Source organism: Hakea prostrata, chromosome 7 (assembly GCF_041222555.1).
Source record: "Hakea prostrata isolate BN-2017 chromosome 7, UWA_Hpros_2, whole genome shotgun sequence".
Classification (NCBI taxonomy): Eukaryota; Viridiplantae; Streptophyta; class Magnoliopsida; order Proteales; family Proteaceae; genus Hakea; species Hakea prostrata.
The window spans coordinates 2,216,659-2,287,935 of NC_142606.1; the positions used below are offsets into that span (position 1 = coordinate 2,216,659).

A 71,277-nucleotide genomic window follows, 5' to 3' on the forward strand; every position below is an offset into this window, starting at 1 on the left:
ATCATGTGTGTAATTCCTATTCTCTCCTCACAAACTTCTATAAGTTTACTCCTATCTCGCTTAATGTACTAGTTGCTATTTGCATAACTGCTTAATTAGGGAGAGACACAGAGCGAGAGAGAGAGAGATAATGTCTGAGATCAGTGTGATGGATGTGAACAGTGATTCCGGTACTGATCATCACGAAGCCAACAACGGATGCAATAGGAGGCCACCACCGGCAGGTTGGATGTCATATCGTGATCAAACGGCCCTGAGGACTGGTGTTGGTGCTGGTGCTGGTGCTGGTGGACGTTCTTCCATGGGGCGGGGAGTGCAACCCAAGAGAGGAGACGTTAAGAAGAACATTGCCTCTGTTATTGGAAAATTTGTAATTCCCTCTTGTACCCATCCTGTGTGGCCTTCATATATAAACCCTCTCTGTTCTTCCTCTGTAACTGAAAATTTTGTAATCCCCTCTTATACCCATCCTATGTAGCCTTCATATATAATCCCTCTCTGTACTTCCTCTGTTAATATGTAGCTTTCATATATAAACTCTCTCTGTTCTTCCTCTGTTACTGGAAATTTGTAATCCTCTCTTGTACCCATCCTATGTAGCTTCATATACAAACCCTCTCTGTTCTTCCTCCGTAACTGGAAAATTTGTAATCCCCTCTTGTACCCATCCTATGTAGCCTTCAAATATAAACCCTCTTTGTTCTTCCTCTGTTACTGGAAAATTTGTAATTTCCGCTTGTACCCATCCTATGTAGCCTTCATATATATATATATATATAATGTCTTTTCCAAGTATTATCGTTGTTTGCTAGTGATCACTTGTTTGAAGATGCATAAAAGTTCTATTTTCTTTCACTGAAACCCAAAGTTATTTTTCAGGATTAACTTGATGAGGGACAAAACATTCCTGCTGGACTTTCCAGAAGTTTTTGCTACTGCATGCTGTAGCTCGATTTGCAGGGTGTTTTAAGTTATGGATGAAAACCAATTGTCTAGCTTAATTCAGTAGGTAGTCATCATGATGTTGGCATCGAAGCTGGGTCCAGGGATTCAACAAAGTCATCTAGAGCTAGAAATCGATTTCTTAATTCTTCCAAGAGACTATATATTGAACATAATCACTGACTTCTAAATTCTAATGGGGATGAAACACGGAATTAATTAAGCTTTGACTCTTGACTTTAAGATGTTATTCAATAAAAGTAAGCTGGGACTCGACCGCTGAAATCCAAATCAAAATGACGAATCAATCATGAATTAATTTGGATAAATCTTTTAATTAATTATTAAATGTTAGTTTAGATGAACATTTTACCTTTGAAATGTGTTTGGTGGTTGAACGAGAGACACTTAATCTAGCAAATAGATTGATTAACATAGTTTCATATTCTCTGGGGCCACCATACCTGGTTTTACTTTAATGTCACTTTTTTATGTAAATTATTCTATTGGAATTTGAATGACTTTGTAAATAAAAAGGCATAGGAATACGACCACAGTCAAGGACAAAGTCAAATTTCAATCCAAATTTGTAATTTTTATCCAAACTAAAAAGAAAAAAAAATATTACTTTATGATTAGATATGTGTCAATAATCCAACTTCACCCAATTGGAGAGTCCAAGAGTCCTGATTTTTCATACATCTTTCAATGTAAGTGGCAAACAACGGGATAACTGCGGTCTATTGATTCACGCGCGACCAAAGCTCCAAATCTTATTATCAGAAGAGGAAAGAGCTTTCCATGACAGGGAATCCGCTATATAATTGAATTCTCTTAGAATTCAGTGAAAAGTACAAGAAGTAAAAGAAGAAGATAACAGTAAAATCTCCTGTATCACTGACACGCTAAACCTCCCAAGATCCAAGGCATCCTTTCAGGAGAGTTTTGGACAAGCTCCATGAGCTCCTCATTGTCACACTCTACTTGGATGCACTGCCAACCGCCTATTCTGCTGCCTTCCAATCCCTCCCTCATGGCAAGAGCCTCACCAATCAAACATGAAAGTTGACATCCTCAAATGTAATGGCTAAAAGGGGTAGACCATCCCAATATATCCCGTATAATAGCAGCCATGCCTGATTTAATTTGCCTCCATAAAAGCAGCTTTTGAGTTCATTTTGACTACTGAGAGAGGGGGAGGAGTCCACCTATTAAGGATTGAGGGTATTTCATGTTTTCTAATCTCTAGTAGAGACATCCTTGCTAATTTAAAAGCCTCCCAATCAGTACAAGCTCACTAATACACTTCCACTGGAGACCAATATTTTCTTGTGAAGAGAAGTGCGTTCCTTGCCAACCAGAGTCTCCAACATATAAAATTACATTACTTTCCATATCATGTTGGTAAATTTGGAGTGTCTTTTTTACTAGAAATAGAATGGAATAAATTAGGGAATCTCAAAGAACACGCGGTGTTTTATTCCGGATTAAGCTCTTACCAAGAAAATATATCATGCTTAAGCTCATCAAATGCACTTGGACTAAAACAATTATTATGAATTGGGTGTCATGACACTACCTTCATGCATGTCCATCATATATTTAAGTGAAAAATCCATCTCTAAATACTAATAACGAAGGCTGCTCTGGCTCTCTTAAATATATGATGCATACATAGGTGTTAGAGTTGTGTTATTCGAATAACCAAACTCACTTAGTTTTTATTAGCTAATGATATTATGGCTACGAAAGTTATTCGGATTCCATTTTCATAATATTATGTTTAGATTCCAAACTCAATTTTTCTAAGGATCAGACTTACCTTCTTCTTTTTTTTTTTTTTCTGAACTAAGATTCATTTGGGTCAACTTATATGCATCTTGACTATATTCTTATTATTTAAATATATAGCCATTGGATCAATTATTCTCTCTTTTAGGTAAGTTCAAAATAATAATTGCTTTTTTTTTTTTTTTTTGTAGAAAAACATCTTCATTCAACATAATAATTGCTGATTAATTGATTCATGTAGCATTTGTATGTTGAGGAGGTAAACATCAAAGAATCAATCAGATAAATACAAGGATTCTAGAAGAAGAAAAAAAACTCATATTGTTCAATATTTATATCTATTCTATTGAGTTCCCGAATCCTAAATTAAGATCTTTCTCATGGAACCAACAAGATATAATAATAGTTGTCGGATCCACCACTCCCCCATCCTTTTCTAATATTTCATGAATATTATAACAGAGATGTTATTTGCTTATTCTTTTTTAATTATGGACCCATCTCCCTCAATTGGTTAAACTCCTATTTTTAGAATTGGAAGTTTTATATTCAGGGGTGAGGAACTATTATATATATATATATATATATATATATATATATATCATTAAGAAAAAATGAATCATGATATCTCTTAATCGAGATATTGACTATTGTCAATTGAATAATCTTTAAATAATAAATAAATTAATTTTTATTTCAAAATATATATTAATTGAGCCAAATTCAAAAGGACAATCGTACATCAATGAAAAAGATATAACGTCTATCGGCTAAAATCTAGATGATTTGGATTAGGGAACTAAGAATAAACATTTAGAAGCTGGGAATAACTTTTGCATTTCTGACCATAGCCAATCAGTATTCACCGTCCATTCCATTTTTGAAAAACGGAAATGGCTTTGGCTAGCTTCCTGAATCGTCCATCCCTAGTCCCTACTAAACTTCTTGTAAGAGAAAGTTGTACTGGATTACCCTAAACCCAAAAACAAAAAGGTTGTACTGACCTATATTTCGGGCAATTTTAAACCCTACTGCATGTAGCCATGTTCCATGGATAGCAACTTCCACTTGGGAAGAATTTGACTTGAAGAGTTAAGATTTTGATTGATGGCCTGATTGGGAATAATAAAGCTTAATGGCGCCGGGACCCATATATCATTTATTCCAAATCCAAATTTCTAGAATGATTCGCCAGCAATAGATAACACGTTTTCCTAACTGTAATGCATTAACGTACTTTTCAACAAAAAAATATAAAAATGCATAAATGAACTTTTCTTCTAAGACTCTCTAAGAAGACACAGGCATCCAACGTAGCGGCACAAAGGCAAGAGAGGCACACCAGAGCAGCAGATGGAAAAGGTAACCGGGCAAAGTGTGCAAGAGGCCAAAGCTGTGACAGTGTTGCAAAGGAAATGGGTTGAACATCATCCGGCTTCTGCAGTCTCTGGTTGGTATAAGTTCCGGCAGCTGTGCATACTGCCTTTGCCAGAAGGGTCTACTAAGATGCCACCAAAGAGAGGAATGGTCAAGAAAAAGATATTTGGTGACTTGGCTAAAGCTTGCGCTCCTGCAACTCACCAAAACACTGCTCCTCCTACTGCTGCTGCTACTAACACCACCAGGACTTCTCATTAGCATCACTACTGCTTCAGCACTTGCAGTCTATATGTGCTTCTCTTACAGTAACTTGAACCGATTCATGCTTGTACATTTGTGTTTTGGGTACAAATTAAGTAGTTACAATTCAAAGAACATTAACCAAAACTTCTGCAATATATCAACACATATGGTGCTGAAATTTTGTGGGGATGTATATGCCAAAGATACCCCTGTATATGTTAAATTAATTTCATTCCAAATAGTATTTCTCGATAGGTAAAACAGAGTATTGATCAATCAAAACATGGAGTGTATAGTAGTCAAGAGTATTAGCGGAGGTGCATTTCATACGGAAGCCATGAAAACTGATACACCGAAGGGTCTTAATCTAACCTCATATGTGGCAGCTGGCATTTAGAATCCATAGAGTGAATGGATTCCAGACATTTAATATGCGAAGGTGAAGTGAATGGCTTTACTTGCTAGCGGATGCAGATGGAGTTAACTAGCACTCCATGAAATGGTTCAAAAATGACAGCTCATATAACTGTCCTTATTACGATCAAATCAATCACATCATGGAGGATCTTATCCAATGTTTCTTTCCTCCTGGATGGTCCAAATGATCAAAAGCAGTTTTAATAGAAAGAAGGCCCCCTTCGCCAAGAGCATACAAAAGCCTGTTCTCTCGGTTGGTGTAGATTACTGTAAACATTTTATATAGATGTTACCATTTGAGGTGCTTAAACAAGGGGAAGAAAAAGAGTTGTAGTAACTTGTTGTACAATGCTGTAAATTTTTTGGAACAAAAACACTAAGCATACCAAAACATTTTTAAATACCAAAACGAATTTAGAGCGATAAAATGCAGGGTTTCTTGTTTTACGACATAATGTTGGTCTTAACAAAGTCAGCACATAATTATAGTTGGTATGTAAGTCCACAATAACTCCATCCCTAGAATGGAAGGAAGAATTAGGAAGGATTTCCAACCCATAATTTATTTTTACCATTGGGTTTTCTTGCGGTTACAACCACACCATATAGATCATCTGTAACTGAAGCTCTACTTGGTTGTTCACCCATGCAATTTTCAAATGCCTGCAAGCTCGTTGAGCCAAATGCAAACCAGATAAGAAAAGATGACACAGATCCTTAACAGTTCGAAAGAACCTGCATCTCCGTCCCAAAAAGAAATCTACAGACCACCACAAGTTACATTTGCACTAGGTAATATATGGCTTCTCTCACATTTGCTAATTTGTAACTGTCATGATTACATCACATTCATATAAATGAGCAACTATTTCAGTTATAAATGACTCATTTTACACCTATAGTATGAAAACCTATAAAAACCAACTCTCTCTGCCTTCCATTTTTCAAAGAGGAAAGAATAGCAGAGTACTGTACAATCTGCGGTGGTGAATGGATAGCATCCCCTATAAGAATTATTAAACAGATGCTCATCCAAATAATTGATTGTTATGGACAGTATCCATTGATTGAATGTTTCCTATATGAATTGAAAGGGTAGCCAATCTTTGTGTATGTTAGCAGCAACTACTGATAATTGCTCAAACCTATGCAAAATTTGGTGGTTATGGTTAGTATCCATTGGTTGAATGTGCCCTATATGGATGGAATGAATAGCCAGTCTTGCATATGTTAGCAGTAACTACTAATGTATACTCAAACCTTTGTGAGCCAGTATCCTCCGTCTTTTGTACACATACTTGTATGCATTCTTTTTTCTGTTGCAGTTTCCAATCATGTTTTCTTTCCCAATAATCTTATTCCTCTGCCCACGCTTGTAATACAACCGACAAAAGTTATAATTGCAATGTCCAATTTGGTTATCCTTTCCCTGTAACATGAAGACGGTCAGATAGCTAAAAATTAAGGTCGCAAATAGAGGTAAATGTTTTAAGTAAAAATACCTGCCGAAATCCAGAAACTATTCCTGAGTTTTTTGATATTCCTACAAGACCTAAAGAAACAATATAGAAAAGGAGAATATAAAAATGAATAAACAGAATTCAGACTTTCATACAATGAATAGAATGAAATAATTAATCTTTGCATAGAAACTTCTATATATACCTTCTGAGTTCTTTGTTTCCATGGATTGTTTGGTAAGGAGTTTTTGGTACAATGTTGTTCCTTGAAAGACCAGAAGTGGAAAACCCAAGAGCTCTGATCTTTCGTCACGTGACATCTCTGCAAATCCAAAGGAATCCTTCCATGTTTGACTTCTCTCAGGAACGGATGGCAAAACTAGTCTTCCTACCCCCAATTGATTGAGTACCTGTAAATTGGAAAAGAAACTGGATTTTTACCAAAGACTTCTGCACCAAGCTCAGAAGCCCCAAAACAAAAATTAACCAACATATGATGGGTTGACAAAAATACATTCTCTAATTCATTAACAAGAACATGACACATCCCCAGCTGTCGGTAATCAAAAGCAGTACAAACTAGAGGCATCTCAGCAACAGTTGGTCCATGGATCCTACAAGTGAACACAAGGGTCACAAATGCTGCCCATGGATACAGGATTCAAGTTTGAGCTAGGAAAGAGAAAACTGCAACAAAATTACCTCACAGCCGCCACACATGTCACTTCATCTCCCTTCTGCAAAACCATGGTGTAGAATCCATGGAAGTTCAACCTTTTGAATTTTGATCTGCAGTAGATAAAGCAAGCTAATTATTAATTCCTTTCATAGATTTTGAATTAGATGTACTGTCTCTCTCTGGGTAGAAAAATCTAGGAAAATTCTTTTCTATTTTTTAGTAAAAGTCTTATATATCACCATGATACATAATTGGCACCACATATACAAACCAGAATTCAACATCCATGACTAGACTAACAAAATAGAAGTGCAGTGAGTGCCTGAACTCCAAGAAAAGAACATTATTGAAAGAAAACCTTAAGATACAGCAGCCAAGAGCATTAGAAATTATCTCCCCACATCTGCAGTTGTATGACTGTAAGGTTGAAATAAACTGGCTCCTAAATGTTTAGCTTAAAAGAACTAAGAAAATTCATATTACTGCAATGTTGTTATACTCAGCCAAATCATGAAAAACAACTATGCTGTAAAAAAAATTCCACAATCTGTGTATCGCTACTATTCCTAAACTGGTTGGTTACAAGGCCCAAAGATTGCAATATAGAAAACCAAGAAATGCAAATCCATGCGCCCTCCCATCCTGCCCCCAACAACCCCCCCCCCTAAATAAAAAAAATTTTAAAAAGGAAGAAGCAGCAAGTCAATGAGTATTTGACTTTGTAGTCTCAAGCTCCAAGGCCCTATGATTTGTGTGACCAAACAAGGCCTTTGGAAAAAAGGGTGATATTACTATTTAAAAATGTACAGACCCTTCAAGTAGACCTGTGGTAATAACAAGTTTCCCAAAATTACATGAAATTACCTGATCCTTGGTGTCACATAATCACCATGTAAAGTAAAATTCTTCACTTCTCTCACATCCACTCCAACATTAGTTTCTTTCTAAAGAAAGCTACCCTTCCTAAAATTTAAAGAGGTACAACCCTAATCCAAAGCTCCAATTGAAGTTTAGGGAATTAACCCTACCAGGTTTAGGGTGTAATTTGGACTTGAAGCTGATAAACTGATAGATCAAGAAACAGACAAAGACGTAGGAAATTTGGACTGGAAGCTAATTCATAAAACACATAAGTTACTATTAGAGCAGCCACAAATTCAAATCAGCAACTCAGGTTAGGATAATTTTCAAGACACAATAGGGGAGACGATTAGGTCTAGTAGTCTATGGGTGACAGTTGATCAAACAAGAAAAACTTCTCCGCAGCAAATGGAGGTGCAATCAGATTAGTCATGGTTTTGGTCAGAATTTGTAAGAGAACTTGCAGCATCAACAGATTACATGATAGAAATTGAAATCATTAGTTAGCTAGTGATCAACGCATTGGAGGAAATAAACGTGTGACAAACAGAAACAAAGAGTAAGTGTAGAGCAAAATTAAACAGGAAATAAAACATGTCTAAGTAGCAAAAAGAAAGAGGACTTACACTCTGCTGGAAAGAACGTCTACAACAATGTTCCTTTTAGAACAAGGATCAATGATAGGATGAAAGCACTCCTGCATGACGTTTCGGGCTTTAGATAGCTTAACACGATAATTGATCTTCGGCATTGCCTCAACAAAGTGAATATCTTCCGTCCCTCGTTTCAACATCATCCAGGATAAGCCTTCAATGCTCGTTGGATTTGATTTACCAATCATTTGATGAAGATGAGCATATATCTGAAAAGCCACAATAAAGTTATGAAAGTTGAAAAAGATACAAATTTAAGGAATAAAAAATAGAACAATAGAAGATGCACATCCTAAAGCTGCAGCTGAAAGAAACCAAAAAAAAAAGTCATACACCTCTATAACTCAATCACAAAGGCCAAAGAATTAAATAATCTGTCAAGGCAGCAAAACACTAAGGTCTCTATTTTAGCCCTGCCCCACAAAACCCTGCTTTTGGGTCTTTATGGACCCACCCTTGATAAATCCAAATATAAAGTGCAGTAGCAATTCTGAAAATAAAGTGAACAGATTAGTACCCTTTTGAAAGAAAAAGAAAAGACTAACTGGTAAGTAAATTTTGAAGGAAAGGCCAATCTCAAAGTGAATGTAGTGGAGAGTAAACTCAGAAAACTAGGGGTTGTTGTGTAAATAAACAATAGCCTTCTTTATTTGCAAATAATTAAGGTTTTCTTCCAGAGAGCAGACCCTGGCCCAATGGTAAGGCTGGCCCATTACAACCTTGTGGTCTTGGGCTCGAATTGGGAAACAGCCTCTCCATGAAGCCAGGGTTAGGCTGCATACGTTGTGAATCTCCCCAAACCCTGCAGTAGTGGGGATCCTTGTGTTGTGTTATTGTCCTTCCAGGGTTTCCTTCAACCTCAAAACTGAGACAGAGGAAAGCCACCAAGAAGCTAGTTAGAGATCTCGCCCAAGCTAAAGCAGTTCAAGTTGAAAACTTGGGATCACAGAATCCTCTTAAAAGTCAACTGATAAGGCTGGAAAGATTGCAGAACCAGGTTTCATCATGAGATGATAAGGCTTAATCAAGGACAATGCAATTCATCTTGCAAGGAGAATTCTGATGATTACCAACAATTACTCTTTATAACTACCCAAATAAATAGAGGTTCACGAGATCGTGTATCCTGACTCTAATCAGTTACCATAACTAACGGGACTCCTGTCCATGTACATCACTCTTACTAATCATAACTGAAGTAAACTCATACCATGTTTACTTAATTGATAAGAACTCCTATTATGGCAACTGAATACACATAACTATTCCCGCCCTACAACCATGCATGCACACATGTATACATCACAAAACATTGACATCATATTTTCAGACAGATAATATCTTTCCCCCCCTTAAGATTGGGCCTCTCCTCAAGCCCCAGAACCTGGGAATTGCTCCATTATAACTTTGGAATTATTAACACCCTCTTCATCTCCATAATCCTGTTCAATCAAAAGCAATTTCTACAACAATAATCTCCTAGAACAAATTGATCAGTGAAATTATAACATAACCCTTGAATGTCTATTTTGCATCTCCATTGAAGTGAGTGGGTGAATACAAAAAGTTGTACTATGACTAATTGGTGGAACGTTAGCTCCCTCAAGTGAGTGGTTTGAGCTTCATCAACTTGGTCAATCTGATGGTTGCAAGACTATACTGGGGTCCCGGACAATAAATCAGTTTTTATATTGTCCTTGAGGCCACTGAGAAAATAACTCGCTCCCACTTTTGAGGGCAACTCTTCAAATCTGGCTCAATCATCTCATACTGTTCCAACTCTCTCCTCCACACACCCCCCACCCCCAACCAAAAAAAAGAAAAAGAAAATTTGAATTGAGTTGAACCAAAATATGCTTGCAGTCCTTACCAATAAGCCTGCCAAACAATTCAACCTCCAAAGAGCTGGTACAAAAGTTGAGCATCTCCCTAGAAAGGGAAATGAACCAATGCCACTTGTTCTTCTTCCAGTGTTTGACAGAACTTGAAGAACTATTCAACTCAGCAAGTCCAACTAGTAGTATCTTCATCTCCATTGTAACAGGGAAGTCAGCCTTCACCAGTTTTGGAGTGAAGGTTTGTTGAGAGGTCATCCTGCACAAGGCAATCAGGACCTGAAGTCCAGATCTGGCACCTCAGAGGTCTTCGCTAGTTCAACGACTTTGGTTGGTGGAGGTGACCTGGCCATTCAAATGATTTGGTATATACTTAGAAGGATCAGTTTATGGCCATCAAGCTTCAAAAGGAGTTGTGTTTGCCCTTCCTGCATGATCTTCATTTTCTTCTTCTAAGTTTTTCATCTCTACTCCATGTTACCACAGTGGTACCAAGCCAGTAGGTACCTGCGTTGAGTATCACTATCTACCTTAGTGATGCATGACATGTAAAAGGAAATATATAAAGAATAAAAATTGTTTTAATCAGGAAAAGTCGCACCTCATAACTGTCAATGACAACTCATACTTTACTTCTCCATTGCATAATGAATCATCTTTACCTTCGCCCATGGACGTGGCAGCCTATATGGGTGTGTGATCTATGTCAAATCTCTGTATCATCTTTGCTTTATTTGTTTCTTTGTGTTTCTTGGTTTTGCTGATGAGCACATTTACATGCAAAACCTTAGGGCATAACGCATGCATTTTACACACTCAGAATAGAGCTACCTTAGATTTTTGTTGTTGGTTGTAGGATTTTATGGGGAGCTTAGAGAATATTTGAGTTTTTTGGGTGTGAAACATGCAATTTTAGACGTAAAGTGGTCCAGTTTATTGTCGCAATTGTGAAGAGGGCTCAAATCTAAGTTGGTTAAAAGTGGATCATAATGCAAGTCCAGGCCAGATCAATCATCGTAAAGAAATTCTTTGTAATCAAGGGCTTTGGTTTTTTTTTTTTTTAAAAGAAATTCCAAGTGTACATATGGGCCCTGCAAAGCAGTCAAAGATTTGGATCTTCTTCCCTCATATGAGTTGACCTCCTTCCAACTTTTCCATACCATCCAAGATTTTATAAATCCTCTATTTTATTCTAGTCAATCAGCTAATACTTTCTTAAACATTTTTTTCTTTATTTATTCTTTACTTTCCCACTCTAATTCCTATGCCACAATTTTCACCTCTATTTTTTTGGTTTTCACTTATTAGACTCAATGTTTTAGGTTTCAAATTTACATTTAATCTCTTTAATCCAATTAATTCTCTTTTAGTTGTATACTTTTTTTTACTTATGCCAACGTAACTATTAGTTCTGATTAATGCAAATTCAAGTTTCAGTCAAGTTCAAGGTTCTTCGTGGTATTTGTCTTTCGCTAGGTCTAGCAATTTCAGATTTGGTTTAATCTAGATCTAGTTGTTAGGGTCGGTTGGATTTCAAATCGATAAATTTTGTCATTATTCAAGAGTTCAAGCAAGTACCTTCTTCAATAATCTTCTCTCTCCCCTCCCCCAATTCTCGCTTCTATCTACCCTTTCTATTTCTAACTTAGGACTTTATTTTCATCATTTTATTGTTTTCCATCCCTTATGGGTCCTTGATTAGAGATGCTTACAGTCGTGCCTCTCTTGGTTAAGGTTCCATTTTTTCTTTATTGTTCTGTTATTTATTTTTTGAAAATTTTATTTTATACCTCTTTCCCCAATCAATGGACTGGAAGCTACAACAAAGGGACCACAATCAAATGTATCTTAGCTGCACTCATCTTCCCGCAATCCTAAGCTAAAATTGCGAACAGGTACCTAGTTTATCTCCTTCCAAGCTAGACTTGGGGCCCAACAAATTTAAATTCATCTCCTCGCAAGTTGGACTTGGGGCCCACCAAATGTGAAAATTTTATCTTCTAGGTGACTATTCACATTACTGTAGCATGAATAGTAACTTCTGGTTGTACCACATTGTTGGAATATTAAATGAATCTGACTTATGCTAGAGTGACATAGCATGCCTTTATTTATAATAATAATGTGAACGAAAGAATACAAGAGTACCCAACGTTGGACTAAAATAATAAAAGCATACTAACTGACAAAACTACCCTTCTCACTTAAATTCTTGACTTACGACACTCCCCCTCCCAACTTGCTAATAATGCAAAGAATTACTTGACACTCAAAACTCTTTGTGAACACATTAGCATGTTGATTGTCAGACGTGAAAAAGGAAATCTAAATCAACCCAAACTCAACCTTCTCTTTGATAAAATGCATGTTAATCTCTACATGTTTAGATCTATCATGCTGAACTGGATTATGGGCTATATTGATTGCTGATTTGTTGTCAAAGTATAACTGTATAGGTTCTTTTAGATCTATCCCAAGCTCCTGAAGAAGACCCTTCAACCATATTACCTCGCAAATGCCTTGAGCCAAATCTCTAAACTCTGCAACACTAAATTGTGCAACTACAGCCTGTTTCTTACTCCTCCATGATACTAGATTACCCCACACATAAGCACAATAACAAGATGTAGATCTCCTATCATCTAGACATCCTACTCAATTTTCATTTGTATATGCTTCAACTCTAAGATGCCCATAGGAAGAGATTAAGATGCCTTTTCCAGGGGATACCTTCAAGTACCTCGAGATGCGATACATTGCACCAAGATGTGAAGAGTAAGGATCATGCATGTATTGATTGACCAGGCTGACTGCAAAAGTGATATCCGACCTAGTGCGTGTCAAATAAATCAACTTCCCAACCAATTTCTGATAGCTAGGCATATTAACTAGTCTCCTTCCTTTGCCTTCAAGTGTTGATTGGGCTCCACTAAGGTCTCAGCAAGTCTACACCCTAACATCCCCATTTCTTCTAGTAGGTCCAAAGTGTATTTTCTCTGGGAGGGAGAGACACCATTGGCTGAGTATAGCTCTAACTCGAGAAAATATCTAAGTATGTCCATGTAAGGTTGTAATTTCTTCCTCACTACTTTCTGTGATAACAATATCATCCACATACACCAGAAGTACTGTAGAATAAGAACCATTATGCCTAACAAATAAAGTATGGTCTGCATTACTCTGCTAATAGCCATAGGAAATCATAACCTTATGAAATCTTCCAAACCACACCCTAAGGGATTGCTTTAGTATATATAAGGCTCTTCTTAATTTGCTTACTTTCCCATGAGTCTCAGGGCTAGAATAGCCTGGAGGCACATCCATATACACTTCCTCCTAAGCTCTCTATGGAGGAAATCATTCTTCACATCCAATTGTTGTAGATTTCACCCTTGATTCACAGTACATGAGAGAAAAGCCCGAACTATGTTCATCTTGGCAACAGGGGCAAACATCTCCTGGTAGTCAATGCCATAAGTCTGAGTAAAGCCTTTGGCTACCAGCTTAATCTTATTTCTTTCTATGGTTCATTTGCTTTGTGTTTTATGATGAACACCACCAGTCTGCTTTCCTGCAAGCAAAGACACCTACTCCCACTCTTTTTTCCCCCTCTCTCCAGGGGTTGCATTTTCTCAGCCATAGCTTTCTTCCAATTTGAGTGAAATACTGCCTCCTACCATAAGTTAGGAATAAAGGTGGAGGACAAAGAGGAAATAAAGCTCTGAAATTCTCGGGATAGAGACTGATAGGAGATATGGTTAGAAAATAGGATGTTTAGTGCAAGTACATGGCTGCTTTCTCAAAGCAATAGGTAAATCAAGGTCAAAGATAAACTCACCAAGAGGAGCGGATTCTTCAAGATGGTGCTTCCAACTAGCATGGCTTAAAGGGTGTATCTTCTGCTTCCTTTGGTAGGTCTTCATAGGTCTAGTCTCACCCCGTACAACATCCACCAGCTATTCCACTCCGGCCACTCCATCTTCCAAAGGAGAATTTGTCAAAGGAAATTCAATAGTAGGAAACTTAGGAGGAATCTCAATAAACACCGAAGCTTTTGTAACAGTAAGAACCTCAGAAGGAATCTCAATGAACATCAGAGCTTATTTACTTGCACTCTCCCCCTAAAGAAGAGTATGGGAAAAGAAAGGAACCTGTTCTGGAAAAACAACATCCATAGATACAAAAAAAGCACAAAACTCAGGAAGGTAACACTTGTACACCTTTTGGGTAGCAAGATAACACAAGAATATACACCGTAACCCATGGAGGTCTAACTTACCATGACTATGATGTTTGCCAACAAAAGCAACACACCCAAAAACCTTAGGGGGAACTGTAAAGTTGGCTGTCCCTAAAAGAACATCAAGAGGACAGCACTAACCTAAGACTTGGGAAGGCATCCTATTAATCAGATAGGTGGCGGTTTGAACTACATCACCCCCAAAAATAAAGAGGCACATGCATAGTGAACATAAGAGATCATGCTACCGCAAGAAGATGTCTATTCTTGTGCTCAACCACCCCATTGGAGGGATATCCACACAACTAATTTGATGTATAATCCCATGATCAACAAGATAAGAGGGAAAATCCCCACCCATATATTCAGCCCCGTTATCAATCCTTAAGATTTTTACGATAGCCCCAAACTGAGTCCTTATCATAGTATGAAAATTTTAAAAATAGGAAAACACATCACTTATTTGGTGAAGAAGACACACCTATGTGGTTCTAATGCAAGAGTCAATACAGGAAACAAACCACCAATGACCAGATATAGACACAATCTGATAAAAACCCCACACCTCAAAATGAATAATAGAAAAAGGAACATTACTACGATTATTAGAAATATGATAAACATATCTAGTTTGTTTGGCATAAATGCAAGCATTACAACGAAAATCATTCAAATTACATCGTTTAACTAAGTCAAGAAATAATCTAAATAAAACTAATAAAAGGAATGTGGCCAAGCCGATTATACCACTGCAATAAAGACACTAATGCAGGAGAGGACGATGTAGATGCTGTAGAAAAAGTTGATGGAGACATGTCCCATTTCTGTCTACCATTACCAATAGTACGCCCCATTTCCAAGTCCTAAAAAACATAACAAGAAGGAAATAAGGTTATTTTGCAATTCATATCACGTGTAAGGCTACTAATAGACAAAAGGTTGGCCGAAAATTTTGGAACGTGCAAAATAGAAGAAAGGGTAAGTGGAGAGAAATAGATAATAGAACCCTTTTGGGAGGTTAAAGACAGAAATCCATCAGTTGTTCAAACATCCTCAGCAAAAGAAACAAGTGAATAAGTATGAAATAAAGAAGATGAACTTGTCAAGTGGTCGGTTGCCCCAGAGTCAATTATCCAAGAGGGATAAATGGAGTTGATACAATGAGAATCAAAAATACTTATCGAATGCTGGGAATTAGCAATGGTATGTAATGGCAGAGACAACACTCGCACTGGGAATCTATCCTGAAGAGGATACATCAAGCCTGGACATCAACTAACGAAGTTGTTGGAGCTCATTTGAGGAAAAAGGTGTTAAAGTACTCAGGGGGTCTAAAATAGCTTGAATTGCAGATGTTGGATCACTGACCCTGGTTCCATTCCTTCCTCCTCCACGTGAATTTGTTGAACATCCATGCAACTTCCAATAGTTCTCCTTTGTATGGCATTCTTTCCCACAATATCCGCACTTCACCGAGGCCTAGAATCCCCATAACTAGCAAATAATGCGGACCTATCAGGAGTTTGTGTATATACCATAGTTGTGTCTATTGTTCTCAATATCAACCATACCATAAGCTTGCTCCAAAGAAGGAAAGGGCACCCGGGAAAGAATGTGTACCTGAATCTGATCATACTCAATGTTTAGGCCGGCTAGAAAATCATAGACGCAGAGCTTGTCTTCCCACTCCTAATAAGCAGCAGTGGCTTGGGTAAATTTTCAATAGAAATCCAATGTCTTATAATCCCTCTAAGTGTATTGTAATACAGAGATAGGGTTAAATCCTTCTATTACAACTAGTGAATCTTCCTATGAATCTCAAAACACTATGCATCATTACCTATTATAGAATATGTATCTCGTGCAATTCTTCAAATAGTAGCAGTATCAAGAAGAAGGAGACAACTTTCTACCATGTTTGGTTCAATGGAATTACGAAGAAATCTCATAACCAAACAATCATTTGTATACCACTTGGATCCATTCTTTTTTCTATTCAAAGATCAGCCCTTTGTTTTTGTGTTTTCACATCGAGAATTCTTTGCAGATGAAGAGAAGTCAAAGGGGCTTCTTACTTCCCAAACAAAACCTCCTACATTTATATATAACTGCTGGTTCATCAAGAATACACAAGAAAAGCACTTTGAATTGTTGATTCATCGCCAAAGATGGCTTAGAACCAATAGTTCATTATCTAATGGATCTTTCCATTCTAATACTCAATCTGAATCCCTGGAGAGATAGTTCACTAATGGAGTGGAGGATAAGTAATTCGACTCATTCAGATACAGATCATGAATGTTTGGAATCCATATTATGCAAGGAGACATTGCTTTTGCTAATTTTTGAATTGAAGGGTGATATCAAATCAGTCTATTTTTGGCGTCATATACATAGTTAGCGCATTCGTCATAGTTAGTAGCTCCGAGTTTAATTCTGTAAACCGAAAACTCAACATTGCTATCACAAGAATTGCAAGACCTTATGGACACCCTAATATTCTTGCAGAATATATAGCTGGAGGCCTGGACAATTAGAAAATAGAGTTTCATTTCGAAAGGCAATAAAAAAGGCTATTGAATTAGCTGAATAAGCAAATACAAAAGGATTTCAAATACAAATTACAGGGCGTATCGACGGAAAAGAGATTGCACATGTCAAATGGATCAAAGAAGGTAGGGTTCCCCTACAAACCATTCAAGGTAAAATTGATTATTGTGCCCTGGTATTGGCCATAATTCACAAGAACATTCTGTAATCTTAGTAAGAGGAGGAAGGGTTAAGGATTTACCGAGTGTAAGATATCACATTGTTTGAGGAACCCTAGATGTTGTCGGAGTAAAGGATCGTCAACAAGGGCGTTCTAGTGCGTTGTAGATTCTTATCCAAGACTTGTATCATTTGATGATGCCATGTGAATCGCTAGAAACATGTGAAGTGTATGGCTAACCACAATAACAAAAGTTTCATAAGGGGATTGGAGTAGGCCACCATGAAACAAAAGATCTTCTTTCTAAAGAGATTCGATTTGGAACTATTATATGTCCAAGGTCCAATATTGAAATCATTTCAAAGGGTTTCCCTGACTTTGTCCGTGTTAACAAACAATTTGAAATACCTCGACTTTTTTAGAACAAGTCCGAGTCAAATAACAATGATTCGAAGCACTTCTTTTATGCTTATTTTCAACTCCCCGAAGCATTTCGTCGCTTACTATGCCCTTCCTTGTCTCTAGGTGCCTGGATATCCACCGTAAGCCTTTCCTTGTTTGAACCTCGCCGTTAACTTTAAGGCTATGCCACAGTTCTTTTCTATATACTTTTATTTTAGTATTAGTTAGTGATCCCGGCTCGGTGAGTCCTTTCTTCCGTGATGAACTATTGGCACCAGTCCTACATTTTGTCTCTGTGGACCGAGTAATGTAGTACTGTATTTGAATGATCAAAACAGTAGCCAAATAGGACCTTTCACAGGGAATCAACTTTAGATTTGATAAGACTTAAGATAAATAAAATTCAGATATAAAGATAAGCTGAAAACCGGAGTGGTAGAACAAGGATATTGGTTTAAGAACAAGGACTAAATAGGTCTTCAAAACAGCAGTAGACTATAAAGAAGAAAAGGATGGAACAATATAAGAGAATTAAGAGAACAATAAGGACAACAAAGTAACACCCGGGCTTCACACCGCAAGGTGGATCGATTGGATCAAACACCAACCTACCTTGATCAAACACAAGGAGTCTCCATAGAGAAGGAATGCTAACAAAGCAATTTGATTTCAATAGATGAGTTGTGTCTTCACCACTTACATAAGTCTCTTTATATAGCATTCTAAAGAGACATAAACATTAATGGCAACATCCAACCACTAGCTAACACCACCTACCTATTAATGACTCAACTACTACCTAACTCTTGACAAAGGAGAACTCCTTTGACAATGAGTTCTCTTATTCTCAAACTAAAGCCCCTTTTATTGACTTTCTAAAAACTAGACTTAGGCTTAGGTCTAGACTATGAAGTTCAACAAATGTGGGCTAACTTTAACCCAATAAAACAGCCCTAGCCCATGAAAGCCATGGGCTGATTCAGGTGACAACTTTAGGCCTTTGATGGGCCTAACCCAATGGGCTTCTTCTTTCGTAAATATGTCTTCAATTCTGCATCACCAAGGCTTCCATCATCTCTTCCAAATTGATGTTCCAATATCTTTTTGTCATTTCTCTCCACACTTTCTTTCTTTCTTTATTATTTAAAAATAATAATAAAAAAATAAAAAATAAAAAGAAGAAGAAGAAGAAGAGAGACGAGATACCTTGAAATAAATAATTGTTCCAACAGACTGATAAGTGATAACATTTGAGATTATGCAAGATTATACACAAAAGATCCTTTTTTTGGCTCTCTCTCTCTCTCTCTTCAACTTTATGTCTCTTATCCCTAGGAGGTCTTCCTCCACTAGCAGGTTTTTTCGGAAAACTCCATCTATTCTAGCAAACACTTTTGATTATGGATCTACTACCAGAAATTCAATGTGTTATCTCAGCATTCAATGTGTATTCCTGAATAATCTCATTTTTCAATTATTCAACCATTTCATTTTACCAAGTTCAATGTTAGCCAACACCTGGCACGGTAACAATGAAAATGGCCCCTTCCTTAGAGTGAGATTATATGAGCAAGTGCCTAAACCAAAATATGTCTTGCAATGGGGGCCTGTACTATTACAAGGGGGATGTTCAGTACCGATTCTTATAGTTTGCAGCTTGGTATTCTTTCTACCACTAGTTTAGTACGTAGATGGTTTTAATTTAAATAGTTGGCAATCTTTTCGATATAGAACACTCATATCGAAAAAATGATTTGACCCATTTAACCTTATACTGGATAAAAAAGAAATAAAAATAATAAAAAGAAGTAGGACTTTATTCAATGCTGAATCGGCGACCTATTTATTATCTTTATGTATAAAGAAAAAGTAAACTTCACTCATTGAATCCTTGTGGATGCAAAAAATCCCCGCTGGGAGACTCACCCACCACAGCCAGGTGTGCGACGTGGGTCGAACCACCAGTTTATAAACCGGGGTTGGCAAACCAAAAAAAAAAAAGGATTGAATTGGATTTGGTTGGATTGGATGGTACCAACGAAATTGAGTGCGAACTCCCGTTTCTTATTTAATTAACCGATCAACTTGCTATCAGACATTTAACTTTTTTTCAATTATCCATTATTCCAATCAAATCAATTCTATTGTAAAAATTAGAAATCAACAAAAGAAAAAGTAAGTGGATCTGACACATTGAATCATGTTTGTTTCCACTATTCTAATAATAAATCTGAAAATTCGATCGAGATGAAGAGTTCAGATCCTGTCATCTCTTGCCCAAGGTATTATTTCGAGACGTTCCGTATATGAACCTCTTCAAACGGAGCTTATTGCTATTGATTCGATGATTCCTGTAGGACACGGTCAACGAGAATTAATTATTGGGGACAAACAGATAGGTGGCCCATCCAATTCTCGTTTTTCGACTCCTCCCTAGTTCTTCTCTTCAATGCAGGGTAGAGCAGCTTGGTAGCTCGCAAGGCTCATAACCTTGAGGTCATGCGTCTTGCTTAAGAATAACAAATTGGAATATCATGTAACTACCAGGGAATAAGGTTTGATCCTATTCATGGGGATTCCATAAATATCCCATACCAAAAATAGAAAGTTCGAAACAATTGGAACTTTGTCCTTTCATTGATTCATGTTTCATTGATTCCTCCTACAGATTTCATTTCAATTAGAATTTGGTTATTCACGACGTACGATGATCCCTATTAAGCATCCATGGCTGATTTTTTTCCTATGAACTAGATTCAACTAATTATGGTTATTGACGAATCAGTATTGAATTGATGCTTTATTACACTGCTTTTTATGAAATGATTCATAGACCATACATCTATACTAGAATAATATATCACTGAGACTCTCCTTTTTTTTGGTTTTGGACCTCTTCCAAATCATTCCCGCAGGAGATTCGGATCGATTTTTTTCTGATCCTTTGATAAAAAGATTCATTCTCTTCATAAAAAATAGGAGGTAGAACCAATAAAGAGAAGTTTTCTTTTTTCTCTTCTTTATCATAAGTTCACCTCCCTCAATGATCGACGGCGAAGACCTATATTCACTTTAGTAAATTAATATTTTTATTATTCATTTTACAACGAGATTTATCATCATTTTTAGCATGTCCTCGGAATGATCCATTCCATAAGATTAAAAAGAAAAAAGTTGGAAATTTGTCCAGTAAACATAATCAGAATATTCTATTCCTATAACTATTGACTCTTGCTCCAATGTTTCAAGTAATAGGTTGGGATGATAGGATCTACACCCATGACATTATGTGCCCAAAACAAATGCGCCACCAAGCTGCGCTACATCCCTTTTTATTCGTCTACCGTGTGACCAATTTGAAAGATCATTCGATGTAGTTGAAATAACTGAATTTTGGATTGTCCGATCAAGTAATGGAATTCATAACTATCTCAATGTCCTTTTTTTCTTCTTTTTTCTTTTTATTGTCTGAATATTTAGGAGCTAAGACCATTCCAATGTCCCCTTTCGCCATAGCTACACCAAGTAAGAAGTGTAAAACAATTAGTTCATAAGGACCACCATTGTATAACCATTCATCAATGGACACCGCTTCCCATATCAGGTAAAAGTGCAAACCTATAGCCGCTGAAGTAGGAATAATGGCACCAAAGATAATATTGTTTCCATAAAGTAAAGACCCGGAAACAAGTTCAAGAATACCATCAATATCTACTGGAGGAGCAGCAATGAAGGGGGTCTTTGAAGCCGTTCGAATCATTTCGATAATAAAAAGTTTAATCTGTTTTACAGGGAAGGTCCACGGTTCGAGTCCATATAGCCCTATCTAAATCTAATTTAGAATTTGATTATTCTATTCTAAATTATAATAATTGAGAATCAATTCAATTAACAAATTCATTTAAATAATAATAAATTGGACCAAAAAATGCGATTACATTATAAGGTCACAATTGAACAGATCGAGCAAAGTTCGAATTGACGCAACATGAAACCTATTAGTCCGAAAGCACCATGGAGAGCAACAAAAGTCCACAGACACCTAATTGACACCAACGAGTAAAATCCCCTAGTGCTTCAGGACCCTTCGAATTGTTGATTCATCCCCACAGATGGCTTAGAACCAATAGTTCATAAGTTCATTATCTAATGGATCTTTTACTCAATCAGAGAGTTATCAGTATTTATCAAATCTGTTCCTATCTAACTGAACGCCATTGGACCGCTTGATATCCAAAAACTCAACAACATTTGGACAGGTGGTTAATGTTGGGGTAAACCAGAAAGTTTGGGTAGAGCCAGATCTAAGTGTTGGCTAGGCAAGCGTCCTGTAGTAAGAGGAGTAGTTATGAACCCTGTAGACCATTCCCATAGGGATGGTGAAGGGAGGGCCCCAATTGGTAAAAAGAAAAACCCACAACCCCTTGGGGTTATCCTGTGCTTGGAAGAAGAATTAGAACAAGGAATAAATATAGTGATAGTCTGATTCTTCGTCGCCGTACTAAATAAAATAAGAGAGAAAATGGAATATCTTTCTTCGTCTTTACAAAAGAAAAGAAGAAAAAAAGGAAACGGGCAAACAAGTGCTGTAGCGAAACTGATTGCAAAAGAGGGTAAATTGGCCACATTAAAATTACCTTCTAGGGAGGTCCATTTGACATCCAGAAACTACTTAGCAACATTCAGACAAGTGGCTAATGTTGGGGTAAACCAGAAAAGCTTCAGTAAAGCTGGATCTAAGTGGGTCAGCGGGCATTTTACCATAGGTTTCTATTGTATCAATCTACCCTTGTTTGATTCCTATTGAAGCATATACTTGGTGGGTGGGTGCAGGGCGGACGATTTCAAAGCGGACTTTCCATTCATTAGATAGAGAAGATAGCCAAGATTTGTGATCCACTGCCGAGCTTATTCCAATTCCAACAGCTCGAACACGGATCATGGGGGTCTCCGGAATACTTCGTATCAACAGATACTCGGTATATCAATATCGATTCGATCCGAGATCTCTTATTGAATTGCTTATTCAATGAGCATTCTTAATATTATGCCTTCAAGAGGACTGAACCTCCACGCTCTTTAGCACGAGATTTTGAGTCGACCCAATGCTTTATTTTTGTCCTAGTCGATCCTGATTCAACATTAGAAGTATATTGATTGTTCCCCAATAACCGAATACCTTTGTCCGTAAATACTGCATATTTTATTCCATCCATAAATCCATTTTCTTCCCTTTGAGTTCCAGTATTGATAAGAATTCTAGTTCTTACCATTCATATGTCCAAAATATGGAAGAAACAAGTGTTCCCATGACTCTACCACCCCGCCAATTCTATTCCACTTAATCACCCTTTCATGACCACATATCTTTCCAGGCTAAGGAATAGGAAATCTTTCTCCTGTTACATGAATCAAATGTTTCATTTCATCCGAGAAAAGCCATCTCTTTCTTTCCATGTTTCAGCAGTAGCATATTGTTCCATGGAGCTAAGGTCCAAAATATGGAAGAAACAAGTGTTTCCACGACTCTACCACCCTGTCAATTCTGATCCACTTAATCCCCCTTTCATGACCACATATCTTTCCGAGCTAAGGAATGGAAAATCTTTCTCCTAATACATAAATCAAATGTTTCATTTCATCCAGGAAAAGCCATCTCTTTCTCAACAATGTCTTTGTCATTTGATCCAATAAAAGGATTTGGTGTTGCTCATATTTTACAAGAAATGCTTACTTATAAATCTAATCATATTAGAGCCCATCAGGAAGTACTTGGGACTACAATCATTGGGGGAACAATACCTAACCTTAAGGATGCTCCAGAATCTTTTCGATTGCTCGTTCGAGAACTACGATCTTTGGCTCTAGAACTGAATCATTTCCATCACTTCGACATGTATAAAAAAATATTGTGACATTTCATTTCTTATGGCATTTTTCAGTTGTTTCTTTCTTAGGTATATATATCTCAATGGCCAATTCCATCGTTTATAGTCAAAAACGACAATAACAAGAGGTTTTTCAAACCAGAAATTGTCTTTCTCTTCTTCTTCTTAAAGTATTTCTCACTTTGATTTATCTGGACTTTTTGAATTATCTGGATGAAAAGTCCAGATAATAATATAGGATGTCTCTTTAAAGTTAAAGTGGAATCCATCCTTTGTTTTTCCGTTTCCATTCAGTCGGATCTCTTTCGTTTCATCTATTTTGTCCGGACAACAATGTGTTGAACTACTTCAACAAGCCTGCATGTGAGGTATCCAGCATTTGATGTTCGGACAGCAGTATCCACAACCCCCTTGCAGGCTCCGTAGCAGAAAATGATATATTCTGTTAAAGACAGTCCTTTGTGTAAATTGCCTTGAATAGGTAAATCAATCATTAGTCCTTGGGGATCCGACATTAATCCTCTCATCCCTACTAATTGGTGTACCTGAGATGCATTTCCTCTAGCTCCCGAAAAAGACATCATATGGACTGGATTAGAAGGGTCGGGGACTCAATTAACATTAAGAACTTTTCATACTGGCAGAGTATTTACAAGCGGTACTACAGAACACATACGAGCTCCCGCTAATGGAAAAATTAAATTCAATGAGGCTTTGGTTCATCCCACTTAGTATATTGTGGACCAAGAGTGGAAGGCTTAGTAGTAATTCCATCAAGATGGCAAGTCAAACCACGAGCACGAATGGCAAGGGAAACAAAACGAGACCACTGAAGATAATTGGTCCCATTAAGCTTAAACATGATCATCTAAAGAGGAGAAAGATCACGATCCCGAGGAATAGATGAAACGAGAAGCTTCTCAGATGGACCAAAAAATGTGGGGGTAATTGAATCAGCCATCACAGGAAAAAAGAATGAAGGAAAAAAAATGTAGGGACAAATCATGGAAGGGAATCCACAATAAAAGGTCAAGGATAAAGGAAAAAATTTAGGGACAATTTTCAAATCATGGAAACTAAGGAATTATTGCCCTAAAGTATTTTTTTGGGGAGATCGGTAGCTCTAGGACCATTTATTGGTGCTGGGAAGGCAAGGAAATAGGCCTAGAGGTGTCTCTAGATGATTACGACTTCTCTAGGGCCTACTGCAAGTGAAAAAATGGAGAAAAAGAGGGTCGATTACCCTAGTAATATCGCAAGAGGCTGGCAATACCTCTGGGGTAGATCGTACCAAGTAAGGAAGGGGGGGAAGGGGATTTCGATGGCCCTAGATGAGTCACTGGAGTTTTGCAACTCTTCTAGAGGCTATTGCAAGGATTTTTGGGTGGCTGAAATGGAGGTGTAGAGAGATGTGATGGCGGTGGTAGGTGGCAGAAGTTGTGGAGGTGTTGTGATGGTGTCAGTGGTGCTCTAGGTCTGATGTGGCAGAAGATCAGGTAGCTCTAATACCGTATTGGATTACTGAATAAATCCTGACTTATGCCAATGTGACATAGCAGGCCTTTATCTATAATAATAATGTGAAAGAAAGAATACAAGAGTACCTGATGTGGGACTAAAATAATAAAAGCATACTAACTGATAAAACTACCTTCTCACTTAAATTCTTGACTTACAACATTCATCAATTGACACAACTCAGATACCCTTGTGAAGGGCAATCAAAACATCAAGGTCAGAAGCAAAAGAACTTACCACAGGATCCACAAGTGGAGGAGAAGATGGTGGAGGATCCACAGAAGCATGAGGGACCATAGATGCTATTGGATGTCTCTGATAAACAATAGTAACCTCAGTTTCGATAGGTGGAAACGGAGGACTTACTGTAACAATCTGAGAAATAATGACAAGGAGATCCTCATTCAAAGAGGAAACAGTAATGGGTTCAGAAAAGTAAGGAACAAATTCAAAAAATGAAGGGAAATTTTCAGCGCCACCACCTGAATAATTCAATTTATAAGACAAACCCCCTATTACTAACACCGTTAGTCTTAGTTTTTACACATCCATTTCCAATATTAACCCTACATCCTAATTTTTGAAACATTATTCATGATGCACTATCTCCAAAACTTTGTGAGGATTTATGATTGAGAGAGGAAGTAGTCACAGATGGTAGATGGATACGAAAAACAAGTCGCGAGTGGGTTTTTACGTTGAAGGCTATTCTTGTCCTTTTGAAATATTTAACTTGCTTATATCATCACCTAACTGTGATTTCCTAATGGCAAGGGGTGTCTTCAATATGTTTTTTTACCTTATAGAGGGTAGGATTGATAAATTGGATAGCTCAAGGGGTCGCATTAATTTTAGGGGGTAACTCAAGGGATAGTGCTGAAAATTTCCCAAAATGAAACATCAACGGTAACAAAATATTTCCTAAGCTTAACGGAGTAACAAAGCAAACCCTTCTGAATGTGAGAGTACCCAATCAACATGCATTTAAAAGTTCCAAGTCGAAGTATAGACAACCCTGGGTAATGATCCCAGACAAAGCAAACATTTTCCAATATACGAGGACGTAACACATGTAAATGACTATAAGGAAATAATAGTGAGTACGACATACCAACGAGGGAATTCGATTAATAAGATAACAAGCAGTTAAAACAGCATCAGCCAAAAAGGGTTTGGGAACCCCCATTTCTAACAGTAAAGAGCGGGTGACTTGCATCAAATGGCGGTTCTTTCATTCAGCCACGCCATTTTGTTTTTGGGGGGAGGGAGGTTGGACATCAGAAGATTGATGAAGAATGCCATTGGATGTCGTAAAAGTGTTAAAAAGGAGAGAAAAAATATACTTTCGCAATCACCACTGCAAAAGAATCTTAACCACCACCCCAAATTGAGTACTAATTTCAGCAACAAAAGCACAAAAAATATCAAACAACTAAAAACGATTTTACATTAAATATATCCAAGTAGCTCTGGAATAACTATCCACAAAAATAACAAAATATTGAAAGCCTAAAGTAGAAGTAACACGACGAGATCCCCACACATCGAAACAAACAAGGGGAAAGGGTTGGTCAAACCATATGTTGATTCCTATTTTGTTTCTGAATTTTATCTTCTAAATAAACAGCCTTGTTTCTAGAGTTTGTCACAACATGAGTGAGGCCTTTGAACTCTCTCGCCCAATTTCTCTTTTCTTTTTCTCAAACTCCATTTTTCCTCTTGTTCTCTAAGAGGTAACATGGAATCAAAGCCGTAGATGGTAAACGTTCCCGCCAACTCAACGTACTACTTATCAGCAACTCTCTATTAGACTTGAAGAATTTCCAAAGCTGGATGTACAAATTTTTTTCCCACTTGAAGGTCATAGTTGTATTACTAGAATGAAAGGGGTTACATACAGCATAACAAGAAACATCAACAAAAAGGGCAAACATTGTCACCTTTGGCATGGCAATTGACAGGAAATACTAACCCCACCATATGTTTTTTGTATGAATAAATAATTAAATTACGAAAGAGGGACAAACAAAACAGCCTTTAAGAGGAAGACCGAAAAGAAGAGTTAAGACCCCAGAAGACAACAATAAGCCTATTCCTTGGGGTATCATCAATCAAGGGATGGGGAGAAATTACAAGTCTAGAAGAAACATTAAAGAAGATGGCATTCCAAATCATTTCTTTGGAGCGGGATTTGGAAGTCCATCTTCGGAGATTGCACTCCCACCAAAGATGATGGATAGTGGCACAGAACACGAGCTTACCAACCCAATCACAAATGGTAGAATCTGAAAAAGTTTCTCAAAATCCAAGACCAATCACTAACAAAACCAAAGGAGCGCCTCGAGCAGGGCCAAATGAAAGATAGGGCTTTCTCCCAGATAGATTTGGAAAAAGGGCAAGAAAAGAAGAGGTGATCAAGGTCCTCCGATCCATTCCAACAAAGGATACAACTTGGGTTTACAGGGATATGGCGGCCAATAAGGCATGATTGCTTAGGTGTCACCAAGGCACTGCCTAGGCATTCAGGCTGATTTATAGGGCCCTAGGCGGTTGCCGCCTTATTGTGCAGCGCCTTCAACAAGCCTAATTAGTAACAGATCAAAATCTGGCATTTACTTATGCCAAATATCATAAAAGAAACTCATTTTATATTTGATACTTCATTTACTTAAAATATTATTCATAGATAAGATAATATCCCTTATTTGAGTCCAATAAAGCAGTTCAAGAATAAAATCCTGAAAAGAGAAAAAGGTCAACCCCCCAAGGTAAAGGGCATTTATATTAGAAAAGAAGGGGGAAGGGGCATCCACACTTAAATTGTCATACTTGCCTAGACAACGCCTTAGCAAGCGCCTTATTGCCAGAAGGCTTCAATTCCCTAAAACACCTTGGATCGCCCCAATGCCATGACAACTATGAAACCCACTATACGTAACAGACCACTATCAAAAGGAGCAGCTTATCTAAGCCTGCAGTTAGGCCTTCTAATTGCATCACTATTCATCAATGATAGAATGGAGGTTGGTGGATATACAATAAACACTCAAAAAAATAAAATAAAAAGCCTTCTTTATATCCATCCCTCACCTCATTCGTATACTATCAAAATCTTCATATATTAACAGTCTAAAAATACTTAGAACACACAATTGGAAAACTTCAAGTAGCCCAAGGTTCTACTCTACATCCCTCTCACCTTTAACAATAAAAAATGTGAAGATTAAGATAAAATTTTGAAAATAATACCTACTATCATAGAGTGGAATTATGTCAAGTGCAATACTATGTCAAATAAATTAACAAGAAAGCCTCATTTACATCCACATTTTGTTAAAACCAAGAATTGACTTGGAAAGAAAGATGAAACAGATATCTGCTAACACATAATACAACTATTTTATTGATTTTCAGCAAGAGCTGCATCTTCTACCCAGTATTGAATTTAATTATAAAACTTACCATCTATAAGCACGGAAAGAAAAAGAACAATATTGTTCTTCGCAAACTACAAATAAAAAGTTGAATAACCAAAAATTGGGGAAAAAAGCATTATCCACAAAATAGGAAAGTGAAGTACTGGTGAACATTTAGAGTGATAGATAAAGACATTGCTAATGATGGCAGATAAGGTTGCCAAGGCTCGATTTGATTGCTTGTCCTAATTGACACCCATAAAAAAGTAAATATGATAGTAAAATTACATATAATTGCAGTTAGAAAATATTGAAATGGTAGTTCTTGAAAACCACAATCACAATCATGAAAATAACTTTTCAGGTTTAAAGAATAAAAGGGTAAATTTGAGATTACAAAACCAAAGTACCTGAAAACAATTCTGGCTGCAAAAGTTCTTTGGTGGAGTTCCAGAGGTTGGCAATACTCCACTTACACAATCCATATGATCTACAAGGTGAGACAATGATTGAGTTAACCCTTGAAACAAAATACACCTAAAATATTGTTATTAGTACTGTCCATACGCACATTGTCTTGTGCATTGATAACAACTGATGATGAAGCGCCTATCGCTGGTGCCAGAGCCTCTCAAGCCACAAACCCCACATCGACAAGATGGACAAACCCAGTCTCCAAATGGGGTATCCTAAAAAAATTCCAATATCAAGTTCAAAATATTAAAAAATAATTGTGAATAGGAAGATCGGTCAAGATTTTAGAGATACATACAAACCACCTCAAACTAGGCAAAAAGTAAGAAAACCTGACATGGGAGCTTCACATTTGCCAAAATCTTCCTCCCTATTTCCCTATGATTGTTTTGAAATAGTACTACCCCCATCCATCAGACTTCATAAATTGTCTTGAAATAGTACTGCCCCCATCAATCCGACTTCATCCCTACTTATACTCGTAATGGCATCTAGGTGACCAAAGGTGTCGAAACTTGGAAGGGCAAGGACTCAAGTAATACTTTGAGAATGATGCTCCACTATTCCTAATCTGCATTCTAAACTTCAGCTGCTTGTACCCAAAAAATAATAATAATAGATAATAAATAAATAAAATCCATAAGTTCAGCTCTCTCTACTTGGTGACTTTGCACCTGAACCATTGCTAAAGTTCCTACATCTGAAAAAAAAATTTAACCTCCAAAACTTTCCATAAAACCTTTCAGTTGTCTTTCCTTAGTCAATCGTATGGGCTGAAATTAGAAATAGGGAAAGGAAGAGAAGAAGAGGAGAACAAGCAGCCAGAAGAGAGGCTGTACTGTATTGAATTCAGCCAGAAGACCACAAAAAGGAGAAACCAGGATCTATTTCAACAAACTGAAAGAAAATAAATAAAATTCTTTGTGAAATACTCTTTAAGTCACAGATAAAGAAACAACAAACACATGACAGTGGTGGCGAAATAAATAACAGTAGAGAAGGTAGGAAAAATTAACAGCAACCGGGGCCGAAATTCTAACTGTATCTCAAACTTCTGATTGAAATCAAGTAAAATAAAACTACGTTGATCTTGTTATAAAAGATGAGGTTTCCTACATGTTGTGACAGTCTATAACCATGAAGAATATTGGATGATGCAAAGGGCGACATTCTAGAGCTCCTTGATTCTTTTTTTTAGAAAGTTATACACTCTTGGTTCAGAGTTTTCCTTCATTTTCCCAATAGAATAAGAATCCTATCAAGTCTATGAGTGAAAATGTCAAGATGTATCAGCTGATATGTGTCTATACTTATTAGTGCATCAACAAAACCTATATAAATGCATTGATCGTATCGAGATGTACTGGTGTCACTGTCATACTGTATCAGCAAATAAAGTATGATACAATCTGATGTCATTCAAAAAAAAAAAAATGTATCAGTTCTATCAAATAGGCAGTGCTGGTCCTGATGGATATCAATACGTATCTGCCAATACAATACAGCATGACACAGATCAATACTTTAAACCTTGCTTACACTCATAGACACTTGATAATTACAAATTGACCCACTATTAATAAAATCAATTTGAAAATATAAATAACTGTAGAGCTTGGCTCACTTGATTATTGCTCTCCATAGACCAGAACACAATAAGCCGTAGTCCTTCAGCTACATCGTCACAGACAAAATAAAGGTTTGGGAGCCACAAATGGGCTTACAGTAGATCTGAACAAGTTAGACTAAAGTAGTGTTTAGGTACAATTTGATCACAATATTCAGTTGTGCGGACCATGAAAATATGGAGCATCAAAAGTTCAATATGGCATTGTTATTCCTGCAGATCTGAACAAGTTACACTAAAGTAGTGTTTAGGTACAATTTGGTCACAATATTCAGTTGTGCGGACCAAGAAAATATGGAGCATCAAAAGTTCAATATTGCATTGTTATTCCCTAAAGAAATCAATCATATTCTAGTTCATCTGGAAAGAATAACCATCAATTTTATCCCTGAGATCAGAAAACTGCAGTTTGATCCCATAAATGAAAGCCTATCTCAATGAACTGACCTTCAATCAAATATTTATCACGACCCCATTGAACAACCAAGAACGAAGCAAGACATTCTTGTGTGCCTTCCAGGTTGCAAATGATGTCATAGGTTTTAATGGGAATTTTGTTCTGTGGGACCCAGATCTCAGGGTTAAAGTATATGCAACTAGATAGGGTTCAGTAACCAGTACAACGGATTAAAACACTTTCATTTGGGACAGGTATGACAGAAATTGTGTTCACTGTTCAATCAAAGAAACAAGTTTGGTAACATATCACAAATTATCTACAACTTAGCTTATAGACCTTGGTCTCAGTCATATTTTGGATTTCACGGACTCTTATTGGGTCAATCACTGATGGATTGTAGCATCAAATCCATAAAGAAAGACTTCTCCACACACTATAATTCATATCCTCTAATAAGGGACCCACCAGCCTCTGAAACTTTAAAATGAAAAGAGATGTTTTCAAACATGCAAGGGGAGAGCTCCAACCATTCCCCTCTATTCATCCTAAAGAAATGGAAATTTGATCATCTTCTTTTCCTAGAGCAGTATAAGAAACCCTTACTGGTTGTTCTCTTTCTTTTTTCTTGTTTCCCTTCTTCCATATGACAGCAAATCTTCATATATAGAAAACAAGCAGAGTTAGGAAACAATTCCAGCTAATCCTTGAAGACTATTCATCTCACTTACTGATCGAGTCCACAAAGGTTTTTTTTTTTTTCCTTTCTTTTCCATTTCTTTTATCCTGGGTAAATAATTGAAGGTTAAGGCTAAACAAAAGGATATGTCTTTAAATTTCCTCTCGAATCAAATATGACTAATCTATAAAAGAAGATTACCAAACTACCATACTTGGAAATTTTGGTGTAATAAACTAGTGAGCTACCCAAATAGAATCCTTTCCATGGCAAACCAAAGTCAGAATATTCATGCATATGGTTTAGTCCTTTACATAACCATGTACTCCACCCAGGAGAACAGGTTTTTCATCTAGTATCCATACTGTTTACAGAAAAGGAGAAGATAACCCAAATACAAAGCCAACAAAACTTTTCTCTTCAACATTTTTCAGTATTTTGTCCAAACACAGTACCTACTAAAGTTATTAAATCAGCCCAACTCAGTTTACACTTTGATCTCCTACCAAACAAGGCCCCTCATTGGTTTCTCACATATTTCAGAAAAAGAAACCAAAAACTGTAGGAATTAGGAATAAAATACTAACCTCCAGGCCAACGCAATTCGTATGATATGACAAACAACAGGAATTGCAAAGAATAAGGATTCCTTTGTGATGACAAGTTGAACATCTAGTGTCACTTTGACTGGAACTGTAGTGCCTCCTCCTCCGCTTTCTAGGACGAGATACCATATCTTTAAGCCTGACACTTTTATCATAACCAGAAAAGCGCAGAGGACCACGGCAGTGTTTAACAACTTCACCATGTTTTGGCAGAGCGTCAAATGTCTTTTGCTCTTCACTGGGCTGTGGCTGAATATTCCTGTCAGCCATCTGGAATTTCTTTGGGTAACTTCTTCCCCTAAGGAAATGACATTTTTCTTTGGCACTACATGGATGCTTCCCCTTCCTTTTTTGTGTAGTACGGATGGGAACTCTACTTCTAGATTCATATCGTCTCTTTCGATTCTGCTTCTCATAAACAGGGAAGTCACCACTGTTGCCTTTCCTAAATGTGAGGGCCTGTGTATACATATTATCCTTGGCTTTCTGCAATGTCTTTGAATTCCTTCCCTTCATAATAAATTGGATTCTTTCCTTCGGGTAACTTCTTCCTCTAAGGAAATGACATTTTCTTTGGATCTTACATGAACCCTTCCCCTTCCTTTTTCGTGTAATACAGACAGGAATTCTACTTCCGTTACTTCTAGATTCATATCGTCTCTCCTTATTCTGCTTCTGACAAACAGGGAAGTCACCACCGTGGCCTTCCCGAATTGTGAGGGCCTGCATACACATATTATCCTTGGCTTTCTGCAATGTATTTGAATTCCTTCCCTTGGTAATGAATTGGTTTCTTTCCTTTCTAGTGGCAGGATCTTCCAATGCTTTTCCACTGCTTGAATTGGAGAACAAATGTCCCCGATCCAAATCTTGGTGAGTTTCTTGAGGTTCCAAATGTAGATCACCTGATTGCTCTTTCTTTCTGCGACAACCATTAGGTGTTTTCTCGCTCGTCTGAATCGAGTCCCCAGCGTGAAACCCATTTGAGTTGCTTCTCAGGAAATGGGCACTATGTAACTGGAAAGCAACACCAATTTGCTGGCAATTCTCTAATTGCTTCCTTTTATGTCTAGTGAGAACAACAGCAGGATTGTTCTGTTTACAATCAACTGCAACTTGTGGAAGGACCTCCATTACGTACTTTCTCCACAAATTAGGATTACCATGTGTCCACTCCGAAATTTTATTCACAAACCCAGCATTGGACCGTAAATGGAACCAAACCTTCTTCAGATAAGGAGGTGAAGTCCTTTCTCCCCCAAGCTCTTCGGCCAGCTCCATCAAAAGCCAGCCACCCGTGTCTCTCCAAGTATCCAGGTACTCATCCCACTTACGACTCACACGCAGATCTCTCACATTAAACTTCAGCTCATCACCCTCGTCTGGAAAGAACACTGAACGCACCTCTGCTCCTACGTCTTGATCGAAGATCACCCCCTCCCACCATGCGTCTTCATAGAACGCATCAACACAGAGCCCGTACAAGAAATTGACCCTGTTAGCATCAGGAGCAGCCGAAGGGGGAGGTTGAGGCCGGATACGCCCACGGTACGTGGAGGAGACATGGCAGCGGCGACGGCAGAGGCCTTCCACTGCCTTCGTGACAGGAATTAACTCAACGAGTTTTGAGTCTCCTGCCTCTGACAACAGCTCATCGTATTTAACATGGCGGCAGAAGTCTGAGACACCAACGACCACCCCAGCGTGCCATGAACCTCTTAGACCTTCCTCAAACTGTCTCACCTACGCAACAACAATCAAATCCACCACCGAATAAGCTCAATTTCATCTATGTATACACAATTCAGTAAAATCAAAGAGGGATCATCTTCTAAAAAGAGGAATGCGTGATGATCGAAGCTCTCTGTTCATATGTAGTTCAACAATGCGCATCACGAAGAAATTGAATCTATTAATGCCATTTCGAAGAACGAACTGGATAACCAAATCACATGAATAGACTAGAATGAAAACGCAAACTCAGCAAAATCTGTAAAAAAGAATGTGAAGTAGAAAACAAAGAAAAAACAGATACAGAGAGAGATCAGAATACCTACCTCGACTTTCTGATGAAGGAGAAGCTGCTTTCTTGAGTTCATACTAAGGAACTATCTCGGTACTACGTTTGTTTTCTCTGGAGCAAACAAAAGAGAAGACGCGAAAAAGTGAAGCAGCAAATGGCACAGCAAACCAAACGATGCCGAAGACGACGAAGCGGTGAAATCTTGGCAAAATCGGGGATTGTGGTTGGCTGTGGAAACCCTGCGTGAAGGACTGAGCTGGTGAATGTAACTTCAATACTCTAGTTATTGCCGTCGTTTTGGTATCTCTCATTCATCTCCGAGATTCTGACCGTCTATTTCTTTTGATCTTTTGAACTGATGGTTTATATGGTATAACTGGTTTGCGTGGTTGTGTTCCCCTCTGGGTCCCGTGGTACAGGTGGACCCTAGTTTGGGATTTGATTCCCTGTGAGCTTATAACACTTAAACATCAATGTATCAGAGATTAAAGTTAAGCATCAGGGTTTTTGACCATCTGAGATATACGAGTTAGTTGCCAAGATCATATCAGACGGAGGAATCGAATTGTGAGAAACGGAACTCATGTACTCGCTATACACAACACTATTTCGGCGAAGATCTTAAAAAAAACTGTCGGGAATGTGTTAAATTTTCACGAAAATGAATGCTTTAAATCCTATTTTCTTTAATATAGAGAATTTTAAAGGCTTGTCCTTTCCCGCCTTACCCTTTTCTTTTCCAAGAAAATCTCTATGTAACTCTACCTAAAAAAAAAATCTCTATCTAACATTTAACTGGTTGTATTTGATGAGTCCGGATCCTCACCCCGTCGGGGAAGCACAGACTACTCCCGACGGCTTCCCAACCACACAAACACGTGAGGCCCACAGGTGAAAATTTGAAATTTTTTTATTTTTTTCAAAAATTGTTCTTCACCTGTGGGCCCCACATATTTGTGTGGTTGGGAAGCCATCGGGAGCAATATGTGCTCCCCTGACGGGGTGAGGATCCGGACTCGTATTTGATTTTGTCACGAGGCTATTTTCCACTAGCCTCTTATTTTCTTTTTCTTTTCTTTTCTTTCTTTCTTTCTTTTTTTTTTTTTTTTTTTTTTTTTTTTTTTTTTTTTTAGTTTTTTGTTGAGTTCCCATCCATTCAGTGGCATTAATTATGTAAAAGCTCCCTTGAGGATGTAATCATGGAACCCCTAGAGATTGATGGGTTAGTAAAGCGATTAGAGGCTCAAACTTCCACGAGGAGGTCTTGAGTTCGCACCCATTCGATGGCATTAATTATATAAAAGCTCCCTTGAAGATGTAATCGTGGTGCACGCAAACAAACTGGCCGGATAAACCTCAAATCCAAAAAAATATATATATAAACCAAAATTTCACCCCACCTTATAGAAAAAAAAGAAAAAAAACACAAATATATTAAACAACAATAAGCTGAGCTACAAAATTGTCTTTTTTATTACAACAATAATCTAAGTCTCATTCCAAAAGGACAAAGTGTTTATGAAACTATTCAAGAGAGAACTATCAAATACCATGAAAAGTTACATATGAAAGATTATGTATGTAACCTCAAAAGGTTTTGCTTAGTTGGTAAAAAAATCAATACTTGGACCAAGGGTAAAGCTCTGCATACATTATGTAGTATTACCGATATACAGACAACTTTTAATGGTTGAGTGACACGTGACAGAAAATCGATCAAAAAAGATTAGACCAAAGGAAAAGAGGACCATAATGAAAAAATGGATTAATCACCATTAGAAGTACAAAAACCTAATCGATATGGTATTAGTTTGTTATTTGAATCAAGTCAAATACAATTGTAATTTTCAAAACCAAAGCCAATTGAATTTTGTTCAGTGCGATTCAATTTTAACTAGTTTAATATTTCGGTTGGCATACTATATTACTATTACAAAGCACAAATTAAAGGTGGTCAATTCAGCTGATGATATAGACAGGTTATTGACTAGAGATTTGATTGAACAATGGATATTTGTTTTGAATTAAAAGACAATAAAGGTTGATTTTGGTCAAGCACTTCAAGATCATGATTCTAGTCCATTTGCCTTGTCTTGACCTTGATTCTAATCCCAACCCTAATTTAATAGGATGAAGTCAAATGTCCAACCTAACCGGCTAACCCTAATGAAAAAATGATAAGTTTCATATTCTTACTCCATAGTTACAAAAAATATGTGTGTGTATTCTACAAGGTGGTTGTGGTTGTGTGGATGGGGGTAAGGCTGATCTTTTATCAATCACTCAATCAAAACCCTAATCTATATATATATATATATATATATATATATCGTGACCTAATCATTCCTTATTCCAAAAGCTAGAATTTTAGGCCCAAAACTTATTCAAGATTGAGATATGCTAGAGTGGTTTTGAGCCCTCAAGGCCAAATTAACACCCCTAATGGTGGATCCTTGCAGGTAGTTAATGGTGCTCATAGGGAGATAGATCTTCAGATGCTTAGACTCTCTTTTCTTTCTTTCTTTCTTTTTTTATTTTTTATTTTTTTAAGGGGGTTGGAATAAATGAATTCATTTAAAGTGGAAACCACAAAGATACTTACAACCTACAGCATCAAACTAAAGAGACCACAAGATGAAATTTTGGCAAGTTGAAGTGCTCTTGTTACTGCTGCCAGCTTTGTTTGTAAATGTTACCCCTTGGATATGCAAAACAAAAGATGACTTGTCTAAGATGATTGCAAGCCACTTCTCCAAAGCCAGCTTGAAACAAGTTTAGGTCCTTCTTGATTGAAGTTCCATCCGCATCGATCTTAACATGGGAAGGTGCAGAGGCTTTCCTGTAGATATCTTCTGGCTTCTCTTGCATCCTTATTCTTTATATGATAAGAGGAATTATATTATTATGAATTTAAAGTTTGTGCTGACCACCATACCTTGAACTTATGGATTTGTAAAATATTGAAGGCTTTGACAAAAACAAAGTTTAAGGAGACAATTTTCTACAAAAAAAAAAGGTCTTATGATTTATTCCAACAATTTTTGCTAGGAGATTGCTTTGACAACTTGACCAGGACCACATATGAGGTTCGCCAACTATCATAACAAGAGGTCCAAGCCTAACCACTTTTTATACATATTAAAAAGTATTATGGGTTTTTTATTTTTTTTATTTATTTTTGTGAAAAACAAATTTATTGAAGGGACAAAACAGCCTAGGGAGAGGATGATTATCATAACAAAAAAAAAAAATTATGAAATTGGTGGGACTAGAATAAACTACATCTCCAAATATTTTTTTTTTCACAATGAAAAATATCTCCAGACTCTAGTGAAGTTTGACTTATTATCAAAAAAAAGAAGAAGAAGGTGAAGTCTCAGTGAAAGCTTGATGTATTAAATACGACAATTACACATAGACCCTTGAATCTACAATCAATTACGTCTACTATCTAAAAAAAATCAATTAATTACAAAGCTTAAATGATGATATTCTCAGTAAGAATATTTGTAATTAATTTATTTATTTTTAGGATAATAAATGTAATTGACTATAAATATAGGTGAGTATATGTAATTTGCCCTATCCAATAAGGGAACAGAAATATATAGATTAAACGTTACTCGCACGTTGGAAAAAGAAATGACTTTTATATGTGAAGTGCCAAACACGTCTGATGATGAACGCTGCAAGTTTAAAGTAGAGCTGAAGCACTGAGAGTTTGAGAAGCCAAGACTGACCACCTTCAAATTGCATTTCACCATTTAAAAGTAATCCACGCGTTATCCAAAGGTCCTACCGTAGACCACCACCATCATCATCTCTTTTCCGGTCTTCCCTGACATATCCGTTGAGCAACGGATTCTTACTTTCTTACCCGCCCGACCAGATTCAAATTATCTTCTGAGAAAGGTAAAAGCTACCCACTAATCTAATCTCTTTTTCCTTTTTCCTCAATCGTCACCAAATTTCAATATAAAAGAACCATTAAAAGCCTACTCGATCCTTATTGTTGCATCCATGTCTTCCCAGTTCTCTACCTAATGCCTAATGGGGAGTTGTATCAGCATATGCAGGCCTCGCCCACCTGCCCAGAAACACAGAGAAGAATCTCTTCTTGTTCAAGACAAGCTTGTGATCTCTCCAGTTCCTACTACTCCTGAAATTTCACTCCCAAACAAAGAACCCAATTCTCTTATTTCTTCTCCTTCACCTTCCTCTGATTCTTGCATTTCTAACATCACCACTTCAAGCACTTGTTCTTCATCAACCTTGTCTTCTTCATCATCAACATGTTCATCTTCTGCATTGGTTTCCAGGGATCGATCTTTCTCAAATGAGTTCCTCTGGAATCGTCTCAAGGAGAACCCACATATAATTCCGCATGGAGTACTCGATCCAGTTAAGGAAAGTTCTGCCAAGGGCATCAAAGCTGTAGGTCCTAAGTTTCCAACTCGGAAATTGGATTCATCCCCAAAATCTGCTCTGCTGCAACCTTCTCAAGTAGGAAGAATTGGGCCTCCACCGCAGAAGAGAAGTCGTGATAGCTCGCCGACTCTTTCTCATCAAAGAAGTTTCAGGAAAGAGTTTGAGAGACCTGAACCCACATGCTTACTTCCTAGGAGAAACATTGGTTCTCCTTCTCCTAGTAGAAGGTTCAATGGAGATAAAAGCATGAGAACCCCTGTAAATGCACCCAAGAGATGCAATTCGCCAAAGAGGAGCTATGATCTTCAGAACAATGTAGCTAGATCTATCTCATCGTCTGCAAGGAAGGAAAATCTCCAGCCTAGAAGTCATAGGAGCAATGCAAGTAGAGATGGGCTGTCTCAGTTAATGAGGAAGAGAGAGACTTGCACTCATCACATCCAAGATGGTATCATTGATCAAAAATCAGTTGGAGAAATGGTGTGTGACAAAGATAATAACTCTCTTCCCTTGGAGGATCTTAATAACCCTCTCATTTCTTTGGATTGCTTCATCTTCCTTTGAGGAGAACTGGTTTTTGGTTATAGATTGGTGTGTTCATATATTATAGTCAGTTTTTCGTTCTTTTTCCTTCTTTTTTTGTTTCCATTTTGTGTTTTCTCTTTCCCTTTATTATTTTCTTGTGTGGATTCGTTTGTAATCAGGCTTGAAGTTTTTAGACTGTTTGATTACCTATATCAGAATAAACGAGAGCAATGTCATGTCACTACGGTCTGTATCAAGTATCAACTCCTTATTCCTCTTTTCTGTTGGCATCCAAACATATCCCTAGACTCCCTACAGTCAATTGAGACTAATAGGATAAATATAACAACGGTACCAAAAAAAAGAAAAAAGGACAAATACAACAACATGCAATAGAGGAAAGCCACAAATGAAAATCATACCCAATGGTAAATTTCAAAGCTGAGTAGCCTTGAAGTATAAACTATTCCACCAATGAGAGAAGGCAAAATTGATTGTCACATTGATATTTTCTGGAAAAACAAAAGCACATAATGGTAACCATCTTTGAAAATTTGAAATTTAATACTGGATGGCACTTCGATTTCCCAGCAAAAGTTTCTTTTTCAATTTGCTTGGTCTAAAGTCTTCTTTTTATTTTTATTATCAATTTTTTTTCCTTGAAACTTAAATTCATCTTGGCCAGCTTAATTAAACGTATCTCAATCACATCCTCAAGAGGGTAGCTTTATGTATTATATATACATGCATGTCGAAGCTTTGCCCTTGACTTGACCCCAAGGGGATTCGAACTACATTGTCTAAAGTTCCTGCATTTTAAAATCACAATGATGTCCTTGAATGCACCTTCAGTAACACGCACAATAGCACAAGGGCCATGTGAAAAGGTAATCATATCTTATCAACTGATTAATTACTATTGCTCTCCAATAATAGTACAAATAGGCAATAATCTCAAGATGAGACAACTATCTAGGAAATCAACCTTTAGGCTTTTGCATCATCATAGAAGTTGATTCCCTTGCATTTGTTCTCATTGCCCCCATTCTATCACAGGCATTGCACGATTTGACCTTGATACCTTGGTCTTTAACAATATTTGCTATTAAATCAAGAAAATCTGAAATAAATGTCATCTATATCCAGTGTCTATACTCCTAGTCCAATGTGACTTGGACCAGACATAGGAACAGAGAGATAAAATGGATAAAAGGGCACATTGTCACACTATCAAACGCAATGAGTTGCTAGTACTATCAAATATCAATATAGTCATCAAAACAATTTGCAGAGCAGAAGATACAAGTGGTCAAGGTACAACTCCAAGATCCTTGAAGTATTCATGCTCAAGGGCACTCCCTCCGTGATGTGATTCTTTTATTTGGGTCCAAGTATAGCATCTTCTGAAAAATTATTAAGGCACGCATAAGTCAAACAAGTAATGGCAACAAGCATTCAAGTACCTTTGTCCCCGGCCTGAAAGATAACCACATTATTTTTTTCTGAAAAAAAAAAAACAAACATCACTGAGAAGAACCAAAGTACTAATCAGTGGTGTAAGTTTCAGACCACATAGTTGTCACTTGTCAGGGTGACCGTCTTGGCATCCAAGCACCTTGATAACAAGCGTCACTTAGGTGGATTCATTGTTGGTGTTGCCTCATGTTGAGGACTTTTCAACACCTTGGTTCACCTAGACACCATGATAACTATGAAAGACCCAATATAATAATTCAATAACCGTTGTGCTCTTGCAGATCTTATCCATGGATGCAAAACTGGCATGCACACCAAGCTGTGTTAATAAATCCTATACATTCAGACCAAAAAAGAAAAAGGTGAGTAATAGGTCCTAGGGAGAAGGACATGTGGAGGAAAGAGAGGGAGGAAGCATAACCAACTGTTGTTGGTGGGGGATTAGAAGGGGGGAAATGTGAGGAGAGGGGATTGGTAAATTTGTAAGTGTATTGGGCAGCGCATGTTGTAGGGGGTGACTGGCACCATCGTAACTAGGTTTATTTCTTTATTTTCTTGCTGTAATTGTCATCATGTTTGTTCTTCACTATTCCAAGTAATTCAATCTTAGTCCAGATAGGAGGTTCCTATAAGAGAGACCAGAAGCCCCTTGGCAACCCCTTCTCAATTCTGGTGGAAATACTGAAGTGCTTCAAAAATTTCCTATCTTTATTGAAGGTGTTAACATTCTCATTCATTCTACAACTGCATGCTCAGCTGACCTATTCAAAGCAGTTCCATACTTTCTTAGGTTGGTGTAATCTATAAGAAAAAGGCTTTACTTACAGAAAGGAGATCAATTCCAGCTGGTTCAAGATTTGGGACCACAATTGCCAGTTCCTGCACCATAGAACCACGGTTTGATTCTCTTATGCTATGTATTTGAGCATATCTAAGTGACAGATGAAGGATTTAGTTACAAATATTCAAGATTATAGCAACTGCAAAAGAACACCAATCACCTTTGGGGGCCACATGGGGAAGGCAGACTTGAAGTCTGGCAATGAAGTCACTCCAGGCCAGATTTCTTCATTTGGAGTACCCATGTATCTTCAAAAACGAACCCGAAATGAATGTGAAACAGTAGCAATGACAAAAAAAAATGCACAAGCTATGAAAACATTATATGCACGAAACAATTTTTTGGGCTAAAAAATATATGCACCAAGTATAGTGTAACATGAAATGTGCAATAAACCTGAAAATTTTGAAAAGTTCCTCAATCTCAGAGTCTCCAGGGAACAAAGGCTGCTGATTCACCATCTCAGCAAATATACAACCTGCTGACCACACATCAACAGGAGTAGAGTAAAGGCGGGATCCAAGGAGGATCTCTGGAGCTCTATACCAGAGAGTTACCACCTGAAAGGAAGATAACGAAGATAAAACAGACACAGAACAAAGCAATCAGAATGTAAGAGCAAGCCTGCATTCTACTCCCACTTGAAAAATTAGATGTCTAATTCAGTAATCTTAGTTGGAAACCCCTCAACAGAACAAAGAATAGGAAATAGAAGACACACAAAGAAAAATGCATACCTCATGAGTAAATGTCCTCACTGGAATACCAAATGCCCTAGCAAGCCCAAAGTCTGCAAGTTTCAATGCATTGGTTTGACGATCGATCAGCAAATTTTGAGGTTTTAAATCTCGGTGAAGAACTCTATGTGAATGGCAATATGCAATTCCACGAAGAATCTGATAAAGAAACATCTGCACAAAAAAAAAACCTCAATACCATGACCATTTAAATACTAATTGAACGCAAAACAGACAATTGATACACCAGTAAGGAAAGGATACTAAATGCAAACCTACAAGTACATATGGAAGGGTGGAAGGGATCACAATCATCTAGATCTTTTTCTTTTTTCTTTTTTTCCCAAGTAAACATAAACTCCTATCACCTTTGCATTTGTATGTATTTGAAGAAGTATAAGCTTACTCTTCTGGAAAAAAATGCACAGATTACCGAAGTTAGAAAGATGTCACCACCTTTATTACACGTGGATTATTAGCAAGCTCTGGACACGAATCCATGTGCTTCTTCAGATCCAGATCGAGATACTCAAAAACTAGATACAACCGTTTCTCACTGTGCACCACATCCTGCAGCCTGTAATCCATAATGATTTAATACCTTGTTCAAGGAAAAGTCAATCAACCAGAAGACCCAAAAAAATAAAATAAAAAAAAATAAAAAACACATCAAAACCAAACAAGCAAGATCAAGTAACACCAAAATACAATGATACTTTTAAAGTTAATAGCTAATATGTAGGCACAGAGCATCTAATCTAAAATTTGACAGCTTTTCAATTGGCAAGAACGATTTTTTACATTTGTCCCCTCAGAATCCTCCAATCAAGAACAAAAGGCAAGAAAATACAATACAATGGAGAAGAAAGAACAGTAGTTATTTGGGTTAAGTTAAATTCTGGCAACCATTACCACGCGGACTTCTGAACAAGAATTGGGAAAATACAGATCAGTAAAGTAGCCCAAAGCAATAATTGAAATAGCATTGCATCATGCTACATCATTGCATTATTTTTATAAAAGCTTTTCCATACCATTTAGGTGACAAAATTCTAACAACTCTGAAAATTTAATCAACAATCTCTTTTTAAGAAAATGATCTTAACCATCTAGCAAATAGACCTTTCTGTCAGTTACCCATACATTCCACTCATCCAATGTAATAGATAATTAAATCCAATGAGGACATTTTTCTCAATGAAACTTTCAGGATAGCATTTGAACCATTCATAATATCATATTATTCCAACAAATGTGGTAATAATTAAATCCAATGAGGACATTTTTCTCAATGAAACTTTCAGGATAGCATTTGAACCGTTCATAATATCATAGCATTCCAAGCCGTTAACTCTGCAAGATTAGAGGTTTCTCTTTGGCTGGCTGATGTAATTTGTATTGTTTGGCTGACGGGGCTGGTGTCTATATATTTTTGGAATATGCTTCGACCTTCGACTTTCTTCTTACTATGTGTGTGTCTTGGATTTTATTGAATATGCATGAATTCCTCTTCATAGGAGGAAAATCTTTTACGTGGTGGCCACAGTTTGTATTATCCCCCAAAGCTAAAGCAGCTTGAAACATGATTCTGCCATATGCTGGATCACACAATTGGAAAGAAATAGAAGAGTGTTCAATGGGAAGCAAGGGAAGCCTAAGTTCTGCTTTTGTTAACGGCCATGTTAAAATTGGCATCAGCCCTAAGTTCTTGGGAATGATTGGTGACCATTCTACAGATTTGGTTGATGGCTAGCAAAATGTCTCTTGATTGTATTTTTTGTTTGTTATTTTCTTCTTCCTATAAGATAATGCTTTGTATATCTTCAACTAATTCCACTTGCCTATCACAAAAAGATTGACTAACAGTTCTAAAAGGTCGCATGTTGGAAAAGAAGGGGTAAGGCTGCGTATTCCTCATGCATTGAGTAAGCTCTTTTTAGGCCAAACACCCAGGCCTCCCAGCCCTCTAAATCTGCACCCATCTGAAGACCAATTAGTTCTAAATTTTCTTTTGCAGAAGGAACAATTTCTGCTCACTGCCCACTCCACTAATTCTAGGTGTAACCATTAGCAATGTATCATACGTCCTCCAACCTCACATTGGCAAACCTCTCTTGGATTTCCTAGACATCATCACAATTCCCCAACTTCACAAGTTTCTATGACTCATCAAGTACATGACTGAATTTATCCCTCACAAGGTAGGATACACAAAACTCCTATATGATCAGGTAAAAAATAATGCTCCACCATGGACAAACCAGCATACCCAAGCAGTCAAGAATATCAAGCAAACTGCCCAAACTTGGCCTCCATTAGCGATCCCTTTCTTATAGGCACTCGAATACTACGAACAAATGCTAGTGACGAATTATGGTCAATAGTCCTCCTAAAAGAACTCCATCGAAAGGGGCAAGTTTGTGGAAACAAAAGCAACATATTCAACCAAGTAAAATAATCATATCGCAACACATTCAAATAAATCATCGCTGTCAAACAAGTTATTGAGAAGTTATAATTCCACGCCATTGGTCACACATTCCAATTATAAATGGACATGATAGCATTCCCCAACATGCTCAAATTCAAGCAAAAAATGCTTCTGAATGCACAGTTGCTTAGATGGCACGATGGTTCGGCAATTGGTCATTCATAGTCAAGCATATTGAAGGAAAAAACAATGTTCTAGCAGATTTATTATTCCGACCTTTGAAACTTCCCCCAAACATCCAGTCTATCCTCCATCTCTGCTTCCCAATTACCCTATGCACTTCCTCTTCATGACATCTAAAAAACCCTCAGTCTTCTCAGACCAAACCTGAACTAGAAGATCTCCACCCACGCCTCTCGGGCCTTCCTCCACCTATATACAACGACATCTCTTGCCGCCCATTACCATCATATCAAAAGACACATACGTAGACACCTTGTTAGTCTTAATATCCAAGTATGGTTTTGCCCATTCATAGTTCAAATGTCACCCCTATTATCCTTACCATGCCTTATTCAGCATCAACAACTATTGGTTTTTTTGACAAAACTACCATATGTAATTTTGGAACCTCTTTGTTGTCCAATAAAGATCCCTCTGCCTTCCAACCCAAATTGTTGCTGACTATTTGTGTTTTTGCAGCTTCGACCCTCCAAATGTCCTTCTTAGGACCAACTAGCAATAGCTAGCCAGACTCCTCCAAGAATTTCAATCCCTAGATGATTGGTACACTTTCTTCACAAACCATATTGAAGCCTATGCGTATAGTATTATATCGAGACCCTGACCATATCCAACCCTCATTCATAGAACCAGCCCAACCAGACAACAATCATTACTTGGCCTATCATGTTAGATACTGTGTGTAAAACCTATGATTTTGTTTTGAACCTGGCCTGAGAAGATTACATTGAATAATGGAAGACGTTCCAGCGCAACATGATCAAATACAATAATGTTGACCCAAGAAGCATCCCTAGTCATTTGACGAGCGTCATTGATCCATGGGAACAAGACCAATCACTACAAGAACATTACATTGTTCATTTGCAAGATAATATGGACCATCTGCTATGGCAAGATAGCTAGTCCCGATGAGATTGAGGATTACACATCTACAGATAAAAATTATATTATACTTATTGTATTGTATTTATTGTGTGTTGTATGTTGCAAGCAACAACATAAAAAATGACGTGATGAATGCATTATTAAGTTCACCTTTTATTTGGCATTTCATATATGTTTAGAATGCATTTGCATTCCATTTAGAGTTTCCTTTGTCTATAAAAGAAAATCTCCAGGCATGTAAGTTTTCAAGTAATGTTTATAAATGTTAGTGTCCCTTTCATTATATCATTGGTATCCAAACTCAATTTCCCCATGTTTGAATAAATTACTTTGATAATTTACTAAATAAAAAAGAACATATTATTTTGATAAATCCTTAAAGAGTTGATTTGTTGACAATGATTAACATCTCTTAGTGTAGGAATTAGGGTTCGATTTTCTCTTGTGTTATTTTTAAATTATATATAAATAAAATCTATTTTGGATTTGCAATCCAAATGCACCTTGGTGTAGGGGTGTCAATGGGTCAGTTGGGTCGGACCAACCTTGAACTGTAATCATATGCTAGAAACTAAAATTTTAACACAAGCTTTATCCAACCCTATCATGGTTTAAAAATCCCTATACCTAACTCAAACCTGTCAAGATTTCTTTTAGCCTAGCCTGCCTTGATTAATGCTGATAGGGTCAGGTTGGCTTTGATTTACCTTGACCCTTGATCGTTTATTGTCTAAATTGTTAATTTAGACAGTTCAGAATAATTCAGCACACTAAAACTCATTTTTCTTAAATGTGGATAATGGGTTTAGATATGTATAAGCCATTATACATCTATGAAACTAAAAGCCATCACATACAAACAAGACATGATTGGAATATAAAGTAGAAACCACCAACTCACACTCAAGTTAGAAATAATCCATGCATGGTAAGATGATTGAAAAGATTCGAAACTACTCAACAAAGAAGATATCAAGGGTAAGAAAATCTTTAAATAAGCCAAATAGTGAAAACTATAACTATACGTTTACAGTTATTAAGAGAGATGTGGATGGATTATTGGTAAGTGATGACACCTTATCCTGAGAAAAGTAGGAAAAAAAAAGATAAAACATAAAACAGTTGTTGAGCTTTTGGATTCTGATACCCACCTAAAGTTGCGTAAAGCATTTTAAGAATAAAACAATTTATCGGAGAAAACATATCACATTACCAAAAAAAACAGAAAATAAGAGAGAGGAAATTTAATCAAATAAACAAATTCGAACAGGTTTCCAACCTCACATTCCCACTACAATATGTTTAGATATTCTAGGGTTAGTGGGATACTTGGTCATTACTTACCAAAAAATAAGGAATACTTTACTATGACATATAAAAAACAAAAAAAATACTTGATTTGTTTAAAATAAAATAAAATAAAATTGACAACCCGTCCCAACCCTATTCGAGCCCAATAGAGCTGATTACTTGAACCCAAGCTCGCCATCTGAGTTGGAAAAATCGAGTTAGGCATTGGGAAATTGGTCCAATGATATTGCCGGTCTACCCTGATGGACCTTAAGTTCCCATAAATAAATATAAATATAAAAGAAACAAATTGATGGACCTCAGGTTCTCCCATTTGAGAGTTCTCAACTTGTCTCCTAAGCTAATATTGCCTCAAACTCTCAAAGCTATCATTTGGTGAACTATCATTAATTACTTGCCTTCCAACTCCATCAAACTTTGAAAGACATTCAAAAGTTGTCAAACAAACTAATTGGAGTCAAACTTTGAGTTATTAAAGGCCATTGAAACTTCTTTATGGTGCATCTCATATATTAGACATTCATTTCTCATTACATCACATTTACATAAGGGGTAAAATGTAACTTTTCTTGTAATATCTTTCACTCTTCAAATTGTATTAATTGTTCAATTATAATATATGTTGATTATAATTAGTAGATGGTGCTATTGCCCTACTTATAACAAATATTGTAAATGATGTGGTTTGATTATTTATCCACCTTATTGAAAGAAATTCATTAGTGAAAATATCTCTTAAAGCCAAGAGAGGAGTGAACGTAGACTTGTAAAGTTAAACAACTATAAATTATTGTGTTGTGGTGGTTTATTATTATTTGATTTCATTTTGTATTGAAATTGCAATTAAACTAAAAAAATTGAGATAATCCACTAATTGCAACATAATCACACCCTCTAGATTGCACCAATAATATATAAAGCTCATCTTTACGTGTGGGTCCCATTAGTATACCACAAACTAATGTTGGGTCCCAACCTGACTAATATTGTTAGTTGTCATTAAGTATATTTAAATTTTAAATATAAATGGACCAAAATACCCCTCATGTTAGTCTGGTTGAGACTCACATGTAATATATTATACTAAAGGTAAATCAATATTAATTTATGATCCACCAAAGGACCCACATGTAAAAAGTTAGAATAATAAATAAAAAAATAAAAAAGAAAGAAAAGGGGGAAAAACGGGTGGGGGGGGGGATTAAATGATAATCAGTTAACGAAAGCTTGGGTTTATACCCTAGACTAGACTAGGTTTTGCGGGAACTCTTCCTCTGTATACCCTGCCGTGTTTGTGGCCTTCTGCAGGTAATCATGGCGAAACCAGGTCGAGGTCGTGATCGTATTCGCTCCCCTTCCGGGTCGGACACGGATTCTTCGTATTCATCTCGCTCGACTTCTGTTTCAGATCGCTCGCGGTTACGTTCTCGCTCTCCCACCTCTTCGTCTACTTCTTCTCCTCTCTCTCGGAGTGCCAGTTCTCGCAGCAGATCCCCTCCGCCGCCGAGAAGAAGGTTTGTTTCTTTGGCGTTACGTTCTTATCTTCTAGTTGGTTATGTAGTTCTTGTGTGTTCAGGTATCGTTTCTCTAAGAATTGCATTATTGGAAATTGACAAATGATGTTTATGTGCCGATTAGGTATTTGCTACCATGTTCTATGTTCTCCCATTTGGAGAGACATTAAGATGTCTAATCACAGTTGGCTGCGTAAAAATTGTCAGCCATTCCATGTTCCCCCAGTTGGAGAGATATTAAGCTGTCTTATTACACTAGTTCTTCTCACAAGCTTCTTTAAGGCTGCATTGCTGTTTTTCTCCATCAATTTCTTTGTAATTCACCTTTTCCAGTATTGTGCCATGAAACAACATTTTATTAATCATCTTGTTCCGTACGTCCCTAGTGTTACTATTTTCTATTGCTACAAACTTAATTGTTGAATGCATATCTGAGAATCTGACATGGTATTATGATACTTCTCTCACAGTCCTGCAGGTGCAACCAGGCGCCGTTCCTCTCCTCCACCGGCTAAACGAGCTTCACCCCTCCCAAGGTAATTGTCATCCCTCATTTTACTTTTGTTATATCTGTATAATCCTCTCTATCTGCACTATATCCCTAGTTGATGGATTATGCTACAAGGATATGTGCGTAACAGGAATATATAATAGTTAAAATAATCATTTTAAGTATTTGATCGAGTGCTCCAATATATATTTTGATTTTTTGTAATTGTCAAACAATCATGGAAAATATGATTGCGGACACAAGAGTTAAGATGGCTGTTTAACAAACTTTTCTGATTGGCATCAACATGGGTAAAAGGTCATGTAATTGGTGATCAAAAAATGCTTCTTTTGGTCAATTTGGAAAATTAGTTGATGAAAAATGTATGAATCCCAGTTGGTTTCCCTCTGGTCTGTCTTGAGTTTTTTTTAATGTAAAACATTTCACTTTTTAAATTTGAGCATTTTTGGGTAGTTGCAGGAATGGTTTGGCTTGTGCATGCCTTATCTATTTGTTTTTCTAAAGTTTACCAGACAGTTGGCAGTGGTATCCTGCAATAAGTTTGTCTGAACAAACTCATGCACCAATCGATGCTGGATAGGTTTATCTTTAATACTTAGAAGAGTGTTTCACATCGCTGTTGTCCTCATCGTGACTCGTGGCAGCATTTATTATTGCACATGTTTCATACCTGATTTATAAGTAAAAGTGTAAAACCCCATTTATGCAATCCAAACTCTTTTCTAGATTGCCTTTTGTTCAAGAACTTCTATCCAATAATCTTGTGACATATTTCATGTACTTAAATTGAATTTAGGGGAAGATATAAGCTATTATTAGCTGGCAGATAGGAATGAGACCTTATCTTGGCCACCCCTGTGCTTCCAAACTTATAATTGGACAGTTCTAACTGTAGATTATGCTCTGCATCTCATGCATGTGTTCCTATAAATCTGTTTGTTGCAGGAAAACATCTCCTATTCTTGAGTCTGTGGTTCTGCATATTGACAAGCTATCAAGGAATGTGAATGAAGGGCATTTAAAGGAAATTTTCAGTAAGAATGGGAAAAAGGCTAGTTTGCATTGTTGCATTTTGAGTTCAATTTTTTTTCCTCTCGTTACATACCAATTTTGCCATTCGCTGACCTTGCAGGCAACTTTGGTGAAGTAGTTAATGTGGAACTGATCATGGATCGTAGTGTAAGTGCAATCCTATTCCAGTTGTCCGTTCTTTCCACCCAACTTTGTACTCTGTAGTGTGATTTTTGTAATGTTTCTAGGTTAATCTTCCTCGTGGATATGGCTATGTGGAGTTCAAGACTAGGGCCGATGCAGAAAAAGCGCTACTTTACATGGATGGTGTACGTATTAATTTACTCATTGTAGTGGATTATTCGTTTTTGCTGTTTGCCTTGATTAATATCTTCTCATTGGCATGATGCAGGCACAAATTGATGGGAATGTTGTTCATGCCAGATTCACATTACCTGCACGCCAGAAAGTATCATCACCTCCAAAAGCGGTTCCCGCTGCTCAGAAGAGAGAAGCTCTTCCAAAGGATAATGTTGCTGTTGATAGTGAAAAGAATTTGCAACGCCAAAGAGAATGTAGGCCACCTTTTAGTAAATTGCAATTGGAAATTCTGCTTGAATATAGGAGTTTATTGTTTTGTTGATATCAATGACTTTTGGTGACCTAATGCTGACAGCTTCTCCACGCCGTAAACCTCTCTCACCACCACGAAGGAGGTCTCCTTTATCACATCGAAGAGGTGAATCACCTCGAAGGCGGCCAGAATCTCCTCCACGACGTCGTGTAGATTCTCCTGTTCGTCGCCGAGGTGAAACACCTCCTAGGAGAAGGCCAACATCTCCAGCTAGAAGACGTTCTCCGTCACCTCCTCCTAGGAGGCATAGATCTCCTGCACGGTTGGTATTTTTCACTTGAATTCCTTCCATTCATATGATTAGTTCATTGGTAATTTGATAGATCTTGTTAATGACAGAGCCTCTCCTCGAAGAAACCGTGGTAGTCCGGTTCGCAGACGCTCCCCTGCCCCAGTGAGGCGGCGGTAAACTTCACATACCATCCAAACTTAAAAGTTTTATGTTCTACTAATTCTTGCAAAGCTAGGATTGTCTGATAATTTTTTTTGAGAGTGTTAAAGTAATACAAATGTACAAATTATCTAGATAAGTTGAAGCTCAAGGAGATCTAATGTTTAATGGGTGGATATGCTTATAATCTCTTATAAATTGTCAAACATTCTTGTGGTTTCTTGTTAAGGCAACCTAGAGGGGGGTGAACAAGTTGCAACTAGTGGACTTGCCTAAAATTTCAGTTTAATTACAAAAACAAAGTAAATTGTAGATTTCAATGATAATTAAATAATGCAATCTATCCATAAGACAAGTATTTTATAGTGGTTCGACTTTGCAAGTCTACGTTCACTCTCTTGGCCTTAAGAGAGTATTCCACTAGTGATTTTCTTTCAATATAATGGGTAGAGACCAAATCATTTACAATATATGTTCAATAGGGCAAGAGCACTCTTTATAATCTTTGTTCTAAGTAAGGCAAGAATGCCCTTTACAATTTTTGTTTCTAAGTAGGGCAAGAGCACCCTTTACCAATTTTAATTAACCTAGACCTAGAATTGAACAATCAATACAATTTGAAGATATTACCTAACAAGGGGTGTTGTGACACTTTACCCCTTATGTGAGTATGATGCAATGATATGAATGCTTAATGGAAGAGATACCCCACTATTGAAGTCCCAATGACCTTCAATCACTCCAAGCTTTACTCTAATGAGCTTGCTTGACAACTTTGGGATGTCCTTCAAAGTTGAGTAAAGTTGAAAGGCAAGTGATCAATGCTTGTTCACCAATTTGAGAGCTTTGAGAGTTGTAAGATAGTAAATGCTTAGTAAGTAAGGTAGAGATTCTCAAATGGGGGTGGTTGGGCTTTTAAAGATGACATTCAATTGCTTGGCCCAACCTCCCAATGGATAGAAAATTTATGTGAAATTTCAGTCCAGATGGAGATCTGTCTTAAATTGTAGTTCTTAAAAAGTAGCCGTTTGGCCAAGTTAGGACCAGACGGAAACCAAACGCCCGTCCGTCAGCATAGAGTGCACAAGTGGGTTTGGACAGGGACTTGGTTTTTGGTATTTCTAGCCAACTCTAAGCCTCATACACTCTCCTAATATGTCCTAGGTCAGTCTAGTGACATGATATGCATATAAATTAATGCGGATACATATGAGTGCATGTGTATGTGTCATAAGTCCTGAATTCATCTAAGTCTTGAACTTGACTTGATTTCCCATCTTGTGCTTTGATCTTGATGCTCATCTTGACCTTGGTTCCTTGTCCAAGATTACTTGAGCTTGACTTAGGCTTAAGCATCCGGTGAGTTTGGTCCAATGAGTCGGATTTGGTCCACTTGTTTTAGTAATGAGCTGGTCAATCACAACTTAATGTAGACATTAATAATTTTGTATTTGTTATCATCAAAACTATTGGAGGCTGATGTGGTAATGCTGACATGGCATTTTCCAACATTTCTAATTGCCTCTTATTGGTTGGATTTCTAAAATTTGAATAATGATTTAATAAAACTTACTCTGACGAGTGTCCTGGAAACTAGCTGAGCCTTTATCCTGTAGCATTCCCCCAGTCTTCTTTGAAGTCTCATCGATGGATGCAAATGAGGCATCTAACACTTCCACATATGCAGGTAGCATGTCTTTCGACTGTTAATGTTCATGGTTAATATGATTCTATGATGAACTTTCCCTATTTATAATATAGCTAAACTATAGCAGGAAATTGTAGCTCAATTAGTGATCACTGACAAAGGAACCTACTTCATTACATGGTCATCTTCCTCTTAACAAAGGATCTCCTTTTTGACAATGGAAAACCCTTGATTAACAATGGAGCCTACCTCTTGAACATAGGTAAAAAGAAAGAGTTCATTTACAATAGAGCCTCTTTTTTTTCTTTTTGACAACTTCCGTGAAAATTCTTCCTCACACATGAACTAAAAATTCTCCTTAAGCTTTGTTCCTAGGGCTTGGGCTAGTAGACCAACAAAACTAGTTCTATGTTGCTAGAGTTTGCTTGTTGTTACTAATATTTCTGCTAAATGGTTTAAATGGATTTTTTGGGGGTCTTTTCCATTTTAATGAATCTGCTGTTTGACCAGTTCTCCTCCTAGACGGGCAAGGAGTCCTCCACGAAGGTCACCTATCCGTCGGCGTAGCCGGTCTCCTGTTCGTAGGTCTGCTCGGTCACGTTCAAGGTCAATTTCTCCTCGCAGGTAGCTACAACATCTTGTATCATAAAAATTAGTCAGTTCAAACAAACTTGGTTTTGAAAATTGATTTGGATCCCCATTTGGGACTGCATGCTCCACTATCCTTTGTCAGTTTTAATTGACATGTTCTAACTGTTAAGAGTGTGCAGATGCAACACTTGTTTGTCCTTGTGTTTTTATTTGTTCACAGAGAGCCCAAAGATGAACAAAGTTGGCTGACTGGTGTTTATCTCAGCCCTCTGTTAGAAAAATGATTTTCTTTTACATGTTACTTTATACGAGTTAATTTTTGTTGTATATTTTTGGCCTATACATGCTGTACATGATCAGCTTATTAACTAAATTGATGTGGTGCCAATTAGTTTGAGTTTCTGCTGAGAATTTTAATGTTTGAAGTAAGGCAAATTGATACCCTACTCATGCATAGAATCTCAGTTCTTGTTGCATGCCAGTAAAAAATGCAGTTGACCTTGGTTTTACCATAATTGTCATAACTTGTAGTAAATCCATTTTTCTATAGCTACAAAAATCCAATGAGGACAAATGTTTAGCATCTTGAGTTTCATATTGCGAGGATTCAAATGTTTGCTGTTAGTAGGAATATTTACCTAGATAATTTCCTACTGTTGTATCATATTGTAATAGGGGCCGAGCACCGCCTCAGAGACGTGGAAGGTCTTCATCGTATTCTGCATCACCAAGTCCTCGCAAGGTATATTATCTTGTTATTTCTTGAAGTTTAGGTGCATTTGAAACCCACGAGTATCTTTCAAGTTCTAACAAACATATTGCCACCCAGGGAGGGAGGAGAATTTCAAGGAGTCGTAGCCCAAGAAGGTAACACACTCTGCTCTAGTTGTTTTTTCCCCCTATTACTTAAAAATAAGGCAGTAAGCAGATTTATCTTGATTGGGCAAATCTCTGAATGTTCTATGGGTGGAACCTGATTATTTATAGTGCTTCCAAATTTGAATAAATAGCAGATGGATTCAGGAAGTGTTTATTTTTTCATCAATCACAGTTTATCATGATAACTTCAGCTTTGTCTTCAACTCTGTGCTCCTTTTCTTTAAATGCTTTAGATGATGGTAGAACCTCAGTTTGCAATCTGAAATTTGCTGAAGTAAGCTTCAAGTTGTGTTCAGATTTGAAGGCCTGTTGGTGGTAATGTTGTCGAAAAGAAGCCAATTGAAATTGTCTCGTTGTACTTTCGTTTTCTTTGTTAAATACCTCTTATTTAGGTTGTCCTTCATCTCTGCCCTAATGGTAGGTGCTTTACATTCAGATTTAAATTCTCTAAGTATTTCTCCTCCACTCATGGGTAGGACCAACTAACTTGATAACTCAGGTGAATCAAAACGGTCACATAATCATCTTAGCCTAACTCCCAGTGATAGAATATCTATGGATCATGTGTCCCACCGAACCCTTTCAACTTGAACACCTCTAGGTGTCTTGGCTGCTTATTGGAGTGGTAGGAGACCTGCAGTTTGCTGCAACTATTGCATCCTTTGACTCAGCTGAATTGAGCTGCAGTGCAGTCATAGCTGCCTTTTGTTTGGCTGCACCTGCTGGATCATCTCCATCAACTCTGCCATGGCAGGTTTGTCCATGCCCTGATACCACTCTGATGTGGCTTTGATATACTAAGGGTCAATGCACGGGATCTCCAAAGAACCACTCAAATTGGGCAGAGTTAGGGTTTAGGGTTCCTATGATTTGGGATTTAGAGTCTCTTGAGGATTGTTGGTGCTAGGGTTTGCATCAAGTGTGGGGGAGGGCATTGAGGGTTATTTGTTCCCAAAGAATTCTGATGGTGGTATGTGTGTTTCTTGAAAATTAGGGTTCCATGTGAAATTGGGGTTTGTAGGATTTTAACTTTAACGAATGGAATAATGATTTAAGTGAAGAGCTGCATGGGGATTGATATGGTCAAAAATACGAGAAGATATTGATGGGTGGATGGACTGGAACGGGGGATCAATTTAATTTTGTTGGCTCAGGATTGATATGTGTGGCCTAATGGTTCCTCCTGCCACCACTATAGGCTGGCCTTCTAATTTACAAGTTACAGCTTCTGATTCCTGAATAAGCATACCAAAAATACTGGTTACAATTGGTGGAGTTCTGTAGATTTATGTTGCTTGAATATCTATTTTCTTTGGGTATATGAACATCGTTGTTTTCTCCCCCCCTGCCCCCTCGTGGATCGAGTCTTTTCTCTTCCCAGATGTGTATCACTTTAAACCAAAATTGCACTATTTGGGAGTTATTTTTTTTTAAGCAGATATATGAAGGCTAGACATGAGAAGTGCAAATGCTTGTTCAACCAGCTGGTTACATTTACTCTAGTGTAACTTCAGTTTTTTATTCAAAAATGGATTCTTTGCAGGCCTGGCCGAGGAAGGAGCAGTAGCAATAGCCGGAGCAGCAGTTCCTTATCTCCTAGGCCGTAAGTAACTCAGCCATATAGCAGGTAGGTTCTCTATCCCTTCCCTCCCCCCTTCAAGTTTCATGCAACTCCTTTTCCCCAAAATTTCCTTTGCCCCAACCCTTGCTTCTATCCAAGAAAAAAGGTATATCACCATTTTTATGTTAGTCTGCAAAGGGAGCCTGAAGCTTTGAGGACAGCAGTGAGAGCCGTGAGGTTTCTCATGGTCCTTGAGTTGGGTTTCTACAGTTACGATTATAGCCCCCTTTGCTTGAGGTCGACTTTGCAGTATTGGCTGTTTCAATACTTTCTTGCTGCATTTGGGAATCTTTTTTTTTTTTTTTTTTGGGGGGGGGGGGTTGGGTGGTAAAGCTACATTCGGGAGTGGTTGGTTTATGTTGTGTTCTTCGTTGCTTCTAGAGCCGTTTGGATATATTTGCAATTGAAACTGAAGTACAATATTTATAATTGTTGACTCTTATCGGTATTTAATGACACATTTTGCTTTTATTCTTGTTTGTATTTTCCCCACTCCACTGGTCTCTGAAGTTCTTTCTCTACAACGTACTAGCATTGGAGATGGCATTGAAGAGCTGTAGCCAGTCTGCTATTTAATTTTAGAACCGAGATCCGATGATTTTTGGTCTTGATGTGAGATTACGTTGGATTAAATTTGGATTTATGAAAATATCATAATAAGAGCCACGCTCCCCGATTCAGAAAGAAATGAAGCACGCGAGGAAATAAATTTTTTTATGTTGCCCTGCGTTATCCTATGGCTATTTTCCAGAGTCCTGATTTTGGATACCAGGGGGAATGAAATAAGTTGCGCCATGTTTGCTAATAAGATACATCATTGTCACTGGTTTAGCAGGTTCGCCGAAAACCGGTCATTAGAATTTGGGCACTTTGAACTTTTTGACTTCTTAACAGGTGGATAAAAATCAGGCTGGCATTGACAGCGGCCATTGATAACATAGCTTTATAGCATTTGATGACTGGGTTCTACTCATGAAGCCCCTGTTTTTTCTACTAATGGAGAGCCTCAAGTAACGCCTCTCACCCTCAAGAGTGCTATGCTGCTGTTTCGTGACTCAATTGACAGTTCAAGATCTTAGTAAAAGGTGGAAGTAAACTTGTAGATCTGCTATATTGCAACGTACGCCCTTGTATTCCCCAAAAAAGAAGGTTCTGTATCTGCTATCAGCTTTCACTCGTTCAAAAAGCTGGAAGATAAAAGAGGCATTCGATTTCACAGCATCTACACGTCGACTGTCTGCCTGCCACCATTTCTTCAGTTGAGTGAGTGGAGCTGAAAATTATATATCTGGCTAGATGAGCGTTCTGCAGTGAGGTGATGATGCGCCTTGAAGCTAATGTGACGGACCATGCTCTTGACAAACAAATAAAGATACCCAATTTAAGGGAACTGTCAACTAGCAGGATGCCTCTTTTCAGAGAAGAGAGGAAAGCATCATTAAGAAAAAGTTCACCACAATCAAACGGAATACCTTGGGTCAGATACAGCATGCTTGAAGGTATAACAAAGTTCAAATGACGCTTGGAACGCAATGTTTCAGAAGTGTTAAATGCGCGAAGGCAAAGGGTGGTTAAAAGAACAAGTCGTATCAGAAGTTCTGAGATTAGCGTTCAAACATGAGATCATACTATTGTTGACCCAATTATACTATGGAATCAGCACGGAATAATCCACATGTATCATCCCCAGAAGGGGAGAGAGCTTCGCAACATGGTTCTTACACTTTGCAGTTGATTATTCGCAATATTATCCCACAAGTATTTAACGCCACTGGCCTTCTCTGTTAAAGCAAAAAATGCAAGTGAAAAATGAAAAAGAAAAAAATAAAGGCCAAGAGAAGAGTGAAGTCTTTGCTTTTTTGCTGCGCAGGAGATACCCAAGCAACTTTTGGAAAGCAACCTGTGGATCTGCTAGGAGCCAATGGCTGTGACTACAAGGGTAGGGGAGATCACAGCTGTTGGATCCTAAGGGTTCCATGTGTCCCCTTTCAAGAGCCACATGCGTCCCACAGAGTACCAGGAATTATCCTCCAACTTGCTGAAATTGTTTATGGTCCAACTACATAAATATGAGACCTGCACTACTTTTTTTCAGGTAAATGAGAGCTTTACTTCAGAAACAGAAGGCAATCCAAGCACATCCATCTCAGAGCCCTAATTGTATAGCTCAACCTAGGCATCCCTGCAGGAAAAATCTACCCCACTTGAGAGACCCGAGAAGTATTTGTAAGGTCAACATTGTTAATAACTTTCAAGAGTACTGAAACAAATAATGAGTACCACGTCTCTAGACAATGCTTATTTTACCATTTTCTCAACCTCAAAAAACATGTTTCCAGATACTGTAGGTGTAGGAGGTTCCTTTTATTCTGATATCAATTCACTTCCAAGATGTGTCTACTCATATAAATGAATAACAAAACTTGCCAATTTACTTCCAAGATATGTCTATTCTTAGCAAGTCACAGCCTACATCAAGATTTCAATTATAGGGACACGTATAGAAAAAAAAAAAAATAAAAAAAAAACTCTCTAACCAGGATTTAAAGAGAAAGAACCGACCATGAGCTTCATCCATTATATATAAAACATTAATTAAAGTCTTAGTAAGAACCTACTAGGAATATAAACCTAATTACACACTAATTACAGAGAAATAAAGAAAAGACAAACAAAGTCAACTCTAACATTGCAAAGATATGCCTTAGATCCATAGGGATACTCCACCTATCATGTTTGATGCCTGACACTACCAACACCATCACTAAAACAGCAAGTATCACAGCAAATTAGTGCCACAGCGTAGATAATATGAATTTGACACATTAAGAGAACCATTTTAATTTTAACAAATTTGGATAATATGAATTTGACACGTTAAGGATATAAAATAAACATTAAAACACATAAACAAAGGAGCAGTGGAAACCTAGGCCCTATTTGGTAAAAAGGATGCCAAAAAAAGTTTCCTACTAAATCAGTGTAATGGAGTTTGTTTGACACATTTTAGTCTGTTAGTTGGTTTCTAACTCATTCATTTGCATCAAGGTTCAAGTCATCCTTACTCTCTCTCATGTAAAAAAGAGAGTTTTAACCACAATAAGCACAAAGGGAGTGACTAATCTCTTCATTTCAATCAACTCTTCCCTGAAAGCTTATTTCTTCATTATGAATCACACTGTGCAGTCTATCCATCCTCATTCCTCTGTTGGCCAATCTGGTTTTGGCATCTTCTTTCTTCTTCTCTTACTGCTATCCTTACATATTCATAAACCAACAATACACTGAAGGGAACCAACATTTCCACCAACAGTTTTGATTTTTCTATTAGCCGGATATGCCACTGCTGAACCAGTGAAAGGAGTTAGTGTAATAAATTTTTCCTGCTCATGACTGTGCTTCTGTAGAGACTAGGTTTTCAGCAGTGGGCTCAGGACAAATAGTTGTCAAAAGCCCAGTTTGTCCCTCTATGCTGCATAGGTAAATCCTCAACCCTCTTTTCAAATATGTTTCTCCCATGATGACCAAATCTTTGTGTTATTGGGCCTAACAAACAATTGATAGTCATAGTAAATTCTCACCAAACCACTTGACCAGATTGATGATCAGTGATATGCAAGGGTAATCACCTAACCCTGATTTTAAATGGTTAAAGCCATGTACCTATACATGTATGATGTTTTTTTCATTTCCTTGAAAGATTAAATATGGAAACCATAATGTCTACACAACTCTTCATTAACAATTGAAAGAGACTTAAGAAGATCCACACCTAATGATTCTACACAAGGCAATGTACTATATAAGAAGTACAGAAAAGGAGATCCCTTGGCATACGGTACATTTGGCTCTCTTTTCCCATAGCAGACACATAAAGACAGAAATTGCTAAGGAAAGGGTTGGTAGAGATGCTAAATGATATAAAAGAAACAAATAATCCTAGGTAAACACTAAGTAATCACATTAGGATTTAATAAAAGCGTAAAACCAGAATTCCTCTTAAATGAAAGACGAAGAAAAATAAAAACCTGCTCCAAGTTTGTCAACAATAGTATCATGGCTTCTTCTCTTCAGAGTAAGTGTCATCTGGAGAAGTTTGTTGCAAGGTTTCTTCCTCTTGAGGCCTTCTATACCACAGAAAAGCAAACCACAAAATACTGAACAGTCCACCATTTGCGAAGTGTGGAATCAATATGCGTCCCCAGTATGGGTAATAAGGCCCTGGGAGTTTAAGCAATGTAAAAAAGATTGCCATGGCAAGAAGATGCCAAGGATATTCAGCTACCTGAGGATCAAAGAATACAAAAATAATCACAAACTACCATACATGGACTTGAAGAATAATGAATTCTTTAAAATAAGAAGGAGAAGAAAATACCATACATGGACGGGATAAGTAAAAAGGATAAATTTTAACATAATGCTCTGTAGTACCCGAAGCACCGGAGTGATCCAGTAGCCGGGAAGGGGCCTAGAAGTGCCTACTACTACACCACACTACACTTGGCTCTACACATTTACAGAGCTAACTCCTGTCCAGTGCCTGGCGGATCTTGTCGATCCACCCGCATTAGTGGCGGAGGAAGAAGGCAGGTTTTGACCCTGCCAAAAGTTCTGAACCTTGCCTCAAGCGCTGGGTGAGTTGGGCTGGGTGAGTTGGGCTAACTGTGCCTCACCACTTTGGTCGACGGAAGGAGCCTTTCATGGCTTTGAAATGGTATACAGATATCATTTCTGCCTTGAGAAAGAGCCTTTCATGGCTTGAGATGCCTCATCAACATGTATGCAAAGTGTGGCCCACACTGTGGCAAATCAATACAAGTAGCCTAAAGAGCTTGCTACACAAAGGCATCTTCGGCCAAACAGTTAGGCAAGCCGGAAGCGCCTGGGTCAAAATCCTGTATACCAAAGAAGACGTTGAGAGTGTCACTTAACCATTCCCCTCCTAGCAAAGAAAGAAAGGCAAGTTCAGAAAGAACTAGCAATCCAATCCAGCCTTTAGACTAGTAGGGGAAAGGTCTTCCTCTTGCAGTGGAAGCGGGAGTGGTTGAGTAAGCTGCTTCACTGAAGCTCATAGGCCTTGATGCCTTTACTAGCTGGCCCGCCAGACAATGTAAAAAAGATATAAACAACTAAACAAACTAATAGTGTCATTCAAATCATGGAATGACTATCTCAACCTTAAGACTTGGAGATACTTCCAATGCTGTCTCTCTCAAAACCCCAGCAACGGCAATTCCTGCGAGTATGGGAATGGGTATAAGACGCATCTTTCTTTCATGAGCACAGTAGGATATTTCACTCAGTGTGGAAACCGCCAGCAAGGGTACACTTAAGTACTTTGCAACTGCATAAAAAAGGTCAATATTGAACTGAATAAAGTTCTCCAATGCTTTGGTCCAAGGAAACTTCTTTACTGGTTCAGGAGAACTCTCCCAAACCTTCCTTGCCTTTTCAAATGCTTGGTCCAGATTCATTTTCTTGGGTCCATCTGACTGTCCTGCAGTCATGTTTATTGTGCATGAGATAATAGACCCAGTGTTCTGAAATTGATGGTATCCATATGGTCTAGAGTGCAACATGTGGGAACAGATCCTCTGTTGCAACGGCCACCACTGCAAAATGACAAACAGAAGCTTGTCATTTGCAATAACATATGATAACAACCATGAAAGTAAGGCGATACAAGATTGACAACGCATATTGATATTGGTTAGCTCACAAAGTATACATTAAACCAAAACTTAGGAATATGCAAAAATTTTGTAAAGCAAATTTAGGATCAAAGTACAGGTTTCAATTTTTACTGAAAAAGAATTTGGAAGAATAGGGACTGATCTAGCTTTTAATTGATTAGTGTCTTATGTTACCAGAGAACAGAGGAGATATATTACTTCTACTTTATATTTCAATACTTAGATCATGTCAACCAATTAGAGAACATAACACATAAAATATGGAAAAGGATATCTGAAAGTACATAAAAGAAATCTCTCATTCAAGTACAGATACTCCCAACCATTTGGTTCAAACATTGGACTTGCCAAAAAAACTAAGTACTTAGGAAGAGCATGTCCCCATGTGGAACAACTCCTATTTAAAATATGATTATAAAAGGATTTCACTAAATGAATGGTCCCAGCAACAATTGATGAAACAATTAAAGGGAACGATAGGAAAATTATGAATCGTAAAGCCTAACGAGGGAATTTTATGAATTATAGAATGGAATTATTTTTCCATCCTGAATGATTCAACAGGGAGTGAGGAACAGGCTTCGGAAATTAAACTCTTAGGCACATAGTTGAACACTTGAACAGGTATAAAAATGGAAGCAAGATAATAAAAAACAATAAATAAAATCATGATTATGTTGGAAGAGGATTCAGTTCGTAACTAATTCTAAAAATTTAAACTAAAAACCAATTATTGCAAACATGTTCTTGAATTCAAACCTCAGAAAACAGTAGAGATTGTTAGTACAAGTTAACCACCTGAACCTTATCCCAATCGAGTAGGGATGTTTATGCAAGAATTTGTCAAAAGAAACCCAAATAATTACGAGAATTAAGAAATTCACATTGAAATAAATATAAACATTTGAGAACACGAACAGAAGTGAACAGGACAAAAAAGAGGGTTTACAGAACCAACTTGCCTTGAGTCTCTGTGGTGGTAGAGAAGTGGTTCTAAGGGCCATCTGAGGGGGAGTGGAAACAATAAACTGTTGCGTTGAATTAAGAGATAACATTTACTGATCAACAATATCAATCCCTTACGAAAAATAGAGAGAGAGGCTCAAATGAAAAATTCACAAGAGATTGGCATTGCCAGAGCAGTAGAAGAAGGGTGACAATAGAGAACGCAAACAAGGACAAGAATACACAGAAACCACTTGTTGCGACCTATACGCTAAGCGCCTAAGCCTGCTAAAGAGCTAGTCCTCCCAGCGGAGCTCTTCTTTTCGGTAGAACCCAGCGGAGCTTCGAGCTTCGGAAAACAGATCAGAGCATAGGTTCCAAATGCGGAATCGATCTTCAGGAACCTTAGAACGGTCCATAATGAAAGGGTTATTTTAGGGTTTTAGGCAAGGTTTAAAGTATCGTATTTGAGTATCGGTCACGTGATTTTATGCATCCAATATGAATGCATATCGGCCGGATAGAGAATTGTGCTCCAGTGGTACAACTTAGATTTTAGAATCAGAATATATTTGACTGTTTCATCCGATACAACAGTTAAAAACAAGGCTAATCACCAAGGAATTGTTCTTTCAAGTTTCAAGCGTATAGCTGGTTTTGAGGCCTTGACGTGTAGACTTTTTTCCTTTCCAGGTTTTGTGACGAATTTAAAGATTTTTTAGGCCTGATGAATGGCTTTGTAGTCGGAGACGCATGTCTAGGTCTTTCATCTGTTTAGAAGTTTTGTAGATGGATGGGAGGTTGTAGGTGGGGGGGGGGTTTTGGCCCCCCCCCCCCCCCCCCCCCCCCCACCTTGAAAGATTTTTTAGGCCTTGAGGGTGTTGATGAATGGCTTTGTAGTCGGAGACGCATGTCGTTGAACCGATCTTTCATCTGTTTTGTAGTTTGTTTAGTTATTTTATTGTGGTGGTGTTTTGCAAAAAAAAAAAAAAAAGAAGTGCTAACTCGAAATACTATATTTTTGTTTGCTCTTCCTTGCTGATAGGACTAGCATGAAAACATTACTTCAAGTTAGGGAGATATCATCGCATATTGAAACCACAGAAGAGGGAGAGCAAACAAGCATGCCATAATAATAAAGGGGGCATTTTATAACCGTCCTGATTAGTGTCATTTCTCTGAAAATCTGAAAAAATGATGAAAAACAACTGTTTCTTGATGATTGATGGAATAGGACCTCTTGAGGGTTGGTAAGCATCCGCTGAAACTCTCTTGTTTTCATCTGGGTAAACAATTTAGAAAGAAAATTGCTGGCTCAAGATGCTCAACAAATTTTATTTGCATACGCTTTTAAATTCATATATGGTACCATCAAAATTGACAATCTGCAACAACTAAGAATCCTTCCTCATCATGGTTCTACACTTCTACCCAAGTAAGAATACATGAATATTTATCAATAATCTTCTCCCACAATCAATATGGGTTAAATCTGCTGAATCGCTTCATTTATAGAGAAATAAGAATTTGGTCAATCAAGTTTGTTTTTTCTGAACGATTATTACGTTGAGTTTCCATCATAGTAAGGATAGATTTGGAGATCTCTTCCACCTCCCCAGCTTCTCTCTTCCCTGAGAAAAAAAGTCAACTTGCTTTAATAACTTCTAAAAACTCCACAATGACCACTGTATTAGAATCTTAGTCCACAAAAAGTGAGTCAACCAAGTTAGGAGAATCCATAAGAAATTCAGAACTAAAGATATGTGGTGGGCGCAAGACAGAACTAGTTAGATCACTCTTGAGGAAAATTCCATTTGGATGGGGAATGAAAGGTCAGGTCAGCAAAGCAAATTCCACCAAATATAAAGCTTAAAATGGCTATTTGTGATAGATGGGCACATACACATGCATATGCTTGTGTGTCTTTCTCTCTCTATATATGAACAATTTATTGGTTTCTAAAAGGTGAACACTTGAATTGGATTTGCTTGAACTACTCTTTGTATAAACATGCAAAGCATTAGATTTCATCTCAACCTTTCAACATACCTTGCGTGGCCCAACAGCGTGGTCATTATCCACTATGGAAACTGCCCTAAAGCCCATAGGATGTAACACCTCTTCATAGCTGCACAAGCATAAAGACACTGATGAATAATCAATTCTGAAGGAAGATGAAGTGAAATCACAGTTTGTCTTTCGTTACTGGTGGCCAATTTTAATTACTGCTCATGATTTGCAAGGAGGCTGATGGCAGTGTGAACCAACTTCTGATGATTCTTGAATTCTAATTGAAGTTAATGAGGGCAAAAGGTTCTTCTGATGTACATGTATTAGGGCACTCCCTGAAGATTTCTGGATCCAATAAAATAGAGTTAAAAGCTTCCCACAGAAGTGAAATACATCCTGGGTACTGCCTTTCACCTTTTTTGTGTGGAAAAAGTGGCTTATGATATTTGCCAGCCTTCTCTAGCCTAGAAAAAGACAATCCACCTATTTGAATCATTTTTTCTCATTTTTGAATCGAGATTCATTTTTTGCACAGAAATGCAAAAAATATGATACTTCTAGCCAATGCCAACTAGTTGGGATACACCATAGTTCTATTGGATGGATTCAATTGTGCAAAAAATATATGGTTTTATGTAATTTCTGTATAATAGATGTGGTTGCAATTCTAAAATAAATTCTATTTTTACAGTTTATTTTCTTCCCCTTATCACTTGTAGGGATTTATAATGAATGCTTATCACCATCATTAATATTACTGAGATCAGAGAATTTACTCAGTCACTGAAACTTTGAATGGGGGTCCACCAACATGATCGCTAATCTGCCACCAAAAAAAAGAAAATAATGCAATCACTGAATCTGTTTTTAAACATCCAACAAAGACTTTAGAAAGACAAAATCAAAGAGTTAAATTGTTTGATAGTTTTCTCTAGAAATCACATGAAAAAAAATTATAAAACAGTACAGATGGAAGTAATCACAAGAAACATCAGGGTTGAGAGGTGAGGGAATGTGTACCGGAAACATTAAAGTAATGAGCTCTCCATCTGGTTTCAAGTAATCTTGAATTCTCTGTGCCCAAGCTGATCTCATGGATGGTTCAATTGCACAAAAAAACCTGAAAAGCTTCCCATTCTAATGAAAAAGCACCAAAACTAAGGCTTCCTAGGATGAGTAATGTATTAAGATTCAAGATGGAGACTTACGTATAATCATAAATGAGATCAAACAAATCAGTTGGTTGCCAAGTGAAAAAGTCCTCCTTCATAAAGGTAAAATAGTTTGCGTTTGGCAATGAAGAGAACAGCTGGCTTGGCGTTTTATGCAAAATGACAAGGGGCACATTATTTCGACAATGTGCTCAAATTAAAGAATTACAGCTTATAAGAATTTATAACACTAGCAAAATTGAATATTTCAATTCATAGCCAAGAAACAATAGTTGGCTCATTTAAAAGTATACTTAGTGGCTAGATGACCAGTTCTTTTCAAAGTTCAGTCTATGATTTTCAATACTTCTTTAAGAGCACATTATATCAAGAGCTTGAAAGATATGGAGCAAAAGCAAGTCACCCTTCAATTCAACCAAAGTAAATGAATTTAAAATCAACAATGAAAAGAAAGTAAAAGAACTTCTTTAAGAGCCCGTTATCAACAATGAAGAGAACCATTTACTTTCTTTTCATTGTTGACCCATTTGAGTTGTTTCCGAGCAAAACCAAGTCACCCTTCAAATCAACCAAGTAGTCGATCAAGTAAACCAAGTTCTCAAATTGCTTAGTCAAGTGCAATGAAGAAGTGATCAGAACATAAGGAAAGTTTGAATAGACATTATTATATGCCAAGTTGCTGACCCTATGTCAGAAAAAACAGCTATGATGGGTTATGTAAAGCCAACTGTTATGTTCTATCCATTCATAACTTCTAAGAGAAACATATATACAATTAGCAGAAGAACAGAAGATTCAATTTTCATGTGAGAATTTATATCAGTCGTTCCCCATTATGGGGCACAGGATCCAAATAAACGAATGAAGCGTCTAACTTTACCTAAAAGAAGTCCTGAGCCTTATCAATAAGAAGAAATGCCCTTACCTCGTTTGCTTTCTTAACGGCATGTTCTGATATCTCGAGACCTACAACATAGCGATCAGGGCTAGCAATTGCAATCACATCATAACCCTGTCATATTTGAATGTTTCGTAATGAGACTGCAGATCACGGTCACAAGCCCACTTGATGGCTTTAATGAAACAGCACTCCCAAAAATCAGTAAACGAGATCCAGGATTCCACAGGTTTCAGGTGACAGAATTAAAAAAATGGAAACAGAGTTTAAGTACTTCCTATACTATTTTCTGACAATCAACATCCGAAGAGCAGTTAACAGCACCCACAGGCCCACAGATAAGTAAGACAATGCGAAGAAGTAAAGGTTATTCAACAATGAAAAGAGAGTAAATGAACTAAAAAGAAATCAGTTACAGAGAAACTAAAAGATTTATTATTCAACTAAGCCTTATCCGAACAAATGGGTCAACCCACAGCCTTGCAAAAGCAGGATTTATAATGGGTTGAGCCCCTTTACTTCTAGGGCCAAAAGGAGAGCAAAAATCTTTATTAGAGGTCTTCCAAGTTATAAGGCCAAGTTTATTCATTTAAGTTTAAAATTAAAAGAACCATAAGTGGTTAGTTTTGTGGGTCCAGAAGAGTTTTAGACCTCAACTTCCTTTATGAAAAATCGTTCTCTGACCACTCTTAAGTCCACTAGGAAGCTTTGATTTCAAAGAGTTTCTATTAGTTACTAGGGATTCATATATCTCCACAACCTTTCCTGATATTGAAGTTGTTGCATGGAGTGAGAGAAGTGTTCTATTGTGAAGGCTCAGTATTGCCTCTGTGAGGCCATCTCTCTCTCTCCCTTTCTTTTCCTTTCCCCTTAAATATGTATGACTGTAGCCCCCTACTTCTCTTTCTATCTTTCTTGCTTCTTGAATCTTTTCTTTGTTATCATACATCATTTCAGATTTGATCTGCAGCCACTAGAAGATGACCAGAAGTCAAGAGTTAGAATCTTTTCTTTTTTTGGTAAACAGAAAATCTAATACCAAAGGAACTTTAAAGTTCAAAGATTTGGAATTCAATTTTTTTGTTGGTAATTGAATGTGATCTGCCATTTCTTTATGGTAACAAGTAATATACGAGTCACAGCCCACGACAGTTTCTTCCCTCCCCCCTCCCCCCCCCCACTTTTTTCCTCCCTATTGTCTACTGCTTGTTTAAAGTAGAATCAGTCCTAACCCTACTCCCACCATGTGCCCACTGGCCTGTCCTAAATCACTGACATTTGAAATAAGAACCATATCAAGAGAGTTTCTGTGTCTGTAAAAGAAAATATTAAAAGAGAACAATGTTTTAGGTTTTTAGCACTTTAACGTGCATGTAAATGTCAAGGGGAAAATTCTTAGATCCATGAGGTTATAAGAGAATTACCAGATAAATATATTTAAAAAATATTTTACATCATTATTTTAAATCTTGAAAAGATACCTGATCCCTGAGTTACTGACAAATCCTCCCCTCCCCGCCCCCCTCCACCCCAAAAAAAAGGGTTAAAGATAGAAAATAGAGTTCAACTAAACCCATTTTAAATTACTTTTTTCCATAATTTAAACCTATCAATTAGGCTAATTAGCATGGGCAAAAAACTAAATAGCAGCTCTTACAGTGAGTTTGGCCTTTCATCCTCTCCTGGCAGTAGTTTAATCTGCTTGATTTCTGGATACTATGAATCAGTTGATATTAATTGATTAGGGGGAACTTCTAACTCTGTTTCGCAAAATGCAAGTTCTGATGGGATGGGACCAGGAACATGGGATCATTGGAGAAAGCTTTTAAGGATTTTCTTTATACTGTAATGGCTTTTGAGTTGTTGATTGGGATGTTTCTGTTGTTGGGGTTCTTGGGTTTGAGTGTGGCTGAACAGTTGGGCAGGAGATGGGAGTTTAATGATTAAGTCAATAAGCCTAATCTTTAGACTTAAATTATGGGAAAAGTAATCCAACAGAGTAGTTTCAATAGTTTAAGCCTATTTTCTTGTCGGACAGGAGAAATTGCTATTACTTTGGAGATTAGGTAAATCTCTCAGAATCATCTAGGAAATTCCTCCATCTTTCAACAAGTGGTGATTTCTATAATTGATAGATTCCATGCCACTAGCCAAAGTTGGAAATCATATACTAAATTTAAACTAAAGAAAATCGAATCCATGAGAGACCATTAATAAATAAGTTCCTTGGGGTCAAAACAAGAAGAATATTTACAGTGCCACATCCAGGGACCAAAGTCCTTCCTTTTGGAATTGCATCAGTTTGATGAAGATGCAGAAGCACAGGAGTTGGCTGTTTCAAATCCCATGGGGTCAATCCTTGCTCCCAGCATATGTCCCATCCACCTGATCAATGAGAACTAAGAAGTGATGCATCTTCATAATAGGAAAGGATGAAATATAGTGAGATCCATTTGATTTCAGCAAGAAAGAAAAGTCTTTTGAGTGAGCGCAAGGAAGAAAATTTAGGTAAAAGAATAGTTATGAAACACGTTATAAATAACTAAAAGAGAAAGAAGCAAAACAAATGCATCATACCATCCACCTAGCCTGTACCAGTAAATCTATTTCATATTTTGTAAACACAACTTCAAGTCAAAAAGTACAGAATAGCAACCATGAGCTGATTCCTGCCTAAAAGAACTGGATCCTTTCTGCAAGTTGAGGCCAGGTTGAGGATCAATTAAATGCATTATACATGATGAGAACCTATAATGATGCAGAGAAGAATGAACATGGTTGAACCACAATGACGCAGTGCAAAGATTTACACGGTTTGGCCAGGTTTCCTATGTCCCATGATTAGATGAGTCCTGCTTCACAACCAACAGATAGTAGGGTTACAGCAACTGTCCTGGCACATCTCTCAGATTACAGAAAACCACCTTAGAAAAAAATGTTACAAACATTACACAGGTATGTTTTACCAAAGTATACATATAAACCTGCAGGCCTCATGCCCTATGACCTCTTAAATGACCTTCAGAATCAGCCCAGAAATGCAAGTGACAGAACACAAGGTAGCATACATACTAAAACAAACACTGTAAACTTCTTTTGTTTTGTGCATTATGGACAGGCCTACAATAAACTGTAAATTGTTAAGACTACCTAAACAACCAACATCCACAAATAGAAAATTCATAACTCACCGGTTTATTTTCACTAGACGATCATAACTTTCCTGTTACATCTCGGAATTGGGAGATGTTAGTCTTGTTGGATAGGTAACTTGATAAATAAAATGACACCAAAACACGCCAGATGGTAATTCCATTCTCTAGATCCTGATTTCAACTTAGCGTGCTTCTCACTTCCTACAAACATCAATTTCTTTAAGGCATGCTACCAGTTCTCTGTTGAACACACTCACCAGCGTGATAGTCTTGCACCAGCCTAGGAAAATGAAGAGTTTATATGTTTTTTGTTTGGGGGGGACAGACTACTGACATAAAGACAGACCTCCTGATCTCAGTTGAAGCAGTTATATCCTTCTCTAATTCTGATTTCTGAGGGTATAATTCCACGATTTTGGTTCAGCTGCTACACTGATGCTAATATGAAGAAATGGGAAACTCTCAGTCTATGATCATATGGACAAGAAAGTAACTGGTTGTTTTAATTGCTCTTCATCTTGATGACTGGGTTTCAGATATCTTGCCCGAGGTCTTATGACAATAAAATCTCCCTGCCCCTGCCAATACAAGCCACCTCAATCGTTCCCCCCCCCCCCCCTCCCCACCCCAACCAACACAAAAAAAGTACATAAACTTTGTTATCACTCAAAATGAACAAGACAAAGTTCAATCAACTTCAATTAATTTCAAAAGTTCCCCTATATATATTTTAAATAGCAGCAGAGAAAGTTTCTGGTCCAAGTAGACACAAGAAAATGCAATGGATATTGCTGATATTCACTAAGGAAAAGATAAAGGTAGCTAGATTCAAGGGCCGAAAGCTCCTTCCTGATTAAGAAGGAATTTTAAATTTCATAATTCAGTAAAGTGGCAGCAATTAATATCGTATTGGTCACCAAGCTACAATTCATTCCCTGATAAACAAAGCTCGTTTCACAACATAACCAAATATTGAGAATTTTAGAAATTAAAAATGACTCTCTAGGGCCTCAACATCAATCACAGAAATGAGAATACATCCTGAAAACAATCTACCGGAACAAAATATTGAATATCCATAAGAAAACTATGAATTCATTATAAACCAAACCAAACCCCCAAAAGAAAAAGGCCCGAAATTCAATGAAAATCTAACGGTTTCAGAGGTCTATTACTACCTTTAGGGTCACGCTGTATTAGTTCTTCAATCCTATCATCTTTTGGGTTCTTGGCACTCTTAGCTCCTTCACCCGTTTCCATTCTTGACTGTCTTGAGAAAAGCTTAGCACAATTGAGAGGGAAGGCGCTGCTGGGTTTGAATTTCAGCGATGGATTCGATGACATGCGTAACGAAAAGTTATTTAAGAGTAAACGATGAGATACACACCACATAATTCGCCCTGCTCCAAAAATTCTGACTTCGTCATATACTCACAGATTCATCTTACGGCTAATTTCTTGCGGCGCAACCATGAAAAGTC

General features: G+C 37.4%; 5 protein-coding genes and 1 pseudogene across 12 annotated transcripts in view; 2 read left to right on the forward strand and 4 right to left on the reverse strand.

Annotated features, from left to right (window-relative positions):
- Positions 1-4,930: 4,930 nt before the first annotated feature.
- Positions 4,931-34,468, reverse strand: LOC149008903 (uncharacterized). 3 transcript variants are annotated; one of them, XM_089164347.1, is made up of 10 exons: positions 34,275-34,468; positions 32,200-33,960; positions 29,007-29,124; positions 28,846-28,925; positions 8,400-8,635; positions 6,936-7,022; positions 6,748-6,847; positions 6,439-6,643; positions 6,276-6,325; positions 4,931-6,202 (listed from the first exon to the last, which is right to left on the reverse strand). In XM_089164347.1, the coding sequence occupies exons 1-10, from the start codon at positions 34,314-34,316 to the stop codon at positions 6,017-6,019; spliced, it is 2,865 nt and encodes a 954-aa protein (XP_089020473.1). In that variant the 5' UTR covers positions 34,317-34,468; the 3' UTR covers positions 4,931-6,016. The 3 variants fall into 3 exon arrangements, with proteins under 3 accessions (XP_089020473.1, XP_089020474.1, XP_089020475.1); XM_089164348.1 differs by lacking the exons at positions 4,931-6,202; positions 6,276-6,325 and having other exon boundaries at positions 6,500-6,662; XM_089164349.1 differs by lacking the exons at positions 4,931-6,202; positions 6,276-6,325; positions 6,748-6,847 and having other exon boundaries at positions 6,544-6,643.
- Positions 34,469-38,169: 3,701 nt separating this feature from the next.
- Positions 38,170-39,477, forward strand: LOC149008904 (uncharacterized). Its single transcript, XM_089163582.1, has one exon. The coding sequence runs from the start codon at positions 38,291-38,293 to the stop codon at positions 39,230-39,232; it is 942 nt and encodes a 313-aa protein (XP_089019708.1). The 5' UTR covers positions 38,170-38,290; the 3' UTR covers positions 39,233-39,477.
- Positions 39,478-40,502: 1,025 nt separating this feature from the next.
- On the reverse strand, positions 40,503-42,835 carry LOC149008905 (cell division control protein 2 homolog A-like; annotated as a pseudogene).
- Positions 42,836-48,358: 5,523 nt separating this feature from the next.
- Positions 48,359-56,232, forward strand: LOC149008906 (uncharacterized). Its single transcript, XM_089160937.1, has 12 exons — positions 48,359-48,634; positions 49,105-49,170; positions 50,091-50,179; positions 50,278-50,324; positions 50,405-50,485; positions 50,569-50,731; positions 50,833-51,052; positions 51,130-51,195; positions 53,340-53,453; positions 54,096-54,162; positions 54,250-54,287; positions 55,843-56,232. The coding sequence occupies exons 1-12, from the start codon at positions 48,435-48,437 to the stop codon at positions 55,904-55,906; spliced, it is 1,215 nt and encodes a 404-aa protein (XP_089017063.1). The 5' UTR covers positions 48,359-48,434; the 3' UTR covers positions 55,907-56,232.
- A 561-nt stretch (positions 56,233-56,793) lies between these two features.
- Positions 56,794-62,988, reverse strand: EMB1273 (embryo defective 1273). 5 transcript variants are annotated; one of them, XM_089160943.1, is made up of 4 exons: positions 62,579-62,988; positions 61,101-61,535; positions 59,949-60,205; positions 56,794-58,102 (listed from the first exon to the last, which is right to left on the reverse strand). In XM_089160943.1, the coding sequence occupies exons 1-3, from the start codon at positions 62,669-62,671 to the stop codon at positions 59,975-59,977; spliced, it is 759 nt and encodes a 252-aa protein (XP_089017069.1). In that variant the 5' UTR covers positions 62,672-62,988; the 3' UTR covers positions 56,794-58,102; positions 59,949-59,974. The 5 variants fall into 5 exon arrangements, with proteins under 5 accessions (XP_089017069.1, XP_089017068.1, XP_089017067.1 ...); XM_089160942.1 differs by having other exon boundaries at positions 56,794-58,123; XM_089160941.1 differs by lacking the exon at positions 56,794-58,102 and adding an exon at positions 58,168-58,684.
- An 866-nt stretch (positions 62,989-63,854) lies between these two features.
- Positions 63,855-71,277, reverse strand: part of LOC149008908 (putative thiol methyltransferase 2) — a 7,592-nt gene continuing 169 nt past the window's right edge. The window contains exons 1-8 of one of the 2 annotated variants that reach the window (XM_089163245.1): positions 70,975-71,277; positions 68,896-69,026; positions 66,669-66,755; positions 65,780-65,880; positions 65,592-65,691; positions 65,348-65,394; positions 64,611-64,689; positions 63,855-64,192 (exon numbers count right to left, since the gene is read on the reverse strand). The exon at positions 70,975-71,277 is cut by the window's right edge and continues 169 nt beyond it. In XM_089163245.1, coding sequence (XP_089019371.1) covers positions 64,139-64,192; positions 64,611-64,689; positions 65,348-65,394; positions 65,592-65,691; positions 65,780-65,880; positions 66,669-66,755; positions 68,896-69,026; positions 70,975-71,188 — 813 coding nt within the window. In that variant the 5' untranslated portion in view covers positions 71,189-71,277 and the 3' untranslated portion in view covers positions 63,855-64,138. Of the gene's footprint in view, positions 64,193-64,610; positions 64,690-65,347; positions 65,395-65,591; positions 65,709-65,779; positions 65,881-66,668; positions 66,756-68,895; positions 69,027-70,974 lie in introns of both variants that reach the window. The other variant, XM_089163246.1, reaches the window with a different exon arrangement.

What these genes read in the sequence shown, in the direction of transcription:
- LOC149008906 (XM_089160937.1), top strand. Translation starts at nt 48,435, where the DNA reads ATGGCGAAACCAGGTCGAGGTCGTGATCGTATTCGCTCCCCTTCCGGG. An exon ending in GCATTTAAAGGAAATTTTCA is followed by an intron (nt 50,180 to 50,277) that starts GTAAGAATGGGA and finishes CTGACCTTGCAG; the next exon opens with GCAACTTTGGTGAAGTAGTT. An exon ending in AGGCATAGATCTCCTGCACG is followed by an intron (nt 51,053 to 51,129) that starts GTTGGTATTTTT and finishes TGTTAATGACAG; the next exon opens with AGCCTCTCCTCGAAGAAACC.
- LOC149008903 (XM_089164347.1), bottom strand. Translation starts at nt 34,316, where the DNA reads ATGAACTCAAGAAAGCAGCTTCTCCTTCATCAGAAAGTCGAG. An exon ending in TCCTTCATCAGAAAGTCGAG is followed by an intron (nt 33,961 to 34,274) that starts GTAGGTATTCTG and finishes GTTGTTGCGTAG; the next exon opens with GTGAGACAGTTTGAGGAAGG. An exon ending in TTATCAATGCACAAGACAAT is followed by an intron (nt 28,926 to 29,006) that starts GTGCGTATGGAC and finishes CTCACCTTGTAG; the next exon opens with ATCATATGGATTGTGTAAGT.
- EMB1273 (XM_089160943.1), bottom strand. Translation starts at nt 62,671, where the DNA reads ATGTTATCTCTTAATTCAACGCAACAGTTTATTGTTTCCACTCCCCCT. An exon ending in TACCACCACAGAGACTCAAG is followed by an intron (nt 61,536 to 62,578) that starts GCAAGTTGGTTC and finishes GTCATTTTGCAG; the next exon opens with TGGTGGCCGTTGCAACAGAG. An exon ending in AAGTATCTCCAAGTCTTAAG is followed by an intron (nt 60,206 to 61,100) that starts GTTGAGATAGTC and finishes TTTGATCCTCAG; the next exon opens with GTAGCTGAATATCCTTGGCA.
- LOC149008904 (XM_089163582.1), top strand. Translation starts at nt 38,291, where the DNA reads ATGGGGAGTTGTATCAGCATATGCAGGCCTCGCCCACCTGCCCAGAAA.